We start from the raw sequence: 71,323 nt of genomic DNA on the forward strand, positions 1-71,323 counted from the left end.
ATATGCACGAGATCAGTCGCAGCCAAGAGTGGGACTAGGCAGTGCTCGCAGGTGCGAGGAATTTTCCGCATCTGCGAGGCCGCAGGTGCGAAGGTGTTGGCGCAGATGTGGACTGGGGCTGGCCTAGGGCGAACGCAGGTGCGAAGGTTTTGCGCATCTGCGAGCCCGCAGATGCGAGAAAGGCGCCTGGGCTCGCACCTGCGCATCCTCATTTGCGGCGCACCATCTGTGCACATAACCAATGAATCACAACTCCCCGTAGCATAAAGGAGTAACTCACAGATCATCTCAGAACACGAATAAGCTCAACATCAACCGAATGACACATCCCTCAACAATAGCAGTATGAAGCCAACTACTTCGGCTCGGTGTAGAAAACACATCTTAATTGGGCCTACCAATGGACCTCCAAATCAACTCGGGTTACCCATAAATAGATAAAAGATTCTTTCAAAAATCCATGATGACTAAATCATAACATATTCTATCATCTGGCTAGCTCCGGCCACAACTTCACAGTCCACAACCATGAAACAATCTGCTCATGAGAACTCCCAATCTCCAAATCCATAGAACACGCGAATCACCATATTTGATTCCATATCCACCGCCCGAATGTCTAACACATCTCTCATACACGATCATCCCACGAGAAATACTTTAAAAATTCTTCTGTGCCACTTGGCAAAATTTGAATATCAGCATTCTATCAACCGTGTGAGTACCGCAATACCAATTTATACATCTATAAGTCAAAATACAATGCGCCTTCTGAAATCAGCCCCCTTCTCATACAACACCAAGTAGTAATAGTATTCATCTAGACATCGAAAACTATTCATGCCTCTAAGAATTTATGACCTCCCTTTCAAGCCTAAACCATGACCTTGCACATGCCAACCTTAATCCCACACAACTCACCGCATCTATCATGCCATCATTTGGAAAAAAAATACAAGAACCTCATAATCATTCTGAGTCACAAGCAAAATACATATTTGATCAGCCAGAAGCCTTCCATTTGATCCCGTCCGGTATAAAATCACAATACTCAACATGCTCCTTAGGCCGGTAGGAAAATACCCACCTCAAACCGTGATAGAAAACCTCGAGAATGCTTTGGAATCCATTTTCACATAATCAGGCCATCAGAGTTGAATCTCTCTAAATCAACCAAGCCATGCAGGTCGCCAAGCTCAGGTGTATTGCCACAAAGCACCTGTAGAAAACCCACACATCATAAGCACTCAAAGAACCGATCATATCAATTACCATACTGATCCAACCTACTACCAAGTTGTCCTATTTCTCCAAGTCCCTTCCAAATTTTTCTTGAAATTGATACTTCTCCTTGCTAAAACACCACAATCTTTAACCACAACTCACCCCACAAACCTAGCATAGAACCACAACGCCCTACAGCCATAAGCAACTGTATTCTTCTTAAGCCCCTTCAAAAATACCACAACTATGACACTCACTTTGATAATATCTTTTGAGAATTTGAAATTGTTCTTCTTACCTTCCTTACACAAAAATGTAGAATCCATACACAAGTCCGGAAACATTCTTGCTATATATAATTCTCAAACCCACTGGAATTTTCTCGGGAGTCACCCACTTTGCTCACATCTAATTGCACCGCCCAAATGGGTCAAAAGACACGTGCCCCATTAGCACAACAACACTCAAAGAAGTAACTCTACTCTAATACTCCCAATCAAATTCATACTCTGTGCGCACTACGTCATTCACCAATAACAACTCACTCATCCCACGAATTTCATATACTCATACGTGCAATATAATCAGTAACCAGGAATTTCCTTATTTGAGTCATCCTCGATCTCAACTTCTGCAAGTCATAGCTAACCCACAAGTATGCCTCAGACCAAAATTAAAATTTAACACCTAACCATGAAATCAAATTGTCAATAGCAGACTCCCCCACTTGGCTCAAAGCCATAAATTTAAACACTAGATAACTCGCAATATCCATACACTATTGATGTCATAATACCGTAGTCGGTTCAACCAAAAATCTTTCTCAAGCTCATACAACGCCAACCATAAAATACCTCAATCACCCACTAAGCTCACATTTTTTCTCTTGACACTCAAGTCAACTTTATCAGCCAGATTCAAATTCAAATCTCCACCCATTCACCCCGTTGACAGAAAAGAAACTCTCTACTCACATCATTAGGAATACACCTACGTAGATTACTCCGCAGGGGATAATCCACCTGCTTAGCCTCAAACTGGTATCTTGTTATACCCTTTTGCAGTCACAATTACTATGCAATCACTTAGTCTATCTGAGTCCAAACTCACTAACCAGACATGAAAATTTAATTTGTCCCAAAATTTAACAATCGTGAAAGATCCTTCAAAACATTCACACTCAGGACTATACGTCACATAGAAATGAAAATCAAGCACCCAATGACCTTTTCTTTACATTTCAAGGAAACACTTCTCGTCATATTCAAAATGTCTTAACACGTTCTGTGGTTTCATCATACTCATCAAAAAGCCATTTCACCGCTCATCGAGCCACAAATTCCACCTGTAGGGACATTACCGAAAATATGAATCCAAATGTACAGGTTACAACTGAAGCTACCTAGCCTAAGCTGCGATCTAAACCTAGCCCCAAGTCCTCCATACTGGCCCATCACCAAAACACAGAATACACATCTTGAACCTCGTTCATAAAATCACAAGCCGGCGATGCACAGCTGATACGAAGCGCTCATGTGTGCATACGAATATGTGGAAGGAATTCAAAAAGTTATATTTCAAGCTGAATCAATTCCGCATGATAAGGAAAGAAATATGGGAAGTATATATCCTAAATGTCGTGTAGCCTCTCGAAGATAAGTATAGACGGCATCATACCGATTCGCAAGACTCTACTAGACACTTGCTCATGATTTGTAGAACCTATGAACCTAGTGCTAGAATCGGGTGATGGTTCTACGGTGTATGATGAATTTTCAATGTTTCGTTTTGGCGGTACTTGTTAATCTTGCGAGGCAGTTCTCTCATTTGAGTCATTTTCATGACTGAGTACATTTGAATTGTTGCATATTGGTGCACAGATGGTATGGGTTGTGGCTGTGAGTTATATTTGTGTGGCATGTCCGTGGAATAGTTGTGTTTAGTAATATAAGGTCATTGTACCTAGAATGGGTACTATCATGTTCGATTACGGTATGTTCGGAAGGATGATATTGAAAGTCGGCTTAGAAAGCGATTATGGTTCTGGTTGGGGCGAGAGAGCTCCGTGACTTGTTGATCTGGTAAGTGTTCATGAAATTTCGCGTGTTTCTCTTATTATCAACAGTGTACAAAGGTTTTCGGATGAGGTTTGGTTCGATATGGGTTTAATACTAGTATGCAGTTGGTTTTGGAGTAGTTACTGCTATCAGGAAGGGTGCTACAAGCATGCGAGTTGTGTAATATATTGGTTGATTATATCTGTGGTTATAGTTATAGCTCGATGCAACTTGTTCAGAACTATACGGTGTGTAAATGTAAGATTTGTGTCTTGAATGAAATCCTAAAGGTTGGAAATTAAATTCCAAGGTTATGGGCTAGAGTTAAATTAATGAATTCAGTTGGATTGTATTGTCAAGCCTATATGGAATAGGGTGAAGCGGGTTCACCCCCGGGTACGTGTGTGGTAAGATGGAACAGTGATTTGATGGCTTGGAAACAACTCTTGGCACGTTCGAGGACGAACATATATTTAAGTGGGAGAGAATGAAATGACCCGGCCGGTCATTTTGAGTATTACAACCTTGCTTCCCCCTTTACTACTCAAATTGTACTTTACAGTTGTTGTGTGAATTGTCGGGGTAAATGGTTCGGGTCTGGTGAGGTTTTGAAACGAATTGGAACACTTAGTTCCAAGGTTTAAAGCTTAAGTTAAAATAGTGACCGGATGTCGGCTTATGTGTAAACGACCCCGGAATAGAGTTTTGATGATTTCAATAGCTCCGTATGGTGATTTTGGACTTAGGAGCGTGTCCGGAAAATTATTTGGAAGTACGTAGTGGAATTTGGCTTGAAATGCCGAAAGTTAAATTTTTTGGGAAGTTTGACTGGGGGGTTGACTTTTTAATATCGGGGTCGGAATCCTATTCTGGAAATTTGAATAGGTCCGTAATGTGAAATGTGACTTGTGTGAAAATTTTGAAGTCAATCGAATGTGATTTGATAGGTTTCGACGTCGTTTGTAGAATTTGGAAATTTCAAAATTTATTAGGCTTGAATCTGTGTGTAGTTCGTATTTTTGAGGTTGTTTGATGTGATTTGAGGCCTCGAGTAGGTCCATGGTGTGTTTTAGGACTTGTTAGTGTATTTGGACGGGGTCCCGAGTGGCTCGGGTGAGTTTCGGATGGTTGACGGATCAAATTCAATTTGAAACATTTCTGGAACTGCTGCCTACTGGTGTGATCGCACCTGCGAAGCTTTTGATCGCACGTGCGAAACCGCACGTGCGCGAGATCAGTCGCAAAAGCAGACAATAGTGGGACTGGACAGTGCTCGCAAGTGCGAGGAATTTGCCGCATCTGCGAGACCGCAGGTGCGAAGGTGTTGGCACAGATGCGGACTGGGGCTGGCCTGGGGAAAATGCAGGTGCGAAGGGTTTGCGCATCTGCGAGCCCGCATATGCGAGAAGGGCGCCGTAGATGCGAGGTTTTGAGAGGTTGGCATTGTCCGCAGGCGCACAATTTATTTCACAAATGCGGATGTGCAGGTGCGAGCCCAGGCGTCGCAGGTGCGGAAATACCTGGGCAGTGTTTAAAACGAGGGTTCCGAGAATTTTTCTCATTTTCGGATTTTGGAGCACGGTTTGGGCGATTTTGGAGAGGAAATTTTTCACACAACTTAGGGTAAGTGTTCTTAACTCCTTGTGATTATATTCCATGAATTAATCTTCATTTTTGGTGTAAGATTATTGAATCTTCAAGAGAAATAGAAGGAAATTTCTATAATATCACAAAACAAAATTTTTCAAGTTTGAATACTGATTTGGAGTCGGATTTGAGTGAAATTAGTATGGTTGAACTTGTAATTGGATGGGTTATCGTATTTTGTGAGTTTCATCGGATTTTGAGACGTAGGCCCCACGGGTGATTTTTGGGGCGTAATTTCGGATTTTTGTGGAAAATATTAGCATTTGATATGGAATTAATTCCTATAAATTGTGTGGACTGAATCAAATTAATTGTTATTAGATTCGAGCCGTTCGGGAGTTGATACGTGCATAATGGGATTTCTGGAGCATTGTTTAGCTTGCTCGACATTGGATTCGGCTTGTTCGAGGTAAGTAACTCTTATAATCTTGGAGTTGAGGGTATGAACCCTGAATATATGTATTTTGTGAATTGTTGGGAGGTGACGCACATGCTAGGTGACGGGCTTGTGGGCGTGCACTATAGAAATTATGACATAATTGTTTCTGTGGAATTTCATAGTTAAATAATTTTGGCATTTTTCATGCGATTTTATGTGCTAAAGAAATTGAGTTGAAAAGCATATTAAAATCATGTTGAGGCTATGTGCCAGTATTATTAGGACCCACAGAGATCATATTGCTCTGAATTATTGTGTTAAATTAAAAATTCATACTCGGTCATATTCATTTCATTGCATATCATATCTCAGTCTCTGTTGTTATTTATTGATACATCATATCATCATTTTGGGCTATTTTTCATGACATTGTGAGCCCGAGAGACTGGAGAGATTGATGACTGAGTGAGGCCGAGGGCCTGATTTGTGAAGATATTATGGTATCGGACTGCACGCCACAGCATGTTGCATATTTATGGGATCGGGGCTGCACGCCGCAGCATGTTTGATATCGGCCGAGGGCCTGATTATGAGGGTGAGTGTGGATCGGGGTTGCCCTCCTGCAGCATACTTTATTATTATAGCACGTGAGTTGTCCATGCAGATTATAGCGTTTGGGCTGAAGGAGCCCCTCCGGAGTCTGAACACACCCCCAGTGAGCGCAGGTACCTATTGAGTGCGAGTGCCGAATGCTGAGTGCTGAGTGACTGGGAGGCATGAATGATTATGAGGTATGCCCGAGTGGCAAGAGTGATTGTGAGGTATGCCCGAGTGCCAAGAGTGATTGTGAGGTATGTCCGAGTGGCACGAGTGACTGTGAAGTTTGCCCGAGGGGTTGTATATGAGTGATGTTCTGCCCGAGGGGTTGTTTATGATTTTATCATTGAGTTGCATCGCATTGGCATGCACACATGACATACAGGCATAGAGATGTATTTCCTCGTGTTGTACTGTATCACATCATTCATAATTTTTCATACATTTTTGACAGATGGGCATAGTGATGCATTTGTTTTTACACGGGTTATCCGGAAGAAAAAATAAAATATCTTATTTATTATTGACAAGATTTTAGGAGAAATTTATTGTTTTAAAACTATTCATATTTTTGGCAACTCCGGCAAACGATTTGGATTTTCACTGATGTATTTGAAAGAAAGAACTATTATTTTTGAAATCATGATTTGGCTGAGCATTTTATCTCTGAGTTACTTCTGATATTATTTGCTTTATGTTATTATGGACTGTTGTGGACTATTGGTTATGGACCCGACCTTGATAGAAGCTCGTCACTACTTTCAACCTACGGCTAGGTTTGTTGCTTACTCAGTACATGGGGTCGGTTGTACTGATACTACACTTCTGCACATTGCGTGCAGATGTTGGTTGTTGGTTGTTATTGTTGTTGTGTTCGATGGTTGCGGGACTTGAAAATGTACCTGCGTTCCTGTTGTAGATACCTCTTTTTCAGGGTAGCCTTAGATTTATAAAAGCTCTGTTTATGTATTATTCAAACAGACTATGTATTTATTTTATTTCCGCTTTGTATACTCTATTCTTAGAAGCTCATGATTTGTACTACCAGTTCTTGGGGATTGTACAATATTTAGATCTTTATTCACTTAAATTACTTTAATAATTATTATTAAAATTGGATAGCTGTGTAATTGGCTTACCTAGCGGGATAGGTTAGGTGCCATCACGACTAGTTAGATTTTGAGTCATGACAAAAATACAATATGAACTAATATCGGATCAGATCGAATTTTAAAGTTTGGATCTGAAAAATATTTTGGATTTTCGGATCGGATTATACGTATTATTAAGGCTATTGCAATCTAATCGGCCAATGCATCTGCCTTATCTGCTTCTTCTGTGTTCTGTGCTAATACAAACATCTCTTTACTTTTCATCCCTTTTATCAGTATTGCATCTCTAAGAAAATATTTCTCTGGAGGTTCGAGTTGTTATGCCTCTAAGTTGCAAAACTCATACTTATATTTTCTTTGTAGAAGAGGCAATACAACAAGAAAAATTAATGTCTCTGCAATTATGAGGGTACTATGGTGCCAATATAGCTAAATCCAGTAATTGTAAAGGTAATAACTTGGAGGAAGAAGTAAAAGAAGTATTGGCTATTCGAAATTAAAGTTTAGTATTTATACATGCCCTAATAATTTTGAATCGGATCGGGTTAAAATTATACCGATCCGGATATCCAAAATTTTAATGAACATAATCCAAAATCCAATCCAAATATTCGAAATCTGAAATTGAACGGATCGGTTCGGATTTCGGATATCCGATCCAAATGCACAACCCCACATGATGTTGTTAGCAATAATAACAAGTGGTGTATCAACAATAATTTTATTATGAGGCCACTGACTTTAGACCTGATATACCTCTTCAAACAATTTAAATAACCATCACAAAATATCAAAGCAGAGCAATAATACTAAATTTATAACGAAAACAAAATTGATAATATGGGATGAAACGTTTATGACTAAGTATCAAATGATCGAAAAAATTGCCCGGAGTTCTGGATATATATTGAATATCAATGAACCGTTTGATGAAAAATTAATAGTTTGGAAGGTAATTTCTGCCAAGTACTACTGGTAGTTCCAAAATCGACGAAAGTAGAGACTATAAAAGTTAGCTTGCCAAAATTATAATTATGGCCTCAAATGAAAAAGATTCATATGCTAAGAAATATAGAGTAAAAACATATCCAATATTCAGTGACTTCTTTTTTCGTGTCGGAAACAAAAAAGAGCATCCAATAAAGATGATTTGGTTGTTCCAGAACACTTGGTTATCAACCACAATGGTAATAGTAATGCATTTAATAAGGGAAATATTTCTATCATTAGATTAAAACACAATTTGCAAATTGCATGATAGAAATTAAAAAGTTATCTTAGCTAGCAGAAATAAATATGTTGGTCAACTAAATAAAATATTGATAACAAATTTTATGGTATAAACAAAATGTTTTCCCGTTTTTGACTTAGCCGAAGATCATACCAATAGTTACTACAAAAACAAATACTTAAATACTTTAATACCAAATGACCTTCTATCATACATGTTTGTTGTCAAGTTTATTATTACTTACGTATGTTAGTTCACCGTATATATAATAGACTAAGTTAAATTGATATTCCATTGTATATAAGTTGATTTTGAAGAAAAATATGCTCATCATACTACATAAAAACTTAGATCCGCCGAATAGCTAATGTAATATCACACGTATGATATATAGAAGTTTTGACAATAACGCCATACATGCAAAATTCTGATACTGGCCAATGTGCTTCTAAGTATATTTTTATCCCTGAATTCAACTTTCGTCTTCCGAAACTAAAGAATACCCTTTTAAATTTGCGTGAAAATAATTTTCAGTATGTTTATGTTTTGCAATTATAATAAATAAAACACAAGGACAAACATCCTAAATATTGGACTATATTTACCGCAATAATTTTTCTTGCACGAACAACTATACGTTACACTTTCAAGAGGGATATTAATATCGACAACAAAAGTTCTGGTTATGGCCAGAGCAACCAAAGCATTAGAAGAAAACATACACAAAAAATAATATCGTCTACAAAGAATTATTCGGTAATACGCAATACTTTATCATTAAATACCATCACATTAAATATTTTTAAACTTTAATACATAATTATCTAACTAACGTGACTAAATTGATCATTTGTATAAGTCCTGATGATGTCCATTCATTTTGAATTCACGTATTATACTAATGTAATCAGTAATATTTTTCGGTATTTAAATGATTATTATATTATTATTATACATAAAATTTCTCTCATTAATTAAATTTTATTGTTCCGTCATATAAATAAATATTTAAATCATCACGTGTCATTATTAAGGTGTAACACTACAAACTAGTATGTATGTATGTATGTATGTATATGTATATATATGTGTGAATATATATGATATATATATATATATATATATATATATATATATATATATATATATATATATATTCTACAAACAGCATCTACTAGGTTTAGACATTCTTTTTAGAAAGCAAAATCGAGAGAATATATAAATGCCTCACCATCTGTGACTGTGAGAATATATACTTTCAGCAATCTCCCATTTTATTCTCTTTATACTTATAACCCCAATACATATCGAAAGAGTAAATGGTGTATTTCTGATCTACTAATACTTCAGAATTTCTGTTCCGGGTTAAGGGTTCGTTGCAGAGGCACTGTTTTTTTCAGAAACATTGCCGTTTTCCGTTGTTTCTCCTCAAAAGGTAATTTTCTGTCCACCTCTTTATTGCTAACAATTAATTATTTCCGGTAATTTATCATGCGTTCTCATAATTCAGATGTCAATTGCTTTATTATTATTCTATAAATTCCCGAGTTCTATTTATTTATTGCTCAAACACATTGCACTTCCTAACGGGCCTAAATATCCTTTCTCATCAGTTGTGATTGTTGTTAATTCTTTTATGTTAATATAGAAGAGGGACTGAACTGTAAGTAAAGTCTAAACTAATTTCAACTTGTTGTGCATTTGTTTTTGTATATGTAGTTGGAAAATGGAAATCGTAGATGGATGTATGATATGAATATTTCTAATCGGCGGGGTTTGAGGAATGAATTTATACAAGGCGTTGATGAGTTTATTAATCATGCAAAGTCATTTAGTCAAAATGACGGGACGATTAGGTGTCCTTGTGTGAAATGTTGGAAGAGAGAATGGGAGAGGTGGTGCGGATATATGGAGAATTTAGAGGAAGGGGGAGAGAAAGGAGAGCCTCTTCAAGTGAATTGCATCTAATTGCTTACCATGGGTGAAGTATCCATCCTACAATGAAATTAAAAAATGAATACTTACCAGTTACCATTAAAAAAACTGGCTGATTTTTATGTAAGATTAATATCTCTGTTCTTTAATGAGACATGATTCGTCTTCTTGAGCCGAGGGTCTATTGGAAACAACCTTTCTACCCCCACTAGGGTAGGAGTAAGGTCTGCGTACACACTACCCTCCCCAAACTACCCTCCTCAGACCCCACTAGTGGGATTATACTGGGTTGTTGTTGTTGTTTAATGAGACATGACTTGAGGTGATCAAATAATAATGGGTTGATTTCAAGGATTCTTTAATGAGACATGAAACAGGTAGTTGTTTTTGCGGGGTTTACTTGTATACTTTTTATATATTAGGTGGAGGGATGTGGCTAGGTGATGGGTTGTCTTTCAATGAAATATATTTGTATGTTTGTTGCTTGGGCATAATATTGTAATGCTTTTGTTGCCTTAGTGAGAGTTTTGCTACTTGATTCTCTACTTTGCTCTATATGTAGTGATATGGCAGTTTCTTTGAAAGGTACTTTGCTAAGAAAGTAGAAACTAGTACCTATGATTGTCTTGATACCAGTAGATAGATTTATATGGTTCTCTCTAGACATGCTTGTTATGATGGTGTAGTTAGATTTCACATATGCATGTTGCTTTTCCCTATTACTTATTTGTAGTCGTATTTTTTTTATGAGTGTTTACGGGCAGCATAAGTAAAATTGTGATACAATATCCCTGAATGGATATCACTTCCAGTGTATTAACAGGTTTGATGGCTTTACTTGTGTATTCCCCTAATATGGTCTTTGGAATTCGTCACGGTGATATTTTAGTTCTACCTCTCAATATAATACTTAATACATCAATAAAGGTTAATCTTCTATTATGCATCATATATCCTTCGATGAACTCTGTCATCATCAGATAATTGTTAACTTATTCACCTCTTTCTTGCAATGTCTACTTGGCTTGTGTATGTATGACCACTTCCTGTCATCTTTTTTTTTTAGTGTCTTAGTTTTTGCTCGAACTCGAAATCACATAGTGATGGATTTGGTATTAATTCGTTTAAAACTCTGTAAAATATAAGCAAATTTTTGGAGACAGGGTACCCACTGCAATTTGCCTAGAAATATGTCTTAGTTTCTGATAAGTTAATCATTCAAGGTTTCTGTTTCATTCTTTTGAGTTTCTAATGTTCCTATGATCATAATTTTTGCATAGTTGGTGTTTTCATACTGAGTATATTTGAACACTTTTATTTGGTTTATCATTCCTTTTGACCTTCGGTGCATTTATGTATGGATATACTATCTCTTCTTCTGTTACATTTTTTTGTAAGCCCATCCATGTGTTCTGTACGAGAACTTTAAATCATAACTTGAGCGCATCCATGTGTTGTAATTAGTAAAAGTAGATTGTGCAATAGTCGTAGAGAAATAGGTGATTGCAAATCCAATTTGATTCCTTATATCTTCATGGAAATATCTACGTATCCAGCTTGTGAACTAGTTGTCAGAAACGTTATTCCTTTTTTGAAGTAGGATAGTTGATGTATTCCCTTTCTTTACGTACAGGTTTTAATACTTATAAGTTGAGGCTCTGAGCTGTGCCTGTTTAGGGAAGACAGCGAATAGGCCTTAGCCGTACAGAAGAATGGTTAACTTGGAGCAGCCGAAGCGAAGAGTTGCCTTTGTGCTTATTGATGGTTTGGGAGATGTCTCTCTGCCAAGATTTGGTTATAAAACCTCGCTTCAAGCAGCCAAAATACCAATTTTGGATGCCATAGCATCTGCCGGAGTTAATGGTCTGATGGATCCTGTTGAAGTTGGCTTGGGTTGTGGAAGTGATACAGCACATCTTTCTTTGCTGGGCTATGACCCTAGGGTATATTACCGAGGAAGGGGTGCATTTGAGTCGATGGGTGCCGGGTTGGCAATGTCACCAGGGGATATTGCATTTAAGGTATGCACCTTTCTTTGTCTCTTAGAGCTGTTATATGTGTATGTACAAATGGTATATCTATATAGGTAATGTAATGTCTTAATTCTTCTCGCCCTATGTTAACTACCCCTGAACTCAGTAGGCCCAAATAAAGAAGAATTTCACTGGTAGATAGAATGAAGAGAACCACAGGGCACGACATATCTTTTGAGTAAATAGCGAGCTTCCTCACATACATTGTTGTTTGAACTACGAGCAATAACCATATCTCCTCCTCGGCTACCTTATTTGCACATTGTGTTTGTGGCAATTAATGACAGGGTTTCTCAAATATTGTCATGTGTTCTGCATTTTCTCTTTCACCGGGGTTGAGAGAGGGACCAATGTCTGAGACATTATTGGGAGTGGGACATTAGTCTGAGAAATTGTTCTCATCTATGCTAGTATGAATAACAAGATATATGCACAGCACTATCATTTGCTAACCGTTGAACCTATACTGTAATAAATTTTACTCTAATTTTTGGTACTTCTCTTTGTATATGAGGTGAAAGTGTTGTCTTTGACTTATATTTTATTTTTTCAATACAAGTCAAACTTTGCTACACTGGATGAGGAAACAGGAATAGTTGTTAGCAGGAGGGCTGATAGGCATTTTGAAGAAGAAGGACCAATTCTTTGTGCAGCATTAGATGGAATGAAGTTGCCTTCTTTCCCCGAATATGAAATTAGAGTCAGGTAGAAATGGCCCCTTTGCTTGAACTCTTTGTCCGTTATTTGTTGCTGATGTGCATAATCATATCTTATCCACCAGGGTTTAGTTATATTTTTTTTATGTCTGCTGCCTACTAGGCTTGATTTATTTTTTCCTCAAAAAATATTCTTATGAGAGAAATTGTTGTTACTCAGTAGTGTACTATCTCTACTGAAATAGTTTGCAAGCGTTTCTTATTATAGTTGCTCTTGTCTGCTGCATCTGGAATATGAGCTTTACATAATACCCATTAGTGAAGAAAAGAGCAATATCCAATGTTTAATTGTAGGTATGCTACGGAGCATAGATGTGGAGTGGTTGTCAAGGGACCAAAACTCAGTGGAAATATATCAGGAACTGACCCATTGAAAGACAACCGCTTACTTTTACAAGCACAGCCTCTTGATGATACAGATGAAGCAAAACACACAGCTGCAGTTGTCAATGAACTGTCTAAAGAAATTTCACGCATTTTGCTTGCCCATCCGTTGAATGCAGAAAGGGCAGCAGAAGGAAAGAATGTTGCAAATCTGGTTCTTTTACGAGGGTGTGGCATTCGAATTGAGGTACAAGGAGTGCATGTTTTTAGCGTCTGTGAGTTTTTTTTTTGTGGGAGTTTTGCATGCATTGTTATGATAACTAACTTGGAATTTCGCCGCTAACCATTCAGCTTAGGACATATTAGAAAGAAAGAAAGTCATTTTTCTTCTGGTTGGAGCCTTATATTCTCAGTTCTATTTGTTATATGCTGTAGGTTGCTCCATTTGAAAGGATACATGGTCTCTGGCCATGCATGGTAGCTCCTACCAAGATTATTGCTGGCTTGGGTTTGTCACTGGGGATTGATATTCTGGAAGCTCCTGGAGCGACAGGAGACTATAGGACATTATTAACATCAAAAGCAACTGCCATAGCCAAGGCACTGTCGGCACCTCTGCAATCTTGTTCCAATGTTTTTGTACCCGGGGAAGATGAGCACAAGCCTGGTCGATTTGATGGCTATGATTTTGGATTCCTTCACATTAAGGTATCTCCCAGAGTTTGATTCTCAATATGCTCTGAGCTTGAAAAGATCTTTTTATCTTTTTCTTTTGATGCTTCAATTGTTGGCAAAAGTCAATTTTCTTGTAACAGCTCATGGGAGGATTTCTCTTAGGAAGGTCCATCCCTTCATCGTGTTTTTTAGATTCCATATTTAGCATAGCAGTTTCGTTAGGAGTAACAAAAGCATATAGAAGAATCACAGCATTGACATTTGATTGTTTTAGCAAGTTTAGAGTAATTGTTTTTGAGTAATTTAGAGTAATTTTTTTATGCTGCTTTACGTCAACTTGTGCAAAGGATCATATGCTTTTTTGGTGCTAGTTCCTTTTCTCTTTTTTCTCTTGTGAGGTTGATGGTTATATGTTCATTATTGGATTTGCAGGCAATTGACGATGCAGGTCATGATAAAGCGAGCGTATTCAAAGTGAAAGGACTGGAAGCTGTTGATCATGCTATAGGACAATTAGCTAGGCTTCTTTGGGAAGCAGAGTCAACGGGGAAATTCAACTACTACCTTTGTGTCACTGGAGACCATTCCACACCTGTAGAATATGGAGATCACAGCTTTGAACCAGTTCCATTTGCATTGTGTAGTTTAAAAGACTTTGTGAGTGTTTTGGGCGGAGAAACTGTCCTGTCAGGTATTTCCCTTGATCCATTTCCCCTTCCATCCGTCCAAGCTGGCGAAGACTTAGATACTGATAAAAGGATTGAAGAATACAAAAATAAGAAGCTTCAGTTTCTTGCTGGTGATTCTGTTGACAAGTTCAGTGAAATAGCAGCTGCAAGAGGTTGTCTTGGCCGGTTTCCCGGGAGTGAAATGATGGGAATTTTAAAGGCATATCTAAAACTTGAAGCTTGATTTTGATGTGAGCATGAAGTTCATACCCAACATAAGCTTCAAATCAGGCAAAAAACATCAAAATAATTTAATTTTCTCTGGAGGAGAAATGTAGTTGTATTGTCCTAACCTTTTAATAAAATGGAATTTCATGCTCTTTTATCAACCTAAATAATCGGTAATTTTTTTTGTTAGATTGCTTGTTTTTTTCCCTCTGATGTTGCTAGTACACTTTCTATGATTGCATGTTTGTACCATAAAATTTGGTTCTTCAGGTAAGTATATTAGCGTGTGCAAGACCAGGGAAAAGATGAAAGCTGGTAATTAATCAAGCGATTAGTTTGTTGCCGCTAGACAAGAGTGGCCTTCCACTTTCAACTAAGAGATTGTGAGTTCGAGTCACCCCTAGAGCAAGGTGGGGACTTTTTGGAGGGAGGGAGCCGAGGGTCTATCGGAAACAGCTTCTCTACCTCAGGGTAGGGGTAAGATCTGCGTACAAACTACTTTCCCCAGACCCCACTAGTGAGATTATATTGGGTTGTTGTTGTAGTAGTAGTTTGTTACCGCTAACTCAATTCCCCTAGTGAAAATTACACATAAGTACAGCTCACACACTTACATTGCAACATAATAGCCCAATTATATCTTTGCAAATCTATAGCCTAAAGATAATAGACCAATGTTTAGAAGAAAGAGTATCTTTTTTGGTTTTCTATTCTGCATATATCTTCAAGCGTGAAAATTTCATTTTTCTTCCCAAGTTTATATCCATTACTATTTCAACTACAAAAAATGCAAAACCATATATAATACAACTCGAAAACCTCAAATTCTCTTCTTCTCCAAGTTCCAAATAGCAAAAATCAAAAACAAAAATTAAAAGTTTCTGCAAATTCATAACTTATAATTTTCAGTTTTAGCTGCACATGTGCAGTACATACATAATGATGTATAACTTTGTATATGAAATGTATAATAATGGATACCAGAAAAATAAGAAAAAGAAAAGAAGAGAAGAAAGTGTCCAACTTCTGTGGATACCTATTATATACTGACAATATATATACACCCCCTTATACATTAAAAAAAAAAAAAAAATTATAACTATAGATATACACAAATATACACAGTTATACACAATCATATGATATTGTATAAGCGTGTATAAACACCAGTTATACAATATTTACACTAAAAAAACACCATCTGTCCACCATTAAACCTCCATTTTAACATCAATATTACCACAAAAGAAGAAGATTCAATCAGCTCAAGATAAGTCCAAATGAACCCCAAACTCTGAACAACTAAAAATGATCAAAATCAACGTTAACTAGATTAAACAGCGAAAGAAAGCATAAAAGGGAAGGAATTCGCTCAAATTGAATTCAACAGGTAGACAAGGTGGGTTGCTCTGACGGTAAGCACCCTCCACTTTCAACCAAGAAGTTGTGAGTTCGAGTCACCCCAAGAGCAAGGTGGGAAGTTCTTGGAGGGAAGGATGTCGAGGGTCATTTGGAAACAGCATCTCTACCCAGGGTAGGGAGGGGTAAGGTCTGCGTACACACTACCCTCCCAGACCCCACTAGTGGGATTATAGTGGGTTGTTGTTGTTGTTGAATTCAACAGGTAAAATAGGCGTCGAAATACAGATATTTCCGCACATCGTTACAAATTAAGCTACCATCATCTGCACCGAAGGATGACAATAGACCCGAATTGACATGCGAAATTATGAATTATTCCCAGTCAAGAATTTCAAAAATATTTCAAGAAGTTCCGGGCCTATAGCTTTCAAAGATATATGTAAGATGTAAAAATAATTACGGAACAAAGGTATTTTCGGAAAGTTTACGAGTAGAATACAATCAACAAAGATATTGTATCATCGTCAAAAGTAATTGTATTTTTATCAGAAAACAGTTGCAAGCAAACGTTAGATCCAAGTCTAACATTGTCCAGAAATGTTAATTCTCATGTGCCTCCATTTATACAACTGTTTAAAATAGGGGCAAAATCTAAATAGTAACCTAAAAAGGGGCATTTACGGGAATTAGTTAAAGCAGACACGCCCACAAAGCCCAAATATCCTTCCGTAGAACTTTGGGTTGGGCAAGCCCATGACATCCTAGCCTGGTGATAGGTTCGGGTCATAAATGTTCGAGGCCCCAGCTATTTCCTTTCGATTTCGTATATGCAACTAAAAAGGAAAGTAGAATTAACCTAAATAACCGTCCATCCAACTGTTAAAACTTAAAATAGTCGATATATATATACATATATATATATCGACTATTATATATATATAAAAAATAAATAATGAATATGGCTGGATATTTGTATATAGATCTTCCGATCTTATTCATGTAACCCCACAGTATGACATATTGGAATAATTAAGTGCATTTAATATGTGTGTATATATCAAAATTGCTTTAAAATATTGTAAAAGAAATATCAATTTGGGGCAAAAAATAAAGGTGTAGAATATAATCATTTTCTCCAATTGTTTCGTAAATTTAGAAAACCATGATTATTAATTTTTTTGCATAATTAGTACATATTTGAAATTTAAAATTATTTTTGGATCTAACTGTTGAGTATTGAAGTTTTAATGATTAACAAAGTATGTCTAAATGCTCAAAGAACCAGGTCCTCAACGCAGCTGTTTAACTGTTCTAAAGAACCAGCTCCTCAGGATAAAGGACCAGTTCCTCATGTTGATAATTGTATGTTTGTAAAAGACAGTAACTTTATCTCAAAGTTACCCAGGTCCGAGTTTGGTGAAAAAAGGCTGCTATATGTGATAATGGTTGTTGCTCAAGAAGATACGGATAATTCAATCAGAGACAAGAGTCCCAAAGCTGGTGGAATCCTTGGAACAATATGAGTCCTATCAAAGGAGAAGCTAACTATGAATAAGACTCATAGAAGATCTCAAGTTGAAGGGTTTAAATATGTTCTACTTTGGACTTCTGCGATTATCCTTTTACACATTAACTGAATAGTCATAAGTTGTTTTACCCTAGTCGAGTACTTGCATTGTATTTTTCTTGAGTCAGTCTAGTGAATGTATTTTAGGAAATTGAGATGTAATCAAGTGTCATTTACAATTAGTGAGTTGGAGTGAGTGTTTGCTTTACAAGTTAGAGTAACTTGTAAATGAAATATGAGTAGTAGGAGTACTAGAGAGTATTGAATTACAATCTTGCAATTAATACATTTTGGCTTATTGTTTTAGTGGAGTTGGAGTTGGAAATCATACGTGGTAGGTAGTGATTTTTGCACCTTTTGAGATGGGTGATTTTTCACGTAACAATCGATGTGTTCATTGTATTGCTTATTTGCTTCACGCTTAAGGAATACGGTAAAGAACCAAGTTCTTTAGTAATCCATACGAGCACTCAAACTAACAATTGGTATCATAGCAGATTCTTTCAAATACACGACTAACACCAAGAGAGATCTTAGAAGCAAGATGAGTGCTCCAACAAAGGAAAAATCCTAGGCAAAGGATTTACTGAAGTAATGAAGCAGGCTTTCTTGGCAGCATATAAGGACAGTGGAAGTTATCAAGAGGAAGAAAATGATGATGAGGCTATATGTCTCTATGTTGTGATTCATGAACGTTGTGGAGACAGAACCCCTAGTACAACTTGGAATGCACATTGGAAGACCACCTCTGATTGATGAACACCACTATGATGAATGGAAGCTGCGTGTGGAAACATATTTTTAGGCTACTGACTTTTACCTATGGGTAATTGTCAGTCATGGACCAATTCTCCTAACCAAAAGGGATAGTGAAGGTAACAAGTGCAATAAAAAGGAAGAGGAATATGATGAGGAAGATCGTTAGCTAGTTCGGAAATATGTTAAAGAAAAGGACCTGCTCTATAGAAGCTTGTCCAGAAACACTCTCTTCAGAGTGTCCTCTTGCATCTTTGCTCGTGATATATGGAGGATCTCGGAAACTGACTTTGGAAATGAAAACATCAAAGTGGCCTTGATAGCGATTGAAGAATCCAAAACAGATGAAAAAGTGATAGGGATGATGGCCATGAGTGATTCGGAAACTGAAGATAAAACAAACCAGGTAAGTATATCTGACTTGAAAGAAAACATTCATAATATGTCCCAAAAAAACTGATGGCCATAATTTTGACCTTGATGAATGAAATGGATAAAATGAGTACTGGAAATGATCAGCTAATAAGCAACCTTTCATGTGTCAAACTTGATATCAAATAGCTTGAATCTAACAAAGTTAATTTAGAGAAACAATTCAAGGACCTTAAGAACCATGTTCTTGAGCTTACTTCTAAGAATGAGAAGTCTCCGGATATACATGGCAAGGGAAAAATGAGTGATATGCAGGATAAGCTTGAAAAGAAATTAAAAATTGCTAAAGATAATCTTTGTGATGCTGAATGTAGAAATAAAGTCCTGCAGGAAAACCTAGAAAAGGATAATTATGAACTCTCTAGACTAATCAAATGGCATAGATCTTCTAATGCCTTGAATTGGATGAATGAAAACTATAGCTCTAACAAATCTGGAATTGGCTACAGAAAACCTGTCCCTAAGTTTGACCTAAACTATGTAGGAATTTCTGATAATATCATGTGCACTCATTGTGGAAAAGTAGGACACTTTAAAGATACTTGTCCTGCCTTAATTTATGCTCAGTTTAGAAGAACCTTTGGTAATTCTAAAAATGTGAAGAAGGAAGAGAAACCAAGGTCAATCCTCCTGTCCATACTAAGTGGATTAAGGTTAATAAGAAAAAAGCTTCTAATCATCTCTCTTTCCAGGCAAGAAGGGATCTGATTCATCCTTTTTCCAACAAAAAGGGACCTAAGCTTGTTTGGTTTCCCAAAACTAACTTGTGAATTTTAGTGCAGGCTAAGGTGAGAGGAAGCAATCAAGACTGATATCTAGATAGTGGATGCTCAAGACATATGACTGGAGAAAAGAAAAAATTTCTCTCATTGACATCCTTCTAAGGAGGGAGTGTGTTATTTGGAAATAGGAAAAAGGGTCAGACAACAGGTATTGGCAAGGTTGGTAAGACACTCTCTCATGCTATAGAAGATGTGTATTATGTGATAGATCTTAAACACAATCTTCTTAGCATCTCTCAAATGTGCGATAAAAAAAATGAGGTAAAATTCAATTCTAAAATTTGCTCTGTCGCTAACTTGATATTGATGAAATTATGTTAAAGAGAGACATAACAATGTCTAAAAGATATGGATTACGTCACTTCCCCGGAGTGAGCACACATGCTTGAGTGAAGTGGAAGATGATCCACTACTATGGCATAGAAGACTGGGACATGCTAGTCTTTCTCAACTCAACAAGTTGGCAGCAAAAGACTTAGTCCTTGTGCTACCTAAAGTTGAGTTATCCTCTGACAAGGTGTGTAATGCTTGTGTTAGAGGGAAACACGTAAGGCCATCCTTTAAATATAAGAAGGTCATTAGTACTTCTAAATCTTTAGAACTCTTTCATAAGGACCTTTGTGGACCAATGAGAATAAGGAGCATAGGAGGTAAGAGGTATGTGCTAGTGATTGTTGATGACTTCTCCAGGTATACCTGAACTTTATTTTTGGGATCCAAAGATGAAACCTTTGATATTTTATGTGTATTTGTTAGAATGATTCAACAAAAACTAGGGTACAAGTTATTAAGGATAAGAACTGACCATGGAACTGAATTTGAAAATTCAAAATTCCTTGAGTTCTGTGGCTTGCATGGTGTTGACCATAATTTCTCTGCACCTAAAACTCCACAACAAAATGGGGGTTGTAGAAAGAAAGAATAGATCCTTAGAAGACATGGGGAGGACCATGTTGATTGCTAGTGGATTGCCTAAGAGTCTCTGGGCTGAGGCAATCAATACTGCTTGCTACCTGCTAAATAGATGCATGGTCAGACCCATTCTTGAGGAAACTCCCTATGAGTTACTTCGAGGAAAAAAACCCAACATCACTCACCTGAGAGCCTTTGGGTGAAAATATTTTGTGTATAATAATGGGAAAGAAGCTCTAGGTAAGTTTGATGACATAAATTATGAGGGAATTTTCTTGGGTTACTCTCCACATAGTAAGGCCTATAAAGTTTTTAATAAAATAACTATGTGTGTAGAAGAAAATATTTATGTTATCTTTAATGAATCTAGTAATTTGGTTGAGAAAGGTTTGCAGGATGAAGATTATGACATAGGACTCACTGGTGATGAAGTTGCAAAGGAATATGAAACACAGTATGAAGATGGATCCAAGGACCACAAGAAAATTGACAGTGATCACGAGGAACAAGAAAAAGAAAGAACCACTCTAACTGCCAACTAGACTGATGAAGCCACACCCATTGAACTTGTTCCTTTTGGTTATTCCTCAGGTGAATCTTCTCTAGGTATATAGATCAGACTATGGAAGCATCAAATCTCACATCCTCTTGAGAATATCATATCTGATCCAAATGTAGGAGTGCAAACCAGGTCTTCTCTAAGAAATCTATGTGCATTTATAACATTTATCTCATATGTTGAACCTAAGACCATCAAAGAAGCTCTAAAGGATCCATACTGGATCATAGCCATGCAAGAGGAGTTAAATCAGTTCGAGAGAAGCAAGGTTTGGCACTTGGTACAAAGACCCAAGAACAGAACTGTCATAGGTCTAGATAGGTATTCAGAAATAAGCTGGATGAACAAAGAAACATCACAAGGAATAAGGCCAAACTGGTGGTTCAGGGATACAATCAAGAGGATGACATTAACTATGATGAGACATTTGCACTTGTAGCTAGAATGGAAGCTATAAGGATGTTGATAGCCTTTGCTGCCCACATGTAGTTCACTTTATACCAGATGGATGTAAAGAGTGCTTTCTTGAATGGTTACCTGAAGGAGGGAGTGTTTGTCAAACAACCTCCTGGATACAACCTCCTGGATTTGAAAGTGAAGAATTTCTTGACTATGTATTCAAGTTGTATAAAGCTCTTTATGGACTGAAACATGCTCCAAAAGCTTGATATGAAAGACTCTCAAAGTTCCTCTTAGCAAACAGCTTTGTAAGAGAAAAAGGTGGACAATACTCTATTTATAAGAAGTATAGGGAAGAATATTCGAATTGTGCAAGTGCATGTGGATGACATTATCTTTGGCGCCACCAATGAAGCAGTGTGCAAGGAATTTGCTGAAATGATGGGAAATGAGCATGATGGGTGAATTGAACTTTTTTCTGGGGCTGCAAATCAAGCAAACATCTACTGGAACCATGATACATCAGCAGAAATATATCAAGGAACTACTAAAAAAATTCAACATCGACTCCTCTAACTCCATTGACACTCTCATTGCAACTGCAACAAAGCTGGATCTTGATGAAGAAAGAAAAAGTGTGGAACAGAAACTATATAGGGGAATGATTGGGTCACTGTTGTACCTCACAACAAGCAGGCATGATATTATATTTAGTGTGGGATTATGTGCAAGATTTCAGGCAAATCCCAAGGAATCTCATATGAAAGCTGTCAAAAGGATACTAAGATATTTCAAGGGGACCCCCGATCTCTACCTATGGTATCCCAGAGGGTATTGCTTTGATCTAGTTGGTTATGCTGATGTTGACTATGCATGTTTTCATGTTGACAGGAAAAGCACTTTAGGAACATCTCATTTTCTAGGTTCTTGTCTGGTGTCGTGGGGAACCAAGAAGCAAAACTCAGTGGCTTGTCTACATCTGAGGCTGAATATGTGGTAGCAGCAGCATATTGTGCTCAGTTGTTATGGATAAGACAATAGCTAAGGGTCTATGGTATATTTGTTGATTGTGTTCCCGTTTTCTGTGATAACACCGGTTCCATAAACATTGCTAAAAATCTATGTCAACACAAAAGAACCAAGCACATTGACATTAGACATCACTTTCTCAGAGACAATGTTGATAAGGGGAATATCTCAATTAATATTTGTAAAACTGAAGATCAAATTGCTGATATATTTACTAAAACTTTGAGTAGGAATCACTTTGAAAGGAACAGACTAAAACTAGGTCTAATCAACTCTTCCTACTAAGTTTAATCCTAGTGATTGGCTAGAAAAGGCATAATTCAATGTAGATAATTAAGTACAATGTGTTTGATTCAGCTATGTGCTTGTATTAAGCTAACACACGTGCTTGAAAAATATGGCTGATAACTGTGTTGTATGATACTAATATGAAGTGTTAAAGATTTATTACATAAACAAATAAGGAGTTGCTAAGGAGCTGGTTCTTCGACTCAGGTACGTGTCATACTTTCTTAAGTCACTATGACTCAATACCCTAAAATTATTGCTATGCTCTGACTTCTAATTCCGTTGGCATCATTTCCAGTAATTTTCTAGTCAAAGAGTAAGGGGGAATTCTAGTGCAATTAGAGTCCAATTACTCCTGAAATCCTAACAGTCAAAGTAACCATTATAAGAGTCTCGTTAGAACTCAAATTCGGTCACCTTTCCTCTTCCAGTCAAATCAGGAGTAATGTCTTTAAAAGTCCCTTATGATCATCTTCTCATACCTCATTGTTTCCTTCAAACCCTAAGCAAGAATCAAGAACTAATTCTTCTTTTTTCTTCATCGAGTTTCTTATCTGATCACCATGCCTAACGCCAGTCAAATCCCTTCTAAAGCCAAATCATCAACCAAGGCTGAAGCAAAATCCAAATCATGAAGCCCAAATCAAAGAAAAGTACCAAGCAATCAAGTGAACCCACACCCACACCTGTTCTTTCTCCTTCGATATCATCTATTGTACCTACATCATCATCCCCTGTTCCTGCTACTCTTACCATCCCTACCCCTACTGTAACCCCACTTTCAAAACCAGCCACCCATGCACATGAGCTTACTACGAAAATTACCTCTAAGTCAACAAATATCAAAGCTACTCCAAGAGAATCTGTAAGGAAAATGCCTGATCTACTCAGGTAGATACAATAGTCAAGGAGTCTATGGTTCAGGGGGAATCAGTGCCAGTTATTGCTGATCAGGTACAACATCCTCCTTTAAAATTAGATGTTTTTGTGTCTGCTATAGATTATGTACCCTTAGATACTCTCCCACCCACGAGTGAGAAATCATAAGTGGAGAAATTCACTGTAGAAAAGGGTGTGGGTGATCTGGGGAAGGATGTAGATACTACTGTTGTGGAGCCTGTGATTGATGGGAAAAGAAGTAAAGAACATGTGCAAAAAGAGGGTTTTGGTGGTCTTTCTTTTAGTTGGACTGAGGATGAGGAGGGTGATAGGGGTGAAAAAGAAGAAGAAGTAGAAGGTGTGAATAGTCCTGGGGAGTATGATACTAAAAATGAAGAAGAAAAGAGTGAGAATGAGGGAGATTCTGGAGATGAAAAAGAGAGTGATACATATGATAAGATAGGTGAACAAGCAAAGAATTCTGCAGAAGAAGAAAATCATAGTGAGGAGGAGTTCAACTCTGAGAGTGAAGGTGAAGATCATGAAAATGTAAGTGAGAGTGAAGAAGCTGATGAAGAGAGTGAGGAAGAAAATGAGAATGTGAGTGAGGAATCTGAAGGCTCTAATGACCATTGGGAACACTGCCATAGTCCCTTTAGAAGAAATTGGTGAAGAGACAAGGGCTCAAGAACTTGGGTCTCTACTAACTCCTTTCCCTGGAGATAAAGACATTAGGAGTGATGAAGATGATTTGCCACTATCTGAGGTAGGGAAGAAACCCAGAAAGACTCCTGTAAAAGCTACAAAGTCATCAGTCCCAACAAGTAAATGAGTGGTCCCTCCTGCCAGGAATCCTCTTACAATGAGTAAAAGAAAAGCTGTTAATGAACTAATCATTAAGAAGTATAGAAATGCAAAGAAGCCAAGGAAGAAGGTCTCAATTGTAGAACCTTTAGTTGAACTGGATGGAGAAGATGAGTCTGAATAAGCCTTGCCAGCTAAGTCCTCTAAACGAAAGAAGAAAGTTGCCAAAGTTACAAAATATGCTACCCCTTCTAAAAGGAATAGTAAGGGAAAGACAAGAAAGAATGTGCCAGTTGCAGTTGATCGACTCACAGAGTTCAGGAACATAAAAGTGCTAAATGGGAAGATTCTTGCAAACGCTAATGAGAAGGGATGGCTCAACTAGTTCAAAAACTTGTGCTTCAGGGGTGGAAGCACATGTTTGTCAAATCTTTCCCTCATGTATGTGTTCATATTGTGGTGGAGTTCTATGCAAATTTTAATTTTGATGGGAAGGTAGTCAAAAGTAAGGTAGGGGGATTTGAAATGAAGTTTGATGCTGAGGAGCTGGGAATGCTTCTGAATATCTCTTCTTTGGGATTTGACAATTATTTGAAGAAAAAATGGCCAGCAATAGACAATGATGTTGACACTGGCATTGTGGTCACAAGGAAGTTTTCTCAAAAGTTTGAACTGGATCCTCCCTAGAAGGTGTACAAGACTGATATGACTCTCTTCCACAAGTTGTTGTTTCATTTTGTAACCTCCTGCATTCTTTAGAGGTATAAGAGAAGGCATGAAGCTACTCTGTTGGACATGGTTGTAATAGAACTGCTTGACACTGGTAGACCTATCAATCTCCCCATTCTCATGATTCAGCATATGGCAAGAGTTGCATACACTTTCAAGCCTAAGCATGCTATTCCTTATGGGTTCATGCTGACTGAGTTGTTTGACAAACTCAACATTGCCTTACCTGAGCTTAAGTTTGGAAACCACAATGACGTATTGGATGTTATTACCCTCAAACAGTGTGACTATGAGGAGATTAAGGCTAGAGGACCCACATGATCTGCTATTCTACCTGGGAGCAGTAGGGTTGCTGAGCTCAGTAAGAGGTTGGAGTTGGCTATTAAAGAGAATGCCAAGCTTCGTGAAGACAATAATAAGTTTCGAAAGGAAACCAGGAAACTTCGAGAAGAGCTCGGGAAAGATAGGGAAGCTCATACCCAATAGATTGCCACTCTTGTGAAAGCATTGACCCCCTCTACTTCTCACCCATGAAACAGCTCCTTCCCAATGTTCTTAGTCTTTTTTGCTGTTTCAGTAATGGCCCAATTTTTTTCTTCTTTTATCTTAGTCTGAGTTGTTTGTAGTATGCTTAGTTTATTCTATTCTAATGATTAAGACGAGGCACAGGGCTTCTTTTGGAAAAACTTAATGTCTCATCTTATTCTGCTTTACTACTTGGTATAATATTGGATCTTCAGCTTAGTCTGTTTGCCTTGATAATTCTTAAGCTTGTGTTGTAGCCTGTTTGGCCTTGAATCTTACACTATCTGTGCTTCTTTTGTCTAATATTTTTTTTTCCCGATGATACCAAAAGAGGGAAGATAAGGTTGGAAGGTTGTGGGTTGTGAACATACATGTATGTCAATGTTACTTGTTGTGATTATCTGGTTCTTTTGGTGTGATTACCTAGTTCTGCTATGTACAAAGTTTATCATCATCAAAAAGGAAAAAATTGTTGAGTATTGAAGTTTTGATAATTAACAAAGTATGTCTAAATGCTCAAAGAACCAGGTCATCAACGTAGCTGCTTAACTGTTCTAAAGAACCAACTCCTCAGGATAAAGGACCAGTTCCTCATGTTGATAATTGTATGTCTGTACAAGACAATAACTTTATCTCAAAGTTACCTAGGTCCGAGTTTGATGGAAGAAGGCTGCTATATGTGATAAGGGTTGTTGCTCAAGAAGATACGGATAATTCAGTCAGAGACAAGAGTCCCAAAGTTGGTGAAATCCTTAGAACATTATGAGTCCTATCAAAGGAGAAGCTAACTATGAATATGACTCCTAGAAGATCTCAAGTTGAAGGGTTTAAATACAATCTACTTTGGACTTCTGCGATTATCATTTTACACATTAACCGAAGAGTCATAAGTTGTTTTACCCTAGTCGAGTACTTACATTGTATTCTTCTTAAGTCAGTCTAGTGAATGTATTTTAGGAAATTGAGTTGTAATCAAGTGTCATTTACAATTAGTGAGTTGGAGTGAGTGTTTGCTTTACAAGTTAGAGTAACTTGTGAATCAAATAAGAGTAGTAGGAGTACTGGAGACTATTGAATTACAGTCTTGTAATTAATATTTTTTGGCTCATTGTTCTAGTGGACTTGAAGTTGAAAATCCTACGTGGTAGGTCGTGATTTTTGCACCTTTTGAGCCGGATAATTTTTCATGTAAAAATCATTGTGTTCATTTTATTGCTTATTTACTTAACACTTAAGGAACACGATAAAGAAACAAGTTCTTTAGTAATCCATACGGGCACTCAAACTAATACTAACATATTTCTCATCGTATTGGAGCCCGGTGGTTGAAATGGAGGCTCGCTTCGGGGAGGGGGGGTTGTATGATAATAATATGTTACCTAGACTTAAGGGCAAGTTCTACAGAGTGGTGGTTAGAGCGACTATATTGTATGTGGATGAGTGTTGGTCTGTTAAGAAGTCCCATGTCTAGAAGATGAAAGTAACTGAAATGAAGATGTTGAGATGGATGTTTGGACATACCAGGAAAGACAAGATTAGGAATGAAGTTATTAAGGACAAGGTGGGAGTGACCTCTTTGGAGGACAAGTTGTGGGAATCGAGGCTGAGATGGTTCGGACATGTGAAGAGGAGAGACATAGATTTTCCAGTCAAGAGGTGTGAGAAGTTGACTATGGCGGGTTTGAGGAAGGGTAGGGATAGGCCAAAGAAGTATTGGGGAGAGTTGATTAGGTAGGACATGCCATTGCTTCAGCTTACCGAGGACATGGCCCACGATTGGAAGGTGTGGAGGTCGAGGGTTAGGGTTGAAGGTTAAGAGGTAGTTGTGAGTTAGGAGTAGGCTTATCAATAGTACTAGTATTATTCTTGTATTTTCTTATTCATGATTCTTTATTATTACATGTTGTGTTATTTACTTCCGTTACCCTATTACATTGTTGTTACTATTGTTGTTGCTTTATTTTCATTATTTTTGAGCCAAGGGTCTATAAGAAACAACCTCTCTACCTTGATAAGGTAGGACGTATGAGATTACACTGAGTTTTTTGTTGTTGTTGTTGTTGGGACTAACATTTGTGCAATCATGTTAAAACGTTGTTCGGTTGGTGTCCAATTAAGGCTTGCTCTTTAAATTTAGACAACTAAATTAAAGCGGTTTACGAACTTGTTGTACAAAACTATCAAATTACGTGTAAAAGTGCTTTTGTATAAATTATTTTAAAGTAACTAGATAAAAATATGTCTAGAAATTGTCACGTTTCCAAATGGGGCCTAAGTAGCACTTCCATTTCGTTATCAGACGTCCCAATTATTTACTACAGAGTACAGTAATATGTAACAAGTTAACACAATTAACAACAATATAAGTATGAAAGAAAAACTGACGAAGATTGATCTATTATTGTTACAAAATCAAAGATGCGAGCAGATCCACAACAAATGTTTTACGTTGACAAGTCTTCAATGTTGACATGGTAAATAAAACAGCATATTCCTAGGTACGTAGAATTGTTAAACATTGACCCATTCACAAATTAAATAATTAATATAAGGACCATAAAAGTAAAGCAAGATTCGGTCCCCTTAATCAAGCAAAGACGTGTGATGCAATTTGCAAATACTGGTCTACGACTATTATAATAAGACTTTAAGTTCGGAACATCGTTAGTGTATAGATTTTTGTACTATGAAGTTAATCTGATCTACAATATGTTTTCATATTAAGTCTAATATGACAACATAAAATATAGAATAAATTGTTATAGTATGTTAACTTACACTATAACAATAACAATATACACATGTAATCTAACAAGTGGGTCGGGAGAGGGTGGGTTATATGCATACATTACACTTATCTTGTTAGAGATAGAGAAATTATTTTTAGTAGACCCTTAATTCAAAAAAAGTATTTTCAAAATATAATAGGGCAGTAATAATGGTACTGACAAGCAGAAGATTGAGCAAATTATAAGGTGTTGAAACTATAACCAAGTTCTCCCACAGAAGATGGAGCAAATAATGACACTGCTAATATCGCTCGACTACCTATTAACTTTTTATCTATTTGTTTTAATCTAAGGTCATATTCTCGGTAAGTTGAAGAAGTATGTTAATTTACACTGATATTATAAAAAATTTTACACAGAAAAATATGAATGTGTATAACTTAAATCACTGTTTGTGGAAGAAGTATGTTAATTTACACTGATATTATAAAAATTTTTACACAGTAGAATATGAATGTGTATAACTTAAATCTTTGCTTGTGGAGGATTATGATGTATCAACTAACCTTGGTTTTATTCAAATTTGCTTACTTGGTCTATATTTATCAACTTGTTTTTTAATATGAAAAAAGCATATTTCAACTTGTTTTGAATTTTCAACGACTGATGGGTTTTATATAAGAAAAGGTCAAAAGAATACCAACAAGGGTTGTGGTGGATTGTGATAAGTACTATTTCATTCTTAATCATAGATCTAGGGTTTGAGTTCTATGTATGAAGTCACCTTTGTTAGGGAGTATTTTATTTTCAATGTGGGATTTTCTGACGCGAACCAAATTTTAGTCGAGCTCAATGCAGATACCGAATACCGAACCAGAAACCAAAAAAAATGAAAATAATAGATGTGCCAACATAAAAGGAAGGTCGGACGTTGAGTCGTTATAAAGCCAGGTCAGATGCATGGAAAAAGAAAAGAAAAGAGAAAGTGGCGAATATATATTAGAAGTTACTTTAACGCTACTTCTTCCATCCAATACTCATATATTCCACGTTCTCCTTTATTTGCGAATCACAAAATATACATTTTTTCTAAAGTAGTTTACATTTCATAATTTTAATTTCCAGATCATTGCTGAGTCAATTGGTCTTTATCCACACATATTAACTATGCAAAAATAAGAAATAATAAATACTTAAAAAGTAGTTTAAAAATGAAGTTTTATGTTTCATATTTCCGAGCATCGAAATATTTGACGAACAGGCCAAACTCAAGATATTTTTTTTGTTAAAGAAAACTAAAGTGTACTGTCATCTAATCATTTTTTTTAGTAATATTCCGTAGACCAAGCATTGGACACTAATTGAACAACATGCCAAATACAAGATATTTTTGTTAAGGAAAAATAAGTTGTTTCCACGTCTAAAATTGGACCAAATGTCTATATCTTCACTTACACTTATTGTATTAACATTTTAAATCCAAAATTTCCTTATAATATGATTCACGAATGTAGTTCTATAACTTAATGCTATCAATTGCTAGTGGTAATTAGATATTTGTCATGGAAACAATGAATAATTATTTATTGGAAACTATTGAAATTAAAGGGTAGTCCGTACAGAGACGGATATAGAATTTCTTGAATATGGGTGTATCACTAAAAAATACAGAAAAAAGTATTAAGTGGAATCAATCTCTGTCCCTCGTAATAAATAACTCAATATCCAACCAAGTATCATTCAATCTTTTGGTAGCATGAGTACCAACAGATAATATTAGACTAATTCTAGAAAATACGTACATAAAATATCTAGTTTGAGGGTGAGACCACGGGTTCACGTGCCCCATGATTGGAGCTATAAATCCGGCCCTGAGTCTGATGCACGAAGGATTCCACTTTCATGCGGGTTCCCAGAAAGGGCTGCACACAAGGGATGTGATACTGTGATGTAAGCAGCCTACCCTGATGTAAGTATCAGTGGCTGATTCCACGACTCGAATCTGTGACATATAGATCACACATAAATAATTTTACCGTTGCTCTACGACTCCCCTTATGAAAACTGTTGAAACTGAAACTCAAAAAAGATCTTTAAGAAATTGTAAATCGAATTTTTAAAAATGATCTGTCCTCAATTAAAATTACAATTTACGTAAAAATAAGTTTGAATTCTCTATTTTGCTTTCGTATAAGCAAAAAAGTAAGTCTTGATCCTATGTTAAAGCTCGCCGTATTTTTGTTTCATAGTATACTTCTTTTGAATAACACTCTTTTTTAATTCAAAATTCTGACATCATTTCACCTGTAATATTATTTTCCATGAGTTTGTTATTTTTAAATTGTAAATTTTATTAAATTAGATAAATTTTGTTATGTTGATGTGATTTTTTCAAGTTTATTCTATATATATTTTTATTTATTAAATAAATATCTTAAATTTTGTACACAGCCAAACAATGCCACATAAAAAGAATTAGATGAACTATTTTTCTTCTTTCGACCAAAAAAAGAAGTACTAGTATTTTTCTTCTCACGTACAGAATGGAGGTTGCGAATATTCCCTCCACCGCACAAACTTAATTCCTTTAACGGTAACTTCTCCCCCTCCGTTTCCCATCAAACCCCCCAATCGACCGTTAGGAACTCCGTCATTTTCACCGTCTAAGGGTCCCACCACTCCCACAATCACACCCAATTAGAAACCTCCACGTGTAAGCGAATATTTCTAATATTCGCTTACACCATAGAATCATCCAATACCATTTTCTCTTCGTTTTTTGGGATGAGCTGCTTAAATGGCAAAGTAGTGTTAAACAGCAGAGCGGGAAGGGGGAAACGCGTTTTACATTACAGCTTCATCAAACAGAACTCTCTCCTTTACTCAACTGCTATCTCTTTCTCTTTCTCTCTCTAGGGTTTATTTTCTTTCTCTCTCTCTTTTTTGATTTCTATAAATACTCGTTCGTCTTTGCCGTTGTTCATACGCTTTCATTTTCTAGATCTGAGCTCTGTGTGTGTGTTTCCACTTTCTACCGACGCTCTTCCTCCTTTCGTGCTTCAGGTACGAATCGTTTTCTTCCAAAGCATTTTACGTACTTTTTGTTGTCGTATTTTGTTTTATTTCACTTTAATTTTGTTATTCGAACAATGCGCTAAATGTTAATCTCTCTTTGGTAAATGTGTTTGATGATCTTCATTTCCTTGTTTCAGGCATTCATTTCCTTTTTTTTCCTTTCCATTTTTTGTCGTTTTGTAGTAATGCTTTTACGGATCGTTTTCTTCACGGCATTTTCTGTACTTTTTACTGATATATTTAGTTAATGCTTTAAGGACTTAATTTCCTTATTCATTTCCATTTTTGATGTTTTTTTTTTGGCTTAAATGCTATTTTGTTTCTTCAGGTGCGGATCGCTTTCTTTATGAAATTTAACTCTGTTTTTATTCTACGTGAATGCGCGAGTGTCCCGTCAGTAAATGCGTTTAAGCACCTTCGTTTCTCTGTTTTGGGCGTTGATTTCTATTTTCTGAATTTTTTTGTCGTTTTATATTCATATGTATATTTCATGTATTTGTCATTTTTCTGTGGTTCATTTCGTGTAGTATCAACGGCTTTCTGCTTCCGGTTTCATTCATGAATGGAATTATCGTGAGTGATATTCCGCGTGTACATTTGACTCTAGTTGAACGGAATTACTGGCGTTTGCTCTGTTTGTTTCTTAGGGAACTTACTACTTGAAAAGCCCTTACTGGGAACTTTTACTTAATTGTACGTATTTACCTAGTAGGTTCCTGTTTTTCTTTTATCCTTGTTACCTTAAGTTTTAACTGGTCTGTAATTCGAGTGATCAAAATTGCATATCTAGAGCTAAATGAGATAGATCTGGCATTGCTGGTTGTGTACATATAGGTCAGCATTGCAAATTGTAACCTCTATATCAAATGTTATATCATATACATATACTCTATCTGTTAATAAGGTCTTTTGCTTTGTCCAAAGGAGGACAATGCTTCTTGATGTTAAAGAATCATAATCTGCGACTGATATTTTCTCACCTTTTAAAATTTTATTTGATTTGATTCTGAGTCTGGGCACTGGATCTATAGAGATACTTTTGTTGGAAAATTTCGTTCGATTGCTCTGCGTGAAAAGTTAAGCATTTGCTTTTGCCATACCTATAGAGATTCTTATGTGCTACTAAATACTAATACCTTGATGTCCAGCTAGCAACAATGGTTCCACCTATCGAAACTCCAGCCAAGGCTTCAGTGTCCCACAAGTCCTCCATTCCACCTCTTAATGAAAGAATACTTTCTTCCATGACACGGAGATCAGTTGCAGCTCATCCTTGGCATGATCTCGAGATAGGTACTTTATACATTCTGTAAAGGGTGACAGCCTTCCTCACAATTGTGCAAAAAAATTGCTCCTCGACTATTCATGAGCTAAATGTTTTGTTTCGTTGCAGGACCTGGTGCCCCACAGATTTTCAATGTGGTAAAAATTCTTTGTATTGCTTCAAAATTTTATAACTGATATTTAATATTTTTTCACCTTCATACCAGTTAATATGAATTATGCAATTTATGCTTCACTTATAAGCTGAAAAATAACTGGCTTGGTCCGCTTACTATTTAGCTTTGGTGATGTCAAGTCCAAAACAGATTGTAAATCTTTGAGTTTTTAATAAGCAAGCAAGTACTATTAGTTTTCTAGTCGGATGCCTTAATTTCTCATAAGATAACCTTAGCTGACAAATTCTGAATCAAACAAAATGTTTCCAAGAAGTCTTCATTTGCCGTCGCTCTGACTTTATGCTATCCCATTAAGTGGTGCTTTACTTCTCTAATTGTAATCTCTAAAGACTCCAAATTCTTCTGCATAAGGTGGTTTTTTCTCCTGGGTACTTAGGACTTACGAGAGGCTAAAATATGGTTCAAGTTATTTCATTACCTAATTTTATATATTCCTTTTGTAAGGTTTTGCATTGGTTAAGAAATATCTTTTGTACGTGAACCTATCATTTGGTTGGTGCAGGTGGTTGAGATCAGTAAGGGGAGCAAGGTGAAGTATGAACTTGATAAAAAAACTGGACTGATCAAGGTATGAGTGGTATCCTTTCCAAACGAGTAAAATTATGGAAGTTTTAGCTGAGTTACCTGAAACATTTTGTCATTCCAGGTTGATCGTGTTCTTTACTCATCAGTTGTATACCCCCATAACTATGGGTTCATTCCTCGTACCCTTTGTGAGGACAGTGACCCTCTGGATGTCTTAGTCATCATGCAGGTGAGCTGATTCTCCTTTTCCATTGTCCTGTTAAACAACACATCTTGGATATTAGGTAATTTTTGAACTGCAGTCAAGGATCTAAGAAATTACCTTATACCTTACATGTCTTATGCGTAAGCAAGAGAGGGACGAGATATAGTCCCTCCAACTACTTAAAAACAGTGCTGGAGACAGACAAATACTGATCTAGTCCTGGTGTTAGGTCTCATTATAGGCATCTGTAATCTCAGTATTTGTTCTGAATAAAAGAAATAACTTATGAATCGTCATATACTAATTCAAAATCAATGCAATCTCTCTCCTCAGTGCTGAATTATGCAGACAATCTGCTAGACTGTTACCCTGTATAACCTATTGACTTCCATATTATATGTTGTTGATCTATATTTAGTGGGCGTTTGGACATAAGAATTGTAAAATTCCAAAATAGGGGGAAATGTTTTTTCAGAAAATGGTATTTGAAATTTAGAGTTGTGTTTGGACATGAATATAATTTTGGGTTGTTTTTGAAGTTTTGTGAGTGATTTGAGTGAAAATTTTGAAAAACAGCTTTTTGGAGTTTTTCAAATTTTTGAAAATTTCCAAAATGCATCTTCAAGTGAAAATTGGAAATTTTATGAACAGACACTGATTTCGAAAAAAGGTGATTTTTTTTTTTTGGAAAAAAGGGAAAAATTTCTTATGTCCAAACCGGCTCTTAATAAAGCTGTTGATCTTTCTTAAGAAGCCAAGCCTTCAATAGTTTGCCAGTGTCGTGCACGTGCTTCAAGAAAGTGGACAAGTTAACCATTTGTGGGTTGTGGCCTTTGCAATGCACATATTTAGCAAATCAAAGAAATAATCAATATTGTGGTTTTTGGATATATGAACCATGTGCTTTAAGTTTTAAGAGGATACCTATCATTAGCCAATTTCTTGTCTTGATTCTTATCATGCTAATTTGCAGGAGCCTGTTCTTCCTGGTTGCTTTCTCAGGGCTAAAGCAATTGGTCTTATGCCCATGATTGATCAGGTATATATCGCGTGACTATGTTAAAGTAGAATTTTCTGTCCCCTATCTTTCCGTGAATTAACAAGTCAAAATACAGGGAGAAAAAGATGACAAGATAATTGCTGTATGTGCCGATGATCCTGAATATAAGGAATACACTGATATCAAGGAGCTGCCACCCCATCGTTTAGCTGAGATCCGTCGCTTCTTTGAGGATTGTATCCTTTTCCAAAATTACAATACTTAAGAGCAGCATGTATCTTAATTTCAGAAGTTTATGAATTTTTCATGATGTGTTCTTTTACTGTTTATGTGTGCAAGCATGAATAAGAATTTGAATATATTGTCCTTGAGGACCTTGACGAATGTATCAGATAAGAAAAATGAGAACAAGGAAGTTGCTGTTAATGACTTTCTTCCAGCCACCAAAGCGTTCGAAGCAGTCCAGCATTCCCAGTAAGTGACCTACCGCTCTTTCAAGCATTACCAGAAGTTCAGTTTTTCTCCCTTCTGCAATATGTAAAACTGAACAAACAATATAGATGGTAACATATAGCGCAGCTGTTGAAGGGCTGGAGTGGCTATACATTGGAGAATTAGATATGAAGTTATATTGCCATTTCTCTTGCTTCCTGCTTGCTTATAATATTCTTTCTTCGCAGGGACCTGTATGCAGACTACATCGTGGAGAGCCTTAGGAGATGATGATAGTCTTTTCATCTTCCCCAAGTCATGAATGGTGGTTGATTTACATTTCTCATACTAATATACGATATAGTACTACTGCTCTGGTATTGTCTACTCGTACTACAAAAAGCACAGTTATACCATTGTTGCATGTGCATACAACTTACTATATACAATATGCTTGTATTATCTACTACCTGGGGAAATTAGCTCCATACAGTACGTGATGATGACGAAAAGGAAACTTTCAAGTTTCCCCTGTCAAATTTTGTAAGATTTGAAATTCCTCAATTTTCCGGGGTTATGAAATGGATTATACGCAGTTAAGTCTGTTCATTCTGTTCTGTTCCCTAAGCTTTAATGGTTTCAGAATTGGACCAATTGCAGGGTAGTCGGTTTGTACTTATTTTACCTGATTTAGTTAAAGTTTCAGATTTGATAAGCTTATTAGCAACGAGTGTCTGGAATTGTAAGAAAAAGAAAATCAGTTTTTAGAGTTATTATTAATCATTTATGTTACGATCACATTTGTGTAAAATCAAAAACAATTTTTATCGTCCAAAGCAAATCTTGACATCCTTCGTTAATCATACAAAGGTTAAACAAAATTCAAAAGCAACTGAGAGGAGAGAAATGGCAAGGAAGAAATAAAGTTTTCATTGGTAAGTGATGCGGTTGTGATTTCTGAAAATCGGCATGGTATTGTAGGACAAAAACTAGCTAACGGCTTACTAGACACCAATGTGCAGATCAAAAATAAGAAGTAATTATCAACATACGCTAAGCACACTGAAGTAGGTTAAATGAGTTAATCAAACTGAAATTAGTGCGGTTAGAGATGCCAAAAACTAGGACTTTTGAGAATGTGGTTCATCTCACTAATCACTGTAAGAACTTGGGGCGACAGTCGATTTACCGTACAGATTGATAATTTTAATGTGGTTTATGTGACGTAGTCCGAAGGGTCTCTATCTCATGAAAATGGTAATGTTGTCAACTTTATTCGTTACCTCTTAACTAGGAACCGGGTGATCTCTATTGCTCATATCTAATAGAAACTAATTCTGATAGCTTAGTCAATTTAATCTTTATAGTCAAAAATCTTTATAATTCTGATAGCTTGCACTTCAACGATTTAACATTTTTTCGCGTGTTACAAAAAATATTGCTGAAATTTTATTCCCTTGATTTTGAAATAGACGCATTCTCTTTGAAAAGAAAAATAAAGTATCTACAACACATATACAGTATATCCCATTTTTATTAAACATTTAGTGTTAGAATCCCTCTATAACTAGTTCAATATTAAATTACATTAAATCAGGTATAACGTGAGATATTTTCAAGTTAATTTTCTTATATAAATTTCTACTAATACCTCTATTATTACTTGTAATAAACTTTAGTAGGATAAAACTGAAATAGCTTCTCTTTCCCCTCTTTGGTTCCCCATACATAAACCCCAAAACCTCTCCTAAACCCTTCAAATCCAATCACCACCACTCCACCGCCATCAACCACCATGAATTCCTACAACGCCACCACCCCAAACTTCGACAACCTCCTCCTTCAATCCCTAATGAACCGACTCCAAATTCGCCCTCCTCCTTCAAACCCACCATCACAATCCCTCGAAGATCTCCTCTTTAACACTCTCCCTTTCTCCTTCTCCGACGAAGATCAAGAATCCGACGACGATAACAACAACGAGTCCTCATCCTCTTCCAAATCGCAACTCGCCAAAGAAGAATCTAAAGTTGAAAAACACATAATCCGCACAATTCTTACTGGCAAAATTGATACACTAAAACCGAATTCTGGTCAGGCTGTTGCTATTGGTGAACACCACATATGTATTGGGTTTCACGAGGATACCGGGTCGGATTATCGGGTTTGGGAGTGGCATGGTCATATCATGCTCTTTGATGAGGAAAATGGATATAGTCCTGAATACATTTATGGGAATTACTTTGAGAGAGTCAATGTTAAGCTTATGAAGAAGAAAGAAGAAGAAAAAGAAGAAGAGGAGACTCAGGTAGAGGAGAAAACTGGGAATTTGGGGTTGAGAGAGTTGATTGAATCGAGTGAATCGGGTAACGAGGGGAGGATTCTGAGGAGGAATATGAATGCTGGCTCTACAAGGTTTTATATTGATTCACTCCCTTTTTGTCTTTTAATTCTAGTATAGTTTGACTATGCACGAAATTTAAGAAAGAAATGAAGGCTTCAAAACTTGTAGTGAAGGTTTTTAAAATTTTATAGTCTTCAACATGCTATAACAAGCATCTCGTTTAGGTTAAAATGGAAGTTTCAAGTTAATTATATACAAATATACAAATATGGCATTCTTTTTTTTTAACATATTAGTAAAGCGAAGGAAATAGTGCCAAACAAATTGGAACTAAGGAAGTAGTTCATTTGCATCTATGCTCTTCTTTTCTTGTTTAGATGGTGTTTTATTTGAATACTACATTAGAGATACTTGAGTTGAATTATCGTGTTTAGCTTTTGGATGAACATCAGGAATTTTAGGATATTGTTTGCTTGTTCTAAATAGCTAATATGTATTTGTATTAGGAGAAGACACCATCACAAATAATCTACATCAGCCTCAAGCTCTTAGATAAATTTGACTTTTCCTACAGCAGTAGCTTTTCTTTTGAAGCTAATAACAAGACTCATTGATTTCCAAATTGTAAGGAATCATGTTCCATGTGTTGAGATCTTTAGTGCTATATTGTTCTAAGATGTGATCATTAACACACACACACACACACACAAAAAAAAAAAAAAAAAAGATAAAGAATTAGATGGATAGTGAATGAACATTGTCTTCAGAAGCGAGGGCAACAATGGAAACTCTATCTGTCAAATTCTGCTGCTTCTTTTAGGAGTAGAGTATTTTCAACATTATAAATGAAAATCACCGGTTTCTCGAAAAAGCTCAGCATTTTTAGTTCAGTTTGAACTACAAGGTTGTTGTTAATTGAACTGTTATCTTATGTCAATTTTCTCGAAGAACCAGAACTAGAAGTTGAGGCTAGTAGCATACTATAGAAGCAATTTAATACATTTGATGTGAATATGAACAACTAGCGACATTATGTATTATCCTCAGCATATTAGGCGATGCTTCAAGGTGCCATCCTATAGGCGCTAAGCAAGCAGGACTTAGCTGAGGACGTATATTACTATGTTGTGCAGCACTTTGTTAGTTTGACATGCGCTGTTAACCTTCGAACTGTGCTAGAGTAATGCTCTGTAATCTGACCTCTTAATATGATATACAAGGATAGCAAAAACAGATAGCTCTTATCTGGATCCGTGTCATACAGAGTGTAATAGTTATGTGCTCTTACGATTGGAAGCCAGCGAGACTTAAGAGTGCTCTATATCCTCTCTTCTCATGGATAAAGTACCTTTCAATGTTTCAAATGTCACGCGTCCTGCAAAATATATTTGTTATCAGTATATTAGGGTTCTGTATCTCCATCCCTTACAAAATATGCATATCGTACAACAAAATGACAATTATGCCTCACATTGGCATGGTCTACGAGCTGCATAGTCTACTTACCAAAAAGCCTGAGATGGCCAAGAATTAGTCAAGTAGCAGGACTCGTTATTGTAAGCAACACAGGAGGAATAACTTGTACACAGTTCATAAAGAGGATAAGAAGCTAACAAAATTCTATTGTGTTCTAAGAGCTTCAAAGTGCGAAATTGTGCTTTGATTTTTTATTTTGTTTTATTCTAACCCTTTAATGTGAGAGCAGGACGGATCTAGAAATGACTTCTGAGAAGAGGGGGGGGGAGAAGGGAATTTTTGAACCAAACGTTAAAGAAAACCAATAGATGCTATTAGTAACTATAATACAAATCATATCTGAATAATAGAGTTCAAGTACTCTCATAGGGATATATTTGTTTTGCGACTGATCTTTCATATGATATTTTGTGTGGTGATGGGACTCTCTACTAACCCTCTTGGTTCCGGGCTTGATACTTGTGCTTGATATCTCAAACTATCTTTTATTCCCAAATAATATGTAAGTAAATCGGTATTATGTAGGGACTATCCTTTTCTTGTAGTTCCTCACATCCAACGGCATTTCTCTTTGCTAAACATTTTTTTTCAGAAGATGTTTATGTCTCTCTAAATTTAAGTTAGCATCCGTTTGCTTTTACTTGATGCATTATTCCCCTATGATGTTTTCACCTACTAGCTGCTTCTTTTCGCTTGAAGGTGATTTTAACTGATTTTTCTCTGTTCTAATATTTGATTCTTCTTGTGCTGCCATGAATAATTTTTCTAGTATGTTTTACTCTTTCCTTGTCTCTATTCGCTCTTCTTGACCGAGCTTTCTTTGTTTCAGTTGACAGGGTCTAGATGGTGAAATTGTCAACTGTTTGCTATTTTAGACTAAAGTAACACTTCTGAGGTTGCTGCTTACATTCCCGTGGCTGCATGGATTTTTTTTTTCCTTTTCCATAGTTGCAAATTATAATCTTGCATGGTCTGAGGTGAAATTGTGCACTGAAAAGCAAAATAGGAGCTCCTTTGTGAGCACCTGAGAATAGTTTCTGCTTTTCTTTTATCCACTCTTTTTCCTTTTCCTTTTTCTGTTATTCTTCTTAACTAAATTCTCAATATACCGTTGTTGATGTCTGGTGCAACATCCCATTTCACGGTAATTTTGTGTTAGTTATTGTTGTTTATTATTTCTCATTGCAGTCGCATACCTAAGGTGGGAAAATACTGAGATAGCAAAAAACCTTTTTATGCCAACGAACATTATATTAATTAAGTCTTTGCTATAGTTTACATGAGAGTATGAGTAAGTCTTTTCCTTGATGAACATCAGATATTTATCATAGATTGTTATTATATTCGTAGTATTTCATTTGTGCTATATAATTAGTAATTTAGTGAAATTGCTTTTTTGGTGAAAAAAGAAAAAGGTGAAATTGCATTAGATTATGCAGAATGGAGATAGATTTTATATTATACTCCATGTGAATATTGTAAAAGAATTTTTGTAAATTTTGATTTTATTATTAGCTTTTGACATAACACCGGGATATACTGTTTTGTATAAATCTAGAAATTGTTCATTTTTTAATTTAAATTCTTAGTAATAAATATTTCATTTTAGGCTGATATAAGTATATGCAAGAAAGAAGAAAGATAATAATGAGAAATTGAGAAGTGATAATTATTGCTCCCTCTAACTTTCTTTTAAAAACTAGAATTGTCCGTCAAACTTTCAACTATAAATGTCTCCTACCTGTTTGACCATAAAATATAGATTTTCGTTCAACTAATTAAATTTATATAAATAAGGGTTAATCTTAGTTAAAAATAATATCCCAAAGATGAAGCTCCCAGAAGTGCAATAAATACTACGTAAGAATATTTTAATAGTAGCGGCAGGACACAACAATATTTAAGAAGTCAAAGGAAATAATGTAGCATTTAATATTGATGAATGGTAATAAATGACATTCAAGTAAATAGAACGAACGAGTCACCCAAGAAATGATGGAATAAGTGAATGTTCTTTCTGACAATGATGAGTGATGGACAATCCTTTGAATATCTGAGTTATTCTCGGATCCGGTGGAAAAGTGTAGACAAAAATCTTAGTGAAAAAGCTAAGTTTGTATGCTTGCAATAAGATATTATTCTCTCTCTAAAGTCAAAGTGTATTTTACAAATGAATCTCACATGTCACCTATCATTGTGTCTCTTTCTATTTATAGGGAACATGTTCCTAAAAACCCTAACATTACAAGTGCCAAGAATATCCACTAGAATATTATCTTTGTGTCCTATCTCGAAACTAGCCGTTATAACTCTATCAAGGGTGCTCTACCTTGGCCTTGATGACAACTCCTCGACTTCATTCTTGGCTGACTCTTCGACCACGACCTTCGCTGATAATTGGATTACTTCGATATGTGGCGTCCCAGGAATGTTTTACTAACACCACTTCGACTAAAGATGGATTTTGACTCATACATCTAGTCCTTCCGTTTATCGAGGTCATTTCCACGGACGAGGTCGGTGAGCGGACAATGTCATTTATGATACAATTCTATAGAGTTGGCTGAGGTCGTGGTCGTGGAGACAGTGCCACGTGGCCTTCTGAGGTCCGCATATTTTGAATTTTCCGCGAAGTCTGTTAGAGCCATCTGATCCAAAAGGAAAAATGACGTCATGGCATCATGCGTCATAATGACGTTGTTTCCCGACGCGTTGCATCGATTTAGGTGCGACCCTTCATTGGCTCTGTCGTTTCGATCTCCGTGCCAATCATGACCCGCCATTTCGATTCTGGTGCCTCTCAAACCTTATAAATATGGGAAGGTTTGTCGATTTTGAAACTTTTTCCAAACTATTTCTTCTCATTAAGCAATAGCTTCTCCTTCATCTTATTTGCAGAATCCTTTCTATTCTCTATTTCAGCGACTTACATTGTTCCTCATTCCCTCTTGCTTGTTATTCTCGTATTTTACATTAAATCACGTCTAACGTACCTTCTGAGGCTGGTGAGGGGAGTCGTGTTGCTCCCTTGGCAGTGGTGTTCCCTTCTTATGAGGAGAGTGTTCCTGCCACTATTGAGGATGGAACCTTTCGGTCGGTAGAGGAGATAATCCCACGCAACCCTGATTCCAGATCAGATTTCACCAAATCACCAGAGGCCGAACCTGGATTTGTTCGGTCAGTGATGACGGTGAAAAAATTGGTGGAGTTCAAAGCTAAATTCAGCCTTCCCAATCATATCGAGTTGATCTGGGCCGAGTGGTATACGGTACAGGTCCACCGTCCTAGGTATTGCACCCTCTACGCCTACCCCTTCCAGGTCGGCTATTCTTTCCCCCTCCTTCCGCTGGTGGAGGAGTTATGTCATCACTACGGCGTTTTCCCTGCTCAGCTCGCGTCGTACGTCTATAAAGCCATAAGAGATGCTTACCAAGTTTGCTGCATTGGCCGGGGTCGAATTGACACTGCGACATTTAATTCATCTATTCGCTCCTAGCTTTTATAGGGGAACGATGTTGAACCTTCACCACTGAGGGGGCAAATGCCTGGTGGTGAAGATGGACGACAAGGCCAGTCATCAATTCTGGTTCAACTTATTTTACGTCATAACCGAGGACGTCGTGACCAACGTCGACGGCTTTCCTGAGGCTTGGAACTATACTCGTAAGTCCTTTGGTCTCTCCCTCGTGTTTGGTCTTGAATTTTGACTTCTCGCCTTCTTCTTTTACTTCCAAGACCTCGCCTCCTCCTTTGGACGCTCATATTTCTGATTGGGTCCATCGGCTCCTTCCTCACATTATAGGGATTCGTGAATGGCCGAGTTTTTTCAAGAAGTTCGGGCTCGCTCTCCCTTCGACTAGTAATTTACTTCTTACCATCAACGTCTTAACTTTTTTTTCCTTCGCTGATTTTTTCTTTTCATGTTTTTCCTTAGCTTCGGCCAGGGGGTCTACGAGGAGGTTGAGAGCCCCCGCACCCTCGTTCCAGAAGAGGAAGGCTACTACGTCCTCAGTTTTTGCCCATGTTTCGACCGCGGCTGATCCTACCTTTGTTCTAGTTCCCTCTGTTGCCGCGCTCGACTCTATTTCCACTGCGGCCATGGAGACCTCGGCCGCTCCTCTATATTCTCTCATTTACTAGGACAGTGAGCTTTTGCCTGGTGATGTAGATCTTCAACCTCAAAAGAGGAGGTTCGTGGATGCCGGTGTGGAGTCATCCGAGCTGTTGATATGACGGAAGGGGACGTTTTGTTGCGTGAGACAATGACTATTGTCGTGGGCGATGATGTCGAGCCGAGTTCTGAGGCTCTGAGGTCGGTAGGAGCCGATGTGGATATGTCTCTTCCCTCTGCGGTGATGGAGACCGGAGAGACGACTGCTGATGTTCTTGACACTTCGCGGCGAGAGGAGGCATCGACTTCTCGGACGGTCGCATATACCTCCTTGCCTGTTAACGAGAGGGGAAAATTCTTCCCTGAGGAGGGCGATGAGTCAGGTTTTGACGTTGATGCGGACGACCAGAGGATGATGGAGGAAGGACTTACCCAGTTTGAGATAAGGTTGGAGGGGTCTACGAGGACTATTGTGATCCCTATGGATCGTGACCTGTTGAAGAACACCGAGGATGTAGTCCTTAACCTCGGCCCTCTCTGTTCCGAGATAGAGGGTAAGACCCTCAAAGAAATAGATGATGGTGCTTTGTCGAGGAGCATTGTTGGCCTTGCTCTTAGGGTGAGTGTTTGTGCTTCGACCTCTTCTCTATTTTTTTATTTTTCAAGGCGTCTTCGGTTCTAACTTCTTTCTTTTCATTCCTTTTTATGATTACAGATGGTGATTTTGGAGAACGAGAGCGCTCGGAGGGAGAAGAGGCATAAAGAAATCTTTGTGAAATTGAAAGATAAGTATTTTTAGTATCGTGGCACGTATGGAGATCTCCGCAGGCGATTTCGCGAAGGTAGCGATATGCAGGCCCTTCGGGGAGAGTTGAAAGAGAAAGATGATAAGTTGGTGAAGTCCATCGAGAAATGTAGCGTCCTTGAGGGGACTTTGAGGAGTAGGGAAGAAGATCTTGAGGTCAGTAGGGGCATGGAGGCCCAATGCAGTGACCTTCAAGCTCAAGTGGTCGAGTCGCAAGGGGCAGTTAGAAGAGTACCGACTTCAGTTGGAGGCCCTCAAGAGCGAAATCGCCGAGAAGCAAAAAGAGCTCAAGAAGGTGGAGTCCTCTCGTTTGGATGCTCGGAGGAAGACTGAGATGCTTGAATTGGCAAATAGGACTCTTCGAGCCGAGCGGGGAAACTATCAATCAACAGCGAGAGCAAATGAGGATCGACTTGAGGAGAGGAGAGGAGTGCTGGAGAAAAATAACTATATTCTTCATGATTGAGTGGCTGCTTTGGAGGCCGAGAAGGCCCAATTACTTGCACAGCCATCCTCTTCCCGTATTTCAGATTTTCCTAATGTACCTCAGGAGTTATATGAGGAATGGATTCATGGCGAGGCCCAGTTAGATATTTTTTGAGATTTGCATGCGGCATGGCCCGTTTCTGAGGCTGCCCTCGAAGATATTCGTGTTAAGGATCGTGAAGCTTGAGTCGCTTGTGGATATGATACCGCTATGCCTGAGGAGGATGGGGACGAGGGTGTAGACTGGCTTGAGGAGAACGCCTGGTAGATATCGCTTATCCTGAGGGCAAATGTGGCGATGACGAGGGGGATTGAGATGGTGAGGGTATCAGTGGTTAAGGTGGTGGCGCCATTGAAGACCGAGTTGGCGAGGGCACTGAAGGTCATGATGGCAGCGACCAGTAGTTTTCTTTTTGACTTTTTGTATTTTCGCCGGCATCTTCAGGGGCCTATGTAAACAGTTTAAGTATTATCAAATTGTTCCTTGCATCTTTTTCCCTCCTGTGGTTTATTTTCTGTATTTATATGTTTTTTGCTTCTATTGTTTGCTCGCTTCGCTTTTGTCCTTCTTATTGTTGTTGTCTTTTAGCTGGTTGTGGCATTTGAGCCGAATATTCATAGGTCACGTGCGTTTCTTTGTTGAGATGTGGCCGAGGGTCGGTAGGTGTTTTTTCGAGCTTAGTCGAACATAACCTTTCGTCAAATCGCAGTCGAGGGCCGGTAGGTGATTGTTCGAGCTTGGTCGAACATAACCTTTCGTAAAATCGCGGCCGAGGGCCGATAGGTGTTTGTTCGAGCTTAGTCGAACATGACCTTTCGTTAAATCGCGGCCGAGGGATGTTAGGTGTTTGTTCGAGCTTAGTCGAACATAACCTTTCGTTAAATTGCGGCAGTGCTTGACTGCTTGTAGGTGTTTGTTCGAGCTTGTTCGAACATAACTTTTCGTCAAATCGCGGCCGAGGGACGGTAGGTGCTTCTTCGAGCTTAGTCGAACATAACCTTTAATTAAATCGCGGTCGAGGGCTGATAGGTCTTTGTTCGAGCTTGGTCGAACATAAACTTTAGTTAAATCGTGGCCGAGGGTGGGTAGGTATTTGTTCGAATGGTGTCAAACATAACCTTTTGTTAAGTCGCTGCCGAGGACCAGTAGGTGTTGTTCGAGCAAGGTCAAACATAACCCTTAATATGAAAAAGTGTCCTGATAAACGTAGGTTTCTTATTGCTTTGACATTGTTGCTTTGGTTACATACTTGGAGAGAATTACAGATTTTGGGTATTGGCTGGTGTTCCAGTCCCAGTCTTAGTCTACCTAGTCCCTTCATTGTTTGACTTGGAGAGTATTGAGAAGTCGAGCAATGAAATAGTAACAACGGTCTTACCCTTACGTACTTCGAGTCAAAGTATTCCCTTCGCCGCCTCGTTAAAAACCTCCTTGAGAAAATCCAAATGGGACAAAACTCAATTGAGGGAAAAAGAGTACGACTTATCGTTATTTGTGCCACTTTCGTAGGAGTACCTTAGGCTGGGTTCTCCGACCTCGACCGGACTGCCTCGGTCATATAGACCAAAGAGTAGTGCGTCTCTTCTGTGCTCGTCTTCGGAGTAGTTCGTTAGGCCCATAATACTTCTGGTAGTATTTCCGGCTGCAATCCCTTGGTGTCTTCGAGCTTTTTCTTCATGATGTTTAGTATGTACTTGTTGGAGGATTCTTCTTGTCCGTTACCTACTGGATGATATGAGGTTGAGAGTATAAATATGCCATTTCTCGAAGAACTCGGCGGTTTTCTTTCCCGTGAATTGGGGTCAGTTGTCACAGTTGATCTCCTTGGGTAGGTCGAATCGGCAGATGATGTTCTCCATATAAAGGTGATTACCTCTTATTCCCGTAATTGGGCGAATGCTCCTGCTTCCACTCATTTAGAGAAATAGTCAGTTAAAACCAAAAGGAATCGTACATTACCTCGCCTTGCTGGGATGGGGCCCACTATGTCCATTCCTCATTTGATGAACTACAAAGGGGAGGTGACTGAGTGGAGGTGTTCGCCTACTTGGTGAATCATTGGGGCGTACTTTTGGCACTGTTCACATTTTCTCACGAAGTCTGCGTCGTCTATTTTCATGGTGGCCTAATAGTATCCCGCTTGTATGAGGCATCTGACTAGTGCTCGATTGTCGGAGTGAGCACTGCAATGGCCTTCATGGATTTTATCGACGACGCGCTGGGCTTGGTTCGAGCCCAAACATTTTGCCAGCGCCAAAAGTCCTCTTATATAGGTCGCTATGAAGGAACATGTATCTGGCTGCTTGCATTCTTAGTTTCTTGGCTTCTTTCTTGGCGCTTGGGAGAGTGCCATCCTGCAAATATGCGATAATATGATTGCGCTAATCCCAAGTTAAGTTTATGGTTCTTACCTCGATTTGGTCTAGTGATGAGTTGATGAGATGGACTACGCTTTTATCCTCGGTCGTGATGTTTTTGGTAGCTATGGCCAATTTGGCGAGGTTGTATGCTTTGGCATTCCGCGCCCGTGGGATCTGATCAAATTGGCATTCATCGAACTCAGGTAACCACTTGCAGATTTCGGTCTGGTATTTTTGTAACCTTTGTTCCTTGATTTGGAAAGTCTCTGTGACTTGGTTGACTATGAGCTGGGAATCATATCGGAGTTTCAACCGTTTCGCCCCATACTTGAGTGCTAACCTCAACCCTGTAATTATGAATTCATACTCAGCCTCATTGTTAGTCATATCTGGGCACCTTATAGACTGTCGAATCACTTCGCCCGTAGGGACCTCGAGTACGAGTCTCAGTCCGGACCCTGATGCGTTGGATGCGCCATCGGTATATAGGACCCAAAGTTCTTGTGTTTTGAGGGAAGTTTGGACGGCTTCCCTTTCGACTTCAGGCATTATTTTTGCACTGACGTAGGCGATGAAGTCTCGCCGTTCGTGACTGGTATGTGATATCATGCTCGTTTAGCTCGATAGCCTATTTGGCCAGCCTCCCCGATAGTTCGGGTTTATGCAAAATGCTCCTCAGGACGAAGGTTGTGACGACCGAGATAGGGTGGAATTGGAAATAAGGTCTAAGTTTTCGTGAAGCTATCACTTACCGCAACCTCAGAGACGGCTAGATAGATGAGGAGTTGGTCCCCAGGTTCAGATGAGGACTCGGGGATGGATAATGCATGCCCCACTTCCATCGTCCACCATGATGCGTTTTACATCGGTATCTAAAATATGTAAAGTAATAACGAGGGGTCATTATGAGGAAAAGTCAAACCGCGGGCATCCGACTCATCAAAGATAATACTTTCTTCGAATTCGTCGCGTCGTTCACGGGTGATAGACTGCTTTAGCTTGTGAGTGGTGGTGAACTTCACGTCATCGACAGAGGCGTCGTCGCCGCCATCGATGATCATGTTGATAGTGCGAGCTGGTGATGGCGGCTTTGGCGGGCCTTAGTGTTCACGTCCTCTGGCGAAGTTGGTTCTTCCCTTGTCGCTTAACAACTCTTTGAGATTTCCCTGTTGCAACATGTTTACGACTTCTTGTCTTAGGGCGATGCAATCTTCTATTTTGTGCCCCCGTTCCTGGTGGAACTCACATAGGGTGTCGGACTTTCTGGTGTTCGGGTCTGATCTCATCCTCGGCGGCCACTTTACCTTTGGTCCGAGCTTCTCCAAGGCGTAGACGATCTCTGTAGGTGACACACAAAAATTGTGAGCAGATAATAAAGGGGGCATACCTCTTTCATTCCGGTGAGTCCCTGTTCTTGATCGGGGTGGGCCCTCTTCATGGCGGGAGGTGGACGCAATGGCGGTTCTGACATATGATAGATGTAGTTCCATGTTGGGTCGCTGAGCTGCGAGGTTCCTTCTGACATCGTTTCTTTATGGTGTTGTATCTTCGTTCTTTTCTGGATTCGGCTTATACCGAGGTTAGCCGGTGAGTTAGTCCGTTAAGGTCGTCCTCGTCTGCTCGGACCTCAGCACAATAAGCATTATGAATTTCGTCCCAAGTGGTTGGAGGATATTTTATCAATTGGCTCAACAGTTTTCTGGTCGCTCTTGAACCATCCCTACTCAACCCGTTCTGGAAAGTTGCAACCGCCATCCCTTCGGATACGCTCGGCAGAGTCATCCTTATTTTGTTGAATCGGGCGAGGAAGTCATTTAGTCCCTCTCTCAAGGATTGCTTGATAGCGAATATGTCGTTAACTCTTGCTTCGGCTTTTTGGCTCCGATATGGGTAGTTACAAACTTGTCGGTCATTTTCTCAAAAGTTTCTATGGAGCAGGTTGGTAGCTGTGAATACCATATTAATGCCCCTCCTGTAAGGGTTTTGCCAAACTTCTTCAGCAAGTAGATGTTGCTTGTTCCTTGGCGAGGTCATTGCCTTTCACGGCGGTGATGACAAGGGTGCTCGACCTTGGCCTTGATGACAACTCCTCGACTTCATTCTTGGATGACTCTTCGACCACGATATTCGCTGGTAATTGGATTACTTCGATACGTGGCATCCCAGGAATGTTTTACTAACAACATTTCGACTAAAGATGGATTTTGACCCATACACTACCCTTAGATCGTGATCTAGCCCGTTAATATATATTTTTTGGTACGTCTAGCCATTTAACAAGTTATTTTAGAAAAACAATATTTATTTTGCCTTCATGTAACATATTTAGTTACTCTCCATTTATTTTCCTTTTCACGATATTGGTTAAATTTGCTTTATGTTCTTTCTTATCTTTTTTTTTCTTCTTCTTATTTTTCACGTTAAGCACCTTACATATAATTTGGTGACCTCTAGCGTTCTAAATTATGATTCTAACTTATTCACAGTATAAATAACAAAGGAATTCCTTTTCTATTCAGAGGAATTAACCAATGTACTTATTACTATTTATTTTCTTTTTTTGAAATCCAATACAACCTTCTATTTGCAACAAAGACAAGTCCAACAAAATAAATAAGACAAAAATTGTAATAAAGTGTAAAATATATAGATTAATATCACTAAATTGTCTGGACAATGTCTATGCTTTAAGGAGAGAATACAACAACAACAAACTCAACGAACTCCCACAAGTGAGATCTGGGTAGAATAGTGTGTACGTAGACCTTACCCCCATCGTGTAAAGGTAAAGAGGTTGTGTCCGATAGACCATCGGCTTAAGAAAGCATACTCATAACGTTGTTGAAAAGAAATATAGAAATGGAGAAGCCATGGAAAAGAAATAATATAAAATGTAAGAACAACAACAAGATAATAAAATAATCGAAACATTGAATGAGAGGAAGTCTAAAAAATCACCTTTATTTCTTTTTGATGAGTTAAATATGTTTATTATTTAAAAAAAGGGCTTTAATTACATGGCATACCAATTAGATGAGAATAAGAGTGGCATGTGGGCCGGTTAGGACCGAGACCGGCCCAGGACCGCAAGCCTAAATGGGCAGTGGGCCTAAACGGTTCTAACCAGATAGGACCGGGACCGTGGGGAGGTGGGCTGGGTAGTGGGCCGGTCCTATAGGCGAGGCCCGCGAGACCGGGACCGTTTGGGACCGGGACCGACTGAGAAGTGGGCCGGTTCAAGCAGTCTTAAACGGGCCTATCCGAGCCCAACGAATAATTTAAATTTTTTTTGACCGTTTGGCCATTTAAAAACTAATCGTTTGATCTGCCAAAATAATCATTTAACCTCCCAAACTTTGTTTTAACCCCAAATTTTTTATAATTACACTTTTTCCCTATTTTCAACTATAAATACCTCTTCATTCTTTTATTTTTCTCACAAAATCATCAATCTCTCTCTAATATTCTTCTATAATTGATTACTTAATTATTACAATTTGTGCAAAATTGTGAAGTTGGTGAATTGAACTCTTCAAGTCTTCAATGATAATTAATTTTCAATAAGTTGTTCGTCAATTCGGTAAACTCGTTCAAAATCTAAAGTTTTAATATTATAGTTTTGTTTGTTTTATTTACTTTGCTTGATTAATTAAGATGGCTTATTCCTTAAAAAAATATTTAGTAAAAATAAGGAAAAATCCAAGAGTGGTCAATCTAGTGGCCAATCTGTTCCTCCTCCACTTCCCCCAGCTCCCCGACCCAAATCTGTTACCCGTCCTACACCTCCTATTTTTGATAGCGATAATAGTTTATTATAATTTATCGAGAGTCAATTTTGCCATAATATTGCACCCGGTGAACAATTAAACCATGAATATATGAATGCTCTTTATGGTAATCCAACTATTGATGAAAATGATGATGAAGAAATAGATTTTGATGAAACGCAACCGGATGATGATACACCCACTAGTCCTGCTCCTGAAGTTAACCCAACTAATAATAATCCAAATGATGCCCCGTGTGACCCTCATGTTACTGCCCCTACTTTTTCTAGACAACCTTCTAAACGGGCAGAAACATCTATTGTTTGGCTATTTCTTACTCAACTAAGAGAAAAAATAGGGCAAAGTGTAAAACTTATGGCAAAGAGTTAGTTTTTAAATATGTTGGAAGTCTGGGGGAGGGGGAGGGGAAGTTTGACTAGACACATATTGCTACACCCTCAAGATAAAGCTAGATATTTTCGTATGAAAGCTTTGGCCGAAGGGACAAGTGCACCTAGTCAGGCTGACCTTAGTACCGGCTCAAATCAATTTCAACCGGGAATTAACACTGTTACCGGTGGTATTTTATATTATGATCCAAAAAAAGATCGGGAAGAATTGGCAAAAATGGTTACTGTTATGTGCTTACCCTATAGTTTTCCTTCTAACCCCCACTTTGTGCATTATATTAGAAAAGTTTATAATCCTACTTATAAAGGTTTTCCTCGCACAACCATAAAGAGCGATATTTATAAATATAAACATGAATATGGACAATATTTGCGCTATTTATTTACTCATATAAATTATCGTGTTGCTATTACAACTGATATTGGTAGAAGTGATAATGACTGTGATTACCTTACTGTTACCAGTCATTGGACTGATGAGGATTGGATAATGCAAAAGCGCATTATTACTTATAGAATAATTAATTCACCTCACACATGGCAGTTTATTTCTAGCACGATTACGGATATTTGTAGATATTTTTGCATTAAGTGATAAAATAATGTCAGTTTCAATGGATAATGCTACTAGTAACACAAACGTTGTAGCCTTGCTTACCACTACACTAAGTCCTGCATTTAGTAACATTTTTCATGTTAGATGTATTTGTCATATTTACCATTTAATTGTGGGTGATAGTATGCGAATTTTAAATGTTGAAATTGAAAAGGTTAAAATGGCTCTTAATTGGCTTTTTTATTCAAACCGTAGAAGTAGCCTTAGAGAATATTTTAAAAGATGCGATGAATTTGGCCTAAGAGAAAGAAAGGTTCCTAAACCTTGTCCAACTAGATGGAATTACATGTATGAAAGTTTAGTTGTTGCACATGAATATAGAAACTCCATTAACTCAACGTTTAATGCTCATATAAGTGATGATGATGAGCACCTTACAAATGCGGATTGGGCTAATGTTAAAATGCTTGTAGATGTTTTAAAAAAATTTCATATTACTACAAATAATTTTTTTGGGCAATATTATCCTACTATTTCTAATTGTTTTGTTTATATTACAGAACTTGCAAATTTGTTTGATCATTTTTCAGAGGGTGGAGGAATTTATCAACTTGCTATTGATTCTATGAGAAAAAAGTTTAAAAAGTATTTTTTCCCTATTCCCCCTATTTATGGTGTTGCTGCATTATTAAATCCTACTATGAAATTAGGAGGTCCTCAATTTTGGTATGAAACTGTTTATAATGGTTTAGTACTTGAAGATGAGGAGTTGTCTAAACTTCCGGACGCAATAGCCTCAATTAAAATAAATGTTCAAACAATTTATAATGCTTATCAAGTTGCATTAGATCATGCTAGACCAAATGTTCCAACTCCTTCTTCTTCTAGTTCTCAACCATCTAAAAGAACTGTGGGAGTGAGAGCACTTAGTGCTTGGGCGGGGTTCAGGGATTCTCAAGGTTCTAGTACTAGTGATTTTTCACAACTAAATGAGCTTGAAATTTATTTGTCACAGGGAATTAAGGAAGTGCATCCCGACGGCTCCTTTAATATTTTGGAATGGTGGAAGGACAAAGAAAAACACTTTCCGATTCTTTCAAGGATGGCCCGAGATATTTTAACTATTCAAGTTTCAACAGTGGCATCAGAGAGTGCTTTCAGTCAAGCAAGACTTCAACTCGGTGATTATAGAGCGTCTATGAGGGAGAGCTTGGAAAAATCAGTGCTTTTCAGAGATTGGATTCGTTCGGAAAGAATAAATTTTGGACTTGCTGAATCACAACCAGAGGTAGACGAAGCTTACGAAGAAATGCTAGCTGAACTTGCGGAGGATGATGCTTCGCCTGGAAGCGGTGATGACAAAGCTTCTTTTCCGCCACCACCAACGGAAATTTCTCCGGACCTTGAAAGATTTATGAAATTTGTAAGAGATACCATGTAAATTAATATGTAACTTGTATTTTGGCACATCTTGATTAGTTTCTTTTTCTTCTCAATGGTGGTATTAGCACCTTGTTGTGCTCATTCCATAGGGGATGAAGACTAAGAAAGATATTGTCATATTTTTTAATGCAATAATAAAATTACAAGGCATATCTCTTTACAATATTTTTATCTTTTTATATATCTTAAGCTGTATATATAGTATAATATAGTATATACTATACTATACTATATATATATATATAGTGTGTGTGTGCATATATATATCTTAAGATATATATATAGTATATCTTAAGATGTATACTATCGAATATGGCTTATATACTATGTGTGTGTGTGTGTGTGTGTGTGTGTGTGTGTGTGTGTATATATATATATATATATATATATATATATATATATATATATATATATATATTATAACGCATTGCTTTGAATATCTCTTTACAATATTTTTGTCTTTAAATATGAATTAAAAAATTTAGGTGACAATTCTATAATATAATTTACAAGGAATTGCCTTAGATATTTCTATTACCATTTTTTTTCTCTAACTTGTATAATTTTTTTTAAAAAATATAAAGTATTTATTGGGCCCACTTAGGCCCGGGACCGACCCACTTAACCCGGGACCGTTAGTTCGTGGTCCCGGTCCCGGGCCGGTTCCAACAAGAAGTCCGCGAAGCCTGGGATCGCTTAGGACTGGCCCACTTAAGACCGGCTCGCTTAGAATCGGGCTCGCAAATCCCACTTAGGACCGATCCCGGCCCACATGCCACCCTTAAATGAGAACGAGGCTTTTGAGGTGTTTAGTATTTTTTGTGGAAAATAGTGATAGTTGAGTGATTTTATTGTCTTAAAAGAAACAAAAATGATTTTTACAGGGAATTCCCAAAACTTGAGTGATTATTCAAGATATTAACTCTCTAAAAAAATTGAAGGGAGAGTCATAGTAATAACACAAACTTCAGGAAAACAAAATTGATTTTCACTCCAAAGTTGAGTGGTACTTCTTCGGTCCATTTTAAATGATTTTTTAGTTTTTTTTTTGTGATCCATAATATTTGATTTTTCCAGATATCAAGAAGAAAATAAATTCTTATTTTCAAAGTTTCCATTGGAATAAAGAGCCTAGGAGCGGTTTGTTATATTTTTAATGAGCAAATTAAGGTTAATATGGTCAATTTTATTGTTACTTAATGCTAAAAATATAAATTCCTTAATATGTGTGAAAAGAGCCAAAAAATCACTTAAATTGGACCGGAGGGAGTATTAATTTACTATTCACTCCGGTACATTTTAATTGATTTATCGACTGTTTTCACACCTATTAAGGAATTCACCTTTAACATTGATTAAAAATAAAATTGACCGTATTAACTTTAATTTGTTCAATAAAAATATAATAAATACTCTTAGGCTTTTTACTCCAAGAAAAATTTTGAAAAAAAAAAGTTAATTCGTTATTTGACAAAAATCAAATATTACGACCACGAAAAAAAGCGCATGAGGGAGTAACTGTCAAGGTCGTTTTTAATCCCAATTTTTCAGTTCTTAGATAATTTTTTAAATATTTTATAGTTTGTTTGGCCAAACTTTTATAAAATTAAAATTATTATTTTATTTTGACAAAAAACTACTCCTATCTTATTTCAGAATTTTTTTTCTTGTCCAAATGCTTTAGGCTTATCCAGTCTGTCAACCTCACTTAGCAGCTCATCGTGCTTTTATCTCATTGGTCAATTGAGAAGCACATGAATCGTCAAATCCTCTCATCTCACAGCCGTAGATTAACCCCAAAACCAACGACTCAAAATAACTCTCCCCTGCATTCAATAACCATTTCTTCCATTTAAAACGTCAGCTCACAGTAACACTCAATACCATCACAAACACAGCACTTCTCCCAATTTATTTCTCAAACATATCTCTTGGGGTTGATTTTCTTCACAGCTTTAGAGTTAGAAATGGAGAAGAAGGGTGCTGGAGGAAGAAAGGGGGGTGGTCCAAAGAAGAAGGCCGTTTCCCGTTCCGTTAAGGCAGGTTTGCAGTTTCCAGTGGGTAGAATTGGGCGTTACCTGAAAAAGGGTCGATATGCTCAGCGTGTTGGAAGTGGTGCTCCTGTTTATCTTTCTGCTGTTCTTGAGTACCTTGCTGCCGAGGTAAATCTGAAAAAAAGCTTGAATTTTTACCATCTGGGGTTTTGTATTTACTGTTAAATTGCAAATGGGTCTTGTTTATTTTGTTTGATTTAGAGCTGCTTGCTTTTCTATTTGATGGGCCTTTTCTTGATTATTTTTTCGGTTTTGTGATTTTGATTCCTTGTTAGATTGGTTAGGTTTGTGTGCCCCAGGGCTTAATTCAAGTGTCAAAGGTTGAGGGACTTGTGACTTAGGTCATAGATTTGAGCTTGACGCAATGTCAATTAAGTGTTGTATTTAAATGGGGAAGAGTAGAGGGACGAGCTCATTATTCGGAAGGCTGTGCTTGGTCCTAAGGGTTGGCCCTAGATTGAATTCTTTGTCATTAAGAAAAGATGGATCATGTTTGAGAATGTTGAAATCAATAAAGAATTTGCATTTTTCTTCTTCACAATAAGTAGTAAAAGCGCATCTTGTTGTTTCGAATTGCCTCGCAAGCGAAAGCTTGTTATGTAAGTGGAGAAGGGTAGAGGGTTTTGGGTCTATTATCCATTGAGTTTTTGAACTATGTAATTTGATTTCTTGTTACATTTGGGTTAGGTTTAGTGCTTTGTTTTGGTTAGAGATTTGGGGTCATTTTGAGACGAGCATGTGTAATGACTACTCTTTTGGAGGTGTAAATGTGTAAATGATTGTGGTGTGGAGAAGAGATGGGAAAGATATGGGATACAAGATTGTGAAAGTGGTAGTTCTATTAGTCATTCTTGTTTATCATAATGTTTTCTTTTTCCTTCCCAATTTTTGAGTATGCGATTAGTTGGATTTGGTGTTGATTATGGTAGGTTTCTTGTTTGTTTTTATTTTATGGTTTGAATGGTGTTTAGGTTTTAGAATTGGCTGGAAATGCAGCGAGAGACAACAAGAAGACCAGGATAATACCGAGGCATGTTTTGTTAGCTGTAAGGAACGACGAAGAGCTTGGAAAACTTCTAGCTGGTGTAACCATTGCCCATGGAGGCGTGCTTCCTAACATCAATCCGGTTCTTCTGCCTAAGAAATCTGACAAAGTCGGAAAAGAACCTGCTAAATCGCCATCGAAGGCTACTAAGTCACCCAAGAAGGCCTAATTTGTGATGACTCAAGGCTCGTGTGATGGCACTATGTTACTTGAACCCATGTTGTAAGGACATTGTATTGTAGCTGTGCAATTAGGAGCTTTAATGGTGGTCGTGAAATAATCTGTACTTGTATGTAGTTTTGGTATCTATGGTTTGCATGTAGGCAAAGTCTGTTGAAAACTAGGAATGTTTGATTTCTGTTATGATGTAAAACTAATGAAATTGGTTCTAGTTGTCAAAATCATTAATGGTGGTTACATTGTGTAAGTTACATATGAGAAAAGCTTTGCTTGTCTTATGAGCTTTTAATTTGAATCAAATTAGCAAATGTTTCTGGCATTGTATAAAGCAAGATGTCAAATTATTATAACAGAAATGCTTACACAAGCTAGTCGTATGTGTTTCATGCCATTGCTTTATTTGGAATCTTGGTTAAGAGTGTAGTGATTTTATCCATGGATGTCAAATAATTCCTATTATTATCACGAGGTCCTCGAATATTTTTGAAATTCAAATACTAATAAATATATGCATCCTTTTTTTCCTTTACGGAAAATCCTTTAAAATATGTATCTATGGTTTTTTCCCTACTAGGACCCTAGATCCTTTTTAAAAAAAGGGAATGCATCGTCTTCTTTTTTTAATTATGAAACTCCTGGCAATAATTTCTGGAGTAGAAGAAACTAACAACATTTAACCTATTTTGTGTTTTTTAAAGAAAACATTACCCATATAAATGAATAAATAGAGTACATTGGTTTATTATTGAACTACTAAGTTTCCAAACATTACCGTTAGAAGAAAGTTTCCTGAGTTCTTACAAGTTCAGGTTCTTACACCGACAGGGATTTCAGTTAATTTGCTGAATTTCAGCAAGGGAAAAGATATAATTATGAGTTGTGATAAGAGGAAGTCATTGATTATTGGACGAAAGAAGAGTAGCAAGTGCTATCCTGATTATCAGAAAGATGGGAAGTGACTCGTGAAGGAATGTATTTTGTGAAACTATTATTAAAAGTTACGTAATTAATTTTGAGCGTCGAGATTATGTTATTTGTGCCATCATAAATAAGTCTAAATTATTTTCTATCTTTTAGTCAAAGTATCTACCTGAACCAACTCAAGAGGTGCAAACTGAACCAATGGTTGAGTTGAAGAAGCAATGGTTGAATCTGAACCTGAGGTGCAAACTCAAGAGGCTGCTAGTGAAGAGCATGGTTTGTTGGGGCTAAGATGATAGGTTATAATTACGTATTTTAGTCGCTTATTACATTCTAATTTACTGCACTTTAATTGAGTTTGAGCTTTAATCGCTAGTGTTTTGCACTAATTATATGTTTTATACCTTGTAGGAGTGATTCCGAGCTATGTAGATGTTACAGAATGAATTCAAGTGATTTGGAGCTTTGAAGTCTGAGTAAAAACACAAGGAATTAAGGCGGGATCGTGTTCGGGGATCAAATTTAATAGTTAAGAACGAACGAGGAATTGAGTAGGCATATTGCGCACTGTCTAGTAAAATGCATATAACTTTTCGCTCAGAACTCCATTTGAGCTCCACAATATATGTTTGGAAAGCTAATTCAAAGGGCTACAACTTTCATATTTTACGTTTTTCCAAATTCCAAACAGAACAGGGTGAAAAATGCGCGACGAGTGCGCGGCCGTGCACTGGCCGCTGATGTGAGGCAGAAACTGGCCAAAATCCGCGGCCAAAATCCGCGGTTGAATCCGCGGCCGCGGACGTCCTGACCTGGAAAAGTGTCCTTTTTCGCGTAGGAGAAGGTATAATTATTTGAGCCTGACCCTACTTGGTATATATACATGGAAAAATGGTATTTTGAGGACTTTTGATATACTTTTGACACACTTTAGACCTAAGGAGATAAGAACACACTAGGAACAAGGCGGAGAATTCTTCTACGAGTTTTTCACTTCCTTCTTCCTATTTTCATTATTGCTTATGAATTCTAGTATTGTAGTTATGCATACTATTATGAATATCTAATTTGTTATCTAGGATTTTGATGGAACCTCTTGGAGGATGAATTCTTGTTATGTTTTTATATAATTTAACCTTTTAATTTGTCTATTTGTCCAACTACGTGCTTATTTCAGTTGATTGAATGGCCATCGATTGACCGTGCCTATTTATTATGTGTTGCTTGAGAAAGGATACATATTTAGGTGGTTGTTGAACAACGAGACTCCTAACGTATGTGAGAAATCAATACAGCAGGTTTAAAGGTAGGTTTAGAAATAACAAAGCCTTGACGTGGTCATAATGAGCGGTTAGATAAAGCCAACTAGCGTAGTTCGAGAGAATATGTCTAGTAAATTATTGTAGTTGCTCGAGAGAGAATTACGACACCTATAGTGCTCACGATCAGTAGAGAATACATAGGCGAAATTGTAGGGAACATAGCGGGAAGGATTCCAACATTTGGGAAAATCATAATTCTAGACCTCTTAAATTTAATCTCCAACCCTTAGTATCTTTAGTTTTTAATTTATTACTTTAGTTTCTTAGTTAATTAGTTAGATATAAGAGTCTTAATCTTTATAACTTAGAAATTTATTCGAGCTTGTCTTCTTAGCAATATTGAACAATTATGGCGAAATCTTAGTTCTCTGTGAGATTCGACTCCGAACTCTTAGACCAGATTATATTTGCAGCGACCGCTTATCCTTTTTAGGACTAGAGTTGGGCGTGATCAAATTTTGGCACCATTGCCGGGGAACTATCTGTGTAGCCGTAGGTGTACATATTGCTAGGTTTCAAGTTTGAACTTTATTTTGTTTTATTTTTTTATTTTATTTTATTCTACTTGTTGATTTGAGAAACATGACATCTTGAAATTATGAGAGTTTAGGTGTTGGTAATTCTACTATTGATCCTTATGCATGTTGTGGAGAAAACCACCCATTGCAAAATTATCAAAATATTTTCGAGAGCGAGCTATGTGCACCCACTCAATCTTATGTGTGGAATGTGTGTGATATGTGTGGTGGTCAAGATGGCCACTTTCATGGTTGTGCTTATATTTCTTATCTTCCCCCAACCCCTTACTTTGATGGTTCTTCTTTTTCTTGTGAAGTTAATAGGAACAAAGAACCCAGGGATGATGATCTAAATGAGATCAAGGATATGCTAAGGTGCCTTGTGGAATAAGATAGTGAGAAACAACTGCACATACAAAGGCAAGATGCTGCTATTCGCAACCTGGAGGCATAAGTGAATCAACTAGTTGAAGCATTTAATGCTCAACAAGCCAATATTGTGGATAGTGGCCAAAAAGAGCATAAATTAGATGCTCAAATTGAGGTGCAAATGGAGGAGGTTAGAGTAAAAAACCAACAATCTAACCGACTAGAATTTGAAGATGTCGATGTTGAAGAAGTATTACTAGAGTCAACCATGGACGTTGAAGATACAAATTTAGTTGACTCTAGTGTGATTGGTGTTGAAGAGGTTAAAAATCTTGAAGTTCTTGTATTTGAGCGCGTTGGACCTCATTTCAAACACTTCTCTACATTATGTCCAGATGGTGAAATAGAAATTGATCTGTATGAGCCAATGCAAGAGTCAAAGGAAGAGGTAGATGAGCTCTATATTCTGAAATTTTCTAGGTCGTCTAGGCAAAGTGACACTCCTCGGTTGAAAGCCAAAAGTCATAAAGAATCCTTTAATTTTTGGATCGCAATAATTTGTATCGCCCCAAGAGCATGATCATAGATCAGAATCAAAACTTGGGGTCCAATTCATAAGTTCAAGGTGGAGGCAAAAAAAAATATTTTTTTTTATCTTATTATTGTTGTAGTGTTTATTTTTGTTTTGTAGGATTATAAGCATAGGAGGCAAAGCCATGGGAAGAGTGTAAAAGCGAGTTAGATGGTGAGAACTAATTGTGGGGTGCCCACACAAAGGACCATGCTTGGGAGAAGTCTGAGTACCTCATGAGCTGCTAGTGCTTCGGCCTTTAGCCGACCAGGGAGTTTCTTTTACCCTCTTGTATTTATGAGTGTGCATTGGGGACAATACACAATTTTAAGTGTGGGGTGAGGAGATTGTCTGGGTGACTTTCTATGCTATTTTAGTCGTGTTAGTTTAATTGAATAATATTTTTTAATTTTTAAATAGAAAATATTGAACTTTTCCCGACGATGGATCTATTAGACAATTTTCTTAAGAGATTTAAGTCGAAAGATAAAAGACAAAAAGATTTTCTTTTGTTACATAGTGTACCTATTACCCCTTAGTTTTTCTTTGTGCCGCGGTTCTTTTTTAAGGGTTTTGTTTGAACCGGGTGTAGTTAGTTTTATTTTTTTTTAGGATTAGGAGCCATTGTGCTGTGTTTTGAATTGAAGTAATATCTCTTGGCTTTGTTATACCTTGAGAATAGTGAGTACTTTGGTTGTGACGCTTAGGCTCAGTTTTTGACTATTGTATAAGTACCTTAAATTGTATGATTTTAAATTTGCTTAACTGCTTTGACTAAAGTGTCTTGATGAATCCAATCCTGAGTGAGTTATGTGCCATGTGTGTGTGAGGTTTGGGTGTTATTCTGTGCATTGCATTTGATACCTAGAACTTGCCCCGTGTATTTGCAAATCAAAATAGTAGGTTTGTTCAGTCTTGAAAGTGATATAGGCATTTCTTTGTTGAGCCAGATATGTATATTTTACCCGCCTAATTGTTATATATCGTAATTAGCCCCTTTGAGCCTGTAGTCCTGTTTCTTTGGCAACCACATTATAAGCCTTACCCATTTGTTTGAATTAACCATCTATTTGAACCTTCTAACCTCTCATGAGCACTTGAATTATTATCAACTGTGTAAAAGTTAAAGTGTGGGGTGGATGGTTTGGCTTTTGAGTGGAACTAATGAAATAAGGAGAAAGGTGCACTATTTTGAAAAAGTAAGAGCCACTTGAATTGAAAAAGAAAGAAAAGAAAAAAAATAGTTGTATTGCTATGAAAAACAAATATTCCTTGATAAGTGGTGACTCTTGATGTAATTGTGCTTAAAGAAGTATGGGATAATATACACTGATATGAATGTGGAGTTTGGTTTGACATAAGTATGGGGTTTGAATGTTAAAGTATATGTATTAAAGTGCTTAGGGAGGTGTAGTCACTCTTATATCTAAATGTATCCTACTGGTCCCACAACCTACATTACAACAAAATAAAGTTCTACTTGATCCTAGACTGAATGAGCTCGATTAGTAGAATAGTATACTACGGGCAAGCCTATGGTGCATCTTTTGTGGCATATGAATGTTATTTCTGAGAGTGAGCGAATTCTTTCTATCTTAAGTTCCTAAGTGTTCTTAAATTTTATTATGTGGAACTACTCTCTTTTGTTGTGTGAGGGCACTTGATTCATGAAGGAAAGGTAATGTCAATGACCTCTATGTTAGAGTAAGTGGGTGAGTTGTGAATAATACGTGGTACTTGTAAGTCAAATCTTGAGGTAAAAATGTTACGCTTTTGTGCTTTGTTTATTTTAAGTATTCTTGGTGTGATGAGTTAGGAGAATTGTTTAAAAAGATCGTGTCTATATAAAGTGTAGTTTGATTGCTCGAGAACGAGAAATGGTTTAAGTGTGGGGTGTTGATGATAGGCTATAATTACGTATTTTAGTCGCTTATTACACTCTAATTTACTGTACTTTAATTGAGTTTGAACTTTAATCGCTAGTGTTTTGCACTAATTGTGTATTTTATGCCTTGTAGGAGTGATTACGAGCTATGTAGATGTTAGAGAATAAATTCAAGTAAATTGGAGCTTCGAAATCTGAGTAAAAATCCAAGGAACTAAGCCGAGATCGTGTTCGGGGATCAAATTTGATAGTTAAGAACGAACGAAGAATTGAGTAGGCATATTGTGCACTGTCTAGTAAAATGCGCATAACTTTTCTCTCAGAACTCCACTTGAGTCCACAATATATGGTTGGAAAGCTAATTCAAAGGGTTACAACTTTAATGTTTTATGTTTTTCGAAATTCCAAACAGAACAGGGTAAAATATGCGCTACAAGTGTGCGGCCGCGCACTGGCCGCGGATGTGAGGCAGAAACTGGCCAAAATCCGCGGTTGAATCCGCGGCCGCGGACGTCCTGACCTGGAAAAGTGTCCTTTTTCGCTTAGGAGAAGGTATAATTATTTGGGCCTGACCCTACTTGGTATATATACATGGAAAAATAGTATTTTGAAGACTTTTGATATACTTTTGACACACTTTAGACCTAAGGAGACAAGAACACACTAGGAACAAGACGGAGAATTCTTCTACGAGTTTTTCACTTCCTTCTTCCTATTTTCATTATTGCTTATGAATTCTAGTATTGTAGTTATGCATCCTATTATGAATATCTAATTTGTTATCTAGGATTTTGATGGAACCTCTTGGAGGATGAATTCTTGTTATGTTTTTATATAATTTAACCTTTTAATTTGTCTATTTGTTCAACTACGTACTTATTTCAGTTGATTGAATGGCCATCGATTGACCGTGCCTATTTATTATGTGTTGCTTAAGAAAGGATACATATTTAGGTGGTTGTTGAACAACGACACTCCTAACGTATGTGAGAAATCAATACAGCAGGTTTAAAGGTAGGTTTAGAAATAACAAAGCCTTGACGTGGTCATAATGAGCGGTTAGATAAAGCCAACTAGCGTAGTTCGAGAGAATATGTCTAGTAAATTATTGTAGTTGCTCGAGAGAGAATTACGACACCTATAGTGCTCACGATCAGTAGAGAATACATAGGCGAAATTGTAGGGAACATAGCGGGAAGGATTCCAACATTTGGGGAAATCATAATTCTAGACCTCCTAAATTTAATCTCCAACCCTTAGTATCTTTAGTTTTTAATTTATTGTTTTAGTTTCTTAGTTAAATAGTTAGATATAAGAATCTTAATCTTTATAACTTGAAAATTTATTCGAGCTTGTCTTCTTAGCAATATTGAACAATTATGGCGAAACCTTAGTTCTCTGTGGGATTCGACTCCAGACTCTTAGACCGGATTATATTTGCAGCGACCGCTTATCTTTTTTAGGACTAGAGTTGGGCGTGATCAACTAAAATAGAAGAATCCAACTTGATTTCTGATCAACTACTTATTCTCAAATTCAAGAATTTGTCATCTCCCACTTTGAGATACTTCCTAAAATAGAAGAATCCAACTTGATTTCTGATCTTGTGAAATCCATGATAGATCATCTACCTATAAAGGACAGATTGGCTGCAATTAGTATGGATCACACATTAATCTTAGTCGATAGTACTAGATTCAATTCTTGACTTTGAAAGTGTGTTTATTTCCCATTGATTTTGAACAAATTGTACGTAATAATCTTTGGAACAAGTCATTTGAGCTTTGAAAAATAACTGTACATACTGCAGTACTTTTAAATGGAGGTTTACATTTTTTTCCTCTCAATATCTGTTGAAAACTAGGAACATTTTGTATCTGTTAGTATGTTGTAAAACGAAGGAAATTGGTTGTAGTTTATTAAGCTCTTATGTGGTTATTATAACAACAACAATTAAACCTTAGCTAATTGAGATCTGTTATATGAAGCCTCAGTATAAATACTCTGTTTAGTCCAAAATATTTCAATATTTCATACTTAGGATTATCAAACACTAAGGAATCTCTAATATATTCTCGTGGTTATACTTTTATGTTCGAAATGCTTTGCTGGTTTTGTGATGCTTTGAAATTGATGAAAATTGAGAAATGTTAATGAGATGCCAGTGTGAAATAATTTGAACTTCCCTTAATTGGTCTAAAAACATTACGTAGCAACCTAGGCCTCGTCTCTACATGTGAGTTTTGCTTTTTGTCTTTAATGTTTGCCTAATAAATTACAAGCCACCAACTGAATTTGATAAATTGGGAGTGAGATGATTTAAGTTAAGAACTGCTAAAAAAATGTCATACATCAACCGTTTCAATTCTTACAAAATTTTAATAGGGATCTTTACAAAAATTGTGGGCCGAATTCACTGTTTATTTTTTTCTAATCGATATACATAATTTTTATACGATTGTATATATACTATATATCCGTAGGTTACGTTTGGTTTTAAGTAGTTGGGTGAGTGAGTATTGGTCAAGTAAATCCTTTGGTCTCCTTAATTCTAGAATAATTTTTTCTAACTTGTAAGACTCTTTTAGCTGAATTTTGAAATTCCGTTAGACTAAAGGTACCCATTGCACGGGCGGAACGGAAGAACAAATTAGGAAAGCATACAAAGTACTCCATTCCATTGTGGTTCCTAATAAATTATTCAAAATGAGCATTTCTTTCATCACAATAATTTTATACAAAATAAGAAAAAATTCAAGTGCGCATTAATTTTTTTCTTTTTTGAATTTACCATTATTTCAATAAGTGCGTCAAACTTTAACCACTTATTTTGGAGTTGAGGGAGGTAAAATCTTATCCGCGCTTAATTTTTATACCATTCTATATTAACTTATCGTCAAGAACACCTCCGGCCAAAAGCCAAATTTTAATAAGAGGTCTTATACCTTTTTATTAAAAATCGTATATATACACAAATAAATATGCGAAAGAGTTAGTATTTTCTTTTTTTTCGTACTTGTTGTTTATATTATACTATATTTAAATGACATAAAACCTTTAAATTTATATAGCAATATTAGCATTTGTATTAGTAAGGGGTAATTCAAATAAATAAGATGCTAGGCATGTATTTACAATATATTTCTTTTGCTATTATTGTAAAAAACTGTATTTACTAATATGAAAACTTAAGTAATTTAATTCAAAGTTCTAAAGTTTTTTTTTTACCATTAAAGAGTAGACAGTTTTTCTTTCTTTCCTTTTTAATAATTTTTTGTACTTTTTATTTTTTCTGCAAAGTTTAGTATTATCTACACTAAAATCATAAAATCCACTATTAAAAACTTTTGGGCCTCAAAATCTCGAGGGCCCAAATCAAAGCTTTACTCGCCTCCCCGTTGAGCCACGCTCTCCAATGCTGATATTTTCAATCAAATTTTATAGAGTCTCAATTAAAATAAGACAACAATGACAGAAACATTAAAGACAGTGAGTGTGTCATTTAGTTACCACATATGATGAAACTACTTGAACAACATGTTCGCCAGGTAGTGGTTTCAACGAAACTGGTGGCCCAAAAACGAAATATATTAAAAGAACCTTAACTTCTTTCGTAAAATTCGTATAATAATGAAATACAACAAAGCCTAATTGGATTTGATCTAGTGGGAAAGCACACATATGCTGTGTGGGTTAGGCGCATGTCATGATGGGATATTTACACAAAGTATCCACTTTTGGGACCGCCATTTGAAGTTATACTTAGCATTTCACAAAAAAGTTGTAAAGTTTATACATCGAAATTTGAAGTAATTTCATTTCTTCAATATAATTTCAGAAATCAAATCTTAAGTTGTCTATCTTTCAAATGCAACTTTAGAATTATAGATTTTTAGTGGTTCAATCTCTTCAATGCAACTTCAGAAATTAAATCTTAAGTTCTTCTAATTCAAATGTAACTTCAGAAAATTCAAATCTTAAGTAGTTCAATCTTTTCAATGCAACTAAAAACTTCGAATCTTAAGTTTTGAAACATAAACTTATTCTTTGAATTTTAATAATCCAACACATTATTCAACGTCCAAATCTAATTCAATTGAGCTAAAATTTGAAACATAAATTTCAAATATCATAAAGGACAAATCTCAACTATCAAATTGTCAAAATAATAATAATTTAATAAACTCATTTTCAACTAAGAAGTAGAAGAAAAAACCTTAAGCACAACCTACAATGGTGTTTTGCAATTAATAATAATAATAATAATAATAATAATAATAATAATAATAATAATAAGAGGTAGAAGAAAGAAGAAGAAAGGATAAAGAAGAAACCAAAAGGCTCCTGGATATATGAGTCATGAATACAATGAAGAAAAAAACAGCAAAAAGCTCGTTGATACATGTGACATAAATACAAAGAAGAAGAAATTAGTAGCGAAGAAGAGTACATATATAACTGAAGTTACTCACTCATTGGGAGTTAGTTAAACTATTTTTAAAAAGTGAGTACATGTTATATGGGGTGACCAAATATGACACACTGTGAAATTTTTATCGTTATTGTATTGAACTCTCTTATGTACAAAACTATGATATTAAGTGAAAATGATAAATGGGTGTGCCATTATATCGAGTTTCGAACCTTGCAACAGTTGCCTCGAAAATTTTATAGTTAAACAAGATGATACACAAAAGAAAATAAAAAGGAATAACTAATTTAGAGAATTTGAGGTAAAATTAGAAAGTAAAATCGTGAGAAATATAAAAAAAGACTATACAACGAGGAAGGAAAATAAAATTGATGAGAAAGTGAATATATTGTTTAATCTAATAAGAGAGAAAAATTATCGTATTAACTCACTCAATCCTACTTCTATCAAATTTAAAATATATTAAAATTTAATTTTTAAAAATAATTATGTAATATAAATTACATACATTATATAATAATACAATAGTATTTCATACTTTTTGGGCCATATATATTTGGGAGCCGACGACAAGGGCTTCACCTGCCTTACCCTAGAACCGCCCTTGCTTATCGTGGTTAAGTAATTTAATGAGGTAAACATATGTAATAATTAATCATGGTTAAGTAAAATAATTATATGTGTAAACACATAATATGTATTTATTGATTTGGTGTAAACACATAATATGAAAGAAGTATATATTTTAGCATACTTCTTTAACAACTATTTCTCTCTTAAATTTAGTTTCTCAAAAAGTAGTAAATATTAATGAAGTTATTATGTTGGAAACATGAATAGATAATCTTGAGAAATGCATATTTTTAGTAGCTCTCAAAAATAATAGCCAATAAAATTTATATATTTTTTATTTATGTTTATTTCCAACAATAGTTGTATATTTCCAATATACGCGTGGTGATAAATTGGACCTTCAGTTTTTAATTTTTTTTTTTTTTTTTGATTAACCACGACTTATTTTACCTATAAGTTGAAGTAAACGAGTACTCCCGCCACCATGCTCTAATTTTGCTCCTGTGTTACGTTAATCTTTGGAGACATCATGCAGGGGCGGAGCTAAGAGGAAGGTGTTGAAGTTTCTCAACGTACGGACACGTGTACGAACAAGATTAGCAATGTAATAAACCGACCCGTCCCATTCATTGACCCAGTAATATCCTACTTTATTTTCAAACGTACGTAGCACACCATAATACACCTATAAATAGAAAAATTCTCTCTCTCAAATTATCTTCAAAAAAAATAAAAATAATTTCTTTGGTCTAGCGTTGAATCCGATGGTAATTTAGGGCTATAAGAATGATCCGATTTACTTGATTTCTAGTTATGCTTCTTTGAAATCCGAGGAATTCAATCATCTTCATTCATTATTTTGTGTTTTTGTGTGAAGTGAGTTGGATTGGATTGGATCGCCGAGTTATTGGAATTAGGGATTTGGTTGTTTTGGGGGAAATCGAAGGGCATCGCATCGATTTACGATGCATTCGGTGACGCCTAGTGGTGTGTTGGATGTGTTATTGAGTTTACCTCACGCTGCTTCTTTTTATGGAGTTTTGTGTTCTCATCGTCTGAAACGTCGGCGTAGTAATAATTTTAGTTAACGTTTAATTCGTCTTCGCCTCTTCTTTCTTCTTCTTCTTCGAATCTGTTTCAGCTGTCGGATTGCCGGTTTTCTGTTTGTTTCGACGGATTTTCAGCTATTTCAGATCTATTTACGAGTATTTGTAGCCAAAAACGTTGAGTCTTTTTCTGGAGGTTTCTGAAGGGTTTGTTTTTGATCGACATACTCAAAGGTAATGATCGCCTAGACTTGTGATTATATCCTCAGTTGGTTCATTTGTTTGGTGCTTTATGGTTAATTGGCTGTTTAAATAGCTTGAATCTATCACACCTAAGGGTGTGGCGTAATGATTAATGAAATAGAGGGGAGAACCATGAGGTCTCAGGTTCAAATCCTGGCAAAAAATACCAAGTGATTCCTCCCAACATGTGCTTTGGTGGGCAGAGTTGTGTGGTACCTGTACCTGGTGGGAGGTAGCAGGTACCCGGTAGAATAGTCGAGCTGTATGCAAGCTAGTTCAAACACCACCCTCATAAAAAAATTAAATAATATATGTTTAGAGTGATGTTTTTTGTTGTAGATCTATGTTTACACAATGCATTAAGTTAATAATTATTCCTTCCTTGACTCTTGTCATTCCTGTTTTCCTTATGATTAATTTTTGTGTTAATGAATTTGTTAGGATGATCAGGAACTCTAGTTTTAGAGAACCATAATTTTCCTTTCACGGCAGATTGTTTACAGCCAAGGTGCAATTTTTCCATATAGATATGTAGCCGGCTAGCATGACGATAAACAACATTTGATTCTAGTTGTATGGCTGCTGAGTTTTGGAAGTATTTGTTTGGTATGCACCATCCCTAATGTCACACCTCCTTTAAAAATTAGGTGCTCACACCTAATAATGAGTATTATTGGATCCAATGCACATTTGGTTCCTTTGACTTTAGATTTGCTTTTACTCATGCAAGATGGTTCAAATCTTGAAGGATTAAAAACTATTTTTTGATAACTTTAAGATGACCAGTTAAGGAATGTGCAATGAATCATCCCCATAGTGCAGCAAATTATAGGGATTAGTTAAATGGAGTAACTTGGTCCGTGAGCATTCCTATAGTTGACCCCAACTTGTTTGGGACTTAGGGGTAGTTGTTGTTGTTTTGTTCTAACAAATTATGGTTCTTGTTTTGTGCTGAGAATTTGGTTTCAAGTTTGTGCAGATCTTTGCTGCTCTCTTTTAATTGATGGACATTTGTTCTGCTAATTACAAGTCGGACTGTGGAAGTGTAAGCGGCTATTTTGAGTCATCAAAGGGGACTCTTGGTTGTGCTTCTGGCAATCCAGGTGGTCCTTTTGTTAATGATCTTGCGCTCCATCTCTCTGAATCTCTGATTATTGAGGATGGTGAAGACTTGATTGATAAGGACAATTTCAACACGTTGGAGGAAGACAGAAGTGAAGATATTGATGCAAATGGCACTGGCATTGCGGACTCGGAAAAATGCCTGATCAAGTCTGCAACATTTCCCTGCTCTAGTACGAGCGCTCCCCTTTCTGAGTTGGTTTATGGGCAGGAGGCTGATGCTAAATCAACTGACTTGCCTTATTCACGTTCCATATCTTTTCCTGTGAGTTTTGTGTCCTGAGACGTTTAATGTCAAATTTCATGCATTTTCATTTTAATGATAAAGGATTTGATACATCTGATAAAGAACCAGAAAGTATACCCCCTGTTTTTAATAAAGTTTATAGTCTACTTAAAGCTATCTATTGTTAATTTTGTTATATAAGACAATCTATTTTTTGTTAGCTTACATTAATATTCCTTAATAGAGCAGGATACATTCTGGCCTCGCTAATAATCATGAACATTACTAGTGGGAAGTGTTAATGGTTTATGTGCATGTTTTGTTTCTTCAGAGGTATGTGTTTGGCTGTGTTCATCTCAATGTTCAGTTGGACCTGCTCTCACATTTTTGGGGATGGGATATCTATTGTGTCAGAATATTTTGTAGGAGGATATTTGAACCCTAGGCATGTAAAGGGTGCTGTTTCCTTCAGTCATACCCTTTATGTATATTGCTTGTCCGGCTACCTTTTTCCTCCTTGTGCTGGTAGGTTGCTTTTGGATTTTACCAGCTCTCTGCTCTTAGGGCTATTATCTGTTCAATATGGCAATCATCATTTCCTCTATTTGTTTTTTTCCAACATATGCCGTGAGCCCGCTTTGTAACATTATCATGCTCCCTCTCTTATTTACACATGGATCTAGACCCTGTATCCAGCCGAAGCAACAGTATTTTGGAACAGCGTTGGAGCAAACAAATACTATCTCATACACAGGGGTGACTCTGTGTTGGTATATTTTCAGGGTTAGAGCAATTAATTTATTGCCAATTTGCTGTTGGTTGACTGTCTTGTTTTTTCTCTCTTTTTGTTTTGTTTTATTCTCTCACAGACAGCTTTGAAGCTTGTATCTGCCATTAAAGGTAGCCGGGAGAAACAAGGCAAACCGCCCAGGAAGCTGTCTGTGACATGGGCTCCCGATGTGTATGACCCTATTCCAACAGCAGTTTCGCATGTGCCAAACAGGGGGCAACGCCACAGGAGTGACAACAAGAAGCATGGGAAGAATAAGCAGAAAAGCAATGGCAAATCTTCGCGAGGGAGCAAGAGTAAAGACAAGAAACAAGGTCGCAAGCATGGTGGGAGTGCCAAGAGGAGTTATCATCATCTGGAGGATAACCACATAACGACTTGTTCTAGCTTCCATTCTTTGGGGGATAACATAACTGCTCATTCCAGTGGGCTGCAGGCTAGCACTGTGGATTATGATATTGGCAGCACTCCGGATCCATTCTGTGGGAGTAGTTTTCTCAAGAAATCTGTCACAAAGTTGCATTTTCCAGTTGCAGAAGCTTCCTGAGCTTCCTTTTTGATTGTGGTGTGAGCTGTTGATCGTTTCACCTAGTTCTGTAAATAAATAAGTATGACGCTTAACTGAGTTGTGGAATTCTTTATGAGTGTTGTTATTGGCATTTTTGTACTAAGTTTTAAAACTTTTGCCCTGTTGTTATTGGATGACTGTATTTTGCTTTGCTGTATTTCATGTTAGCAAGTTAAGAGTACTTTTGCTTCATTGTTTTTCCCTGAAGTCTGAGGTTTTGACCATGATACCCTGTAATCCGACCATGTCCTGAATGTTTAATGTGCCTAGCAATTAGTGCTATGTTAGATGACTTGAAGCTCGAGAGTGATCTTTAAAGATTTAGGTCTCGTTCTGCATCTTTTTAAAGATTATATCTCCTTAGTTTTAAAGTACTGCCTTGCAAGTGTTTTGGTGCTTCAGGTTTGGCAATCAAATTGCGAAT

General features: G+C 36.9%; 5 protein-coding genes across 7 annotated transcripts; all 5 read left to right on the top strand.

Annotated features, from left to right (window-relative positions):
- Nucleotides 1-9,434: 9,434 nt before the first annotated feature.
- On the top strand, nt 9,435-15,083 carry LOC107817040 (uncharacterized). The gene is made up of 6 exons (XM_016642810.2): nt 9,435-9,682; nt 11,816-12,203; nt 12,775-12,920; nt 13,226-13,502; nt 13,691-13,963; nt 14,363-15,083. Exons 2-6 carry the CDS (start codon nt 11,895-11,897, stop codon nt 14,840-14,842), a joined length of 1,485 nt encoding a protein of 494 aa, XP_016498296.2. The 5' UTR covers nt 9,435-9,682; nt 11,816-11,894; the 3' UTR covers nt 14,843-15,083.
- Nucleotides 15,084-31,335: 16,252 nt separating this feature from the next.
- Nucleotides 31,336-35,884, top strand: LOC107817041 (soluble inorganic pyrophosphatase 4). Of its 2 annotated transcripts, XM_016642811.2 has the most exons (10): nt 31,336-31,495; nt 31,580-31,641; nt 32,802-32,946; nt 33,047-33,075; nt 33,616-33,681; nt 33,760-33,867; nt 34,817-34,882; nt 34,959-35,079; nt 35,236-35,317; nt 35,524-35,884. In XM_016642811.2, the coding sequence occupies exons 3-10, from the start codon at nt 32,811-32,813 to the stop codon at nt 35,564-35,566; spliced, it is 651 nt and encodes a 216-aa protein (XP_016498297.1). In that variant the 5' UTR covers nt 31,336-31,495; nt 31,580-31,641; nt 32,802-32,810; the 3' UTR covers nt 35,567-35,884. The 2 variants fall into 2 exon arrangements, with proteins under 2 accessions (XP_016498297.1, XP_075087299.1); XM_075231198.1 differs by having other exon boundaries at nt 31,353-31,641.
- A 1,050-nt stretch (nt 35,885-36,934) lies between these two features.
- On the top strand, nt 36,935-40,225 carry LOC107817043 (uncharacterized). The gene is made up of 2 exons (XM_016642813.2): nt 36,935-37,690; nt 39,925-40,225. The coding sequence occupies exons 1-2, from the start codon at nt 37,071-37,073 to the stop codon at nt 39,926-39,928; spliced, it is 624 nt and encodes a 207-aa protein (XP_016498299.2). The 5' UTR covers nt 36,935-37,070; the 3' UTR covers nt 39,929-40,225.
- Nucleotides 40,226-54,900: 14,675 nt separating this feature from the next.
- LOC107783833 (histone H2A) lies at nt 54,901-56,534 on the top strand. The gene is made up of 2 exons (XM_016604857.2): nt 54,901-55,196; nt 56,060-56,534. Exons 1-2 carry the CDS (start codon nt 55,002-55,004, stop codon nt 56,300-56,302), a joined length of 438 nt encoding a protein of 145 aa, XP_016460343.1. The 5' UTR covers nt 54,901-55,001; the 3' UTR covers nt 56,303-56,534.
- An 11,049-nt stretch (nt 56,535-67,583) lies between these two features.
- LOC107783832 (uncharacterized) lies at nt 67,584-71,091 on the top strand. Of its 2 annotated transcripts, none has more exons than XM_016604855.2 (3): nt 67,584-68,184; nt 69,173-69,580; nt 70,411-71,091. In XM_016604855.2, exons 2-3 carry the CDS (start codon nt 69,197-69,199, stop codon nt 70,876-70,878), a joined length of 852 nt encoding a protein of 283 aa, XP_016460341.1. In that variant the 5' UTR covers nt 67,584-68,184; nt 69,173-69,196; the 3' UTR covers nt 70,879-71,091. The 2 variants fall into 2 exon arrangements, with proteins under 2 accessions (XP_016460341.1, XP_016460342.1); XM_016604856.2 differs by having other exon boundaries at nt 67,620-68,184; nt 69,164-69,580.
- Nucleotides 71,092-71,323: the final 232 nt, after the last annotated feature.

This window comes from Nicotiana tabacum, chromosome 2 (genome assembly GCF_000715075.1).
Source record: "Nicotiana tabacum cultivar K326 chromosome 2, ASM71507v2, whole genome shotgun sequence".
Taxonomy (NCBI): Eukaryota; Viridiplantae; Streptophyta; class Magnoliopsida; order Solanales; family Solanaceae; genus Nicotiana; species Nicotiana tabacum.

What these genes read in the sequence shown, in the direction of transcription:
- LOC107817040 (XM_016642810.2), top strand. Translation starts at nt 11,895, where the DNA reads ATGGTTAACTTGGAGCAGCCGAAGCGAAGAGTTGCCTTTGTGCTTATT. An exon ending in CAGGGGATATTGCATTTAAG is followed by an intron (nt 12,204 to 12,774) that starts GTATGCACCTTT and finishes TTTCAATACAAG; the next exon opens with TCAAACTTTGCTACACTGGA. An exon ending in GAATATGAAATTAGAGTCAG is followed by an intron (nt 12,921 to 13,225) that starts GTAGAAATGGCC and finishes GTTTAATTGTAG; the next exon opens with GTATGCTACGGAGCATAGAT.
- LOC107817041 (XM_016642811.2), top strand. Translation starts at nt 32,811, where the DNA reads ATGGTTCCACCTATCGAAACTCCAGCCAAGGCTTCAGTGTCCCACAAG. An exon ending in CCCCACAGATTTTCAATGTG is followed by an intron (nt 33,076 to 33,615) that starts GTAAAAATTCTT and finishes TGGTTGGTGCAG; the next exon opens with GTGGTTGAGATCAGTAAGGG. An exon ending in CCGTCGCTTCTTTGAGGATT is followed by an intron (nt 35,080 to 35,235) that starts GTATCCTTTTCC and finishes CGAATGTATCAG; the next exon opens with ATAAGAAAAATGAGAACAAG.
- LOC107817043 (XM_016642813.2), top strand. Translation starts at nt 37,071, where the DNA reads ATGAATTCCTACAACGCCACCACCCCAAACTTCGACAACCTCCTCCTT.
- LOC107783833 (XM_016604857.2), top strand. Translation starts at nt 55,002, where the DNA reads ATGGAGAAGAAGGGTGCTGGAGGAAGAAAGGGGGGTGGTCCAAAGAAG. An exon ending in TTGAGTACCTTGCTGCCGAG is followed by an intron (nt 55,197 to 56,059) that starts GTAAATCTGAAA and finishes AATGGTGTTTAG; the next exon opens with GTTTTAGAATTGGCTGGAAA.
- LOC107783832 (XM_016604855.2), top strand. Translation starts at nt 69,197, where the DNA reads ATGGACATTTGTTCTGCTAATTACAAGTCGGACTGTGGAAGTGTAAGC. An exon ending in CACGTTCCATATCTTTTCCT is followed by an intron (nt 69,581 to 70,410) that starts GTGAGTTTTGTG and finishes ATTCTCTCACAG; the next exon opens with ACAGCTTTGAAGCTTGTATC.